The sequence below is a fragment of the Grampus griseus genome, assembly GCF_964374135.1.
Source record: "Grampus griseus genome assembly, chromosome: 3".
NCBI classification, from domain to species: Eukaryota; Metazoa; Chordata; class Mammalia; order Artiodactyla; family Delphinidae; genus Grampus; species Grampus griseus.
This window is the reverse complement of record NC_139019.1, coordinates 156836206-156908002: the sequence shown is the minus strand read 5'-3', so window position 1 is coordinate 156908002 and position 71797 is coordinate 156836206. Positions and strand designations below refer to the sequence as shown.

Sequence of the window (71797 nt, the reverse complement as noted above, 5' to 3'; positions counted from 1 at the left end):
CTTTGTGGGGGTCTGTGTCCTAATTTCCCCTTTTTTATAAGGACACCAATCATACAGGATTAGCCCACCCCAATGACCTCAGACTTCCTTGAGACTGGACCTGCCACGCCAAGTCTTCCCTGGTCTCCAGCCCACCCTGCAGATTTCAGATTTGCCAGCCCCACAATCGTGTGAGCCAATTCCTTACAATGAATCTCTCTCTTTATACATGCCGTTGGTTCTGTTTCTCTGGAGAATCCTGATTGATAAAACCTGGAATCAGCATTCTCTCTTTTCTCTTTCACCCCTAGTTGTAAACGAGCCAAGCTCCTTTCTAAGTTTATCTTTTTATGTATTTTTTCTTGGTAAAACCTTACTGAATGCAGCTAACAACCTCCACTTGTGCTATTAACACTCTATACCAAAACAAGCAATGGTATCACTACACAAGGAGGAGTGCTGGTTTCCAGCCTCTGTGAAGTTTCCTGCCATATGAGGTGGGGAGCACTTTCCCTGCTCACCGTTTCTTCTGTGATAGTGCTGCATAAAGACAGCCTCGGTGACTTTCAACAGCAAGCTGCAGGGCTGCTGGGCACCGTGGCTGCTGGCTCCAGCTTGCAGTTTCCACTCACTTGTTTTCTTTCTGGGCTCAGGAAGCAGCTCCTCTCTGGGATGTGCAGGTCTCGGGGTGCAGGATAGAAGTGCAACTCATTGCACCAGAGGCCCTTGCTCTGGAAGTGGGCACCATCCCTTCTAACCTGCCATCGCCCAGTGAGGGCCCATGATGTGCTAACTTCCTGAGGCTACCCTGACAAACTACCACAAATGGGGAGCTTACCACAGGAATTGACTCTCCCAGTTCTGGAGGCCAGAAGTCTGAGATTAAGGTTTCGGCAGGGCCTCGCTCCCTCCAGAAACTCTAAGTGTGGGTCTTCCTGCCTCTCTCAGCTCCTGGTGGCTCTAGGAATCCCTTGGCTTGTGGCTGAATCACTCGAGTTTCTGCCACCATCGTCATCTTCTCCTTGTGTGTGTCAGTGCTCCCTCTGCTTCTCTCCTATAAAGAGACATTTAGGGCCCACTTGGATAATCCAGGATAAGCTCCTCCTCTCAAGATCCTTGATTTACTCATATCTTTTCCACACAAGGTAATATTTACAGGTTCTAGGATGAGAAAGAGAATATTTCATTGAGTGGCCAGTTTCTGAGCCACATGTGGCTGCACCCAAGGTCATGGGACAGGGCAGTTCACCCCTGGGAGTGACGAGTGGGGCACATGATTGGGGAACATTTGCTGAACTCAAACTAGCACAAGCAGATTTAGTGCAAGGCAAACCCACCTACTATCATGACCAGAAACTAAAAGAAGGAAAAAGGACATTGGTGTCCCTTCTTAAATTTGTGTTGCTAAATGGAGTAATTTGGATGGAAAAAAAAAAAAATGCATGTAACCCAGCTGGCTATGCCAAAGAGAAAGACCATATAAGAGTTATGTGGAAGGAACTTCTCTGGTGGCGCAGTGGTTAAGAATTCGCCTGCCAATGCAGGGCACACGGGTTCGAGCCCTGGTCCGGGAAGATCCCACATGCCGCGGAGCAACTGAGCCCGTGTGCCACAACTACTGAGCCTGCGCTCTAGAGCCCGCAAGCCACAACTACTGAAGCCCGCACACCTAGAGCTGGTGCTCCGCAACAAGAGAAGCCACCGCAATAAGAAACCCGCGCACCACGACAAAGAGTAGCCCCCGCTCGCTGCAACTTGAGAAAACCTGCTTGCAGCAACCAGGACCCAACGCAGCCATAAATAAATAAGAGCTATGTGGAAGAAAGGAATGTTCTTATCATCAATGGTGACACCAAAACCCACTGTCAGTTCATGTTGGGTAAAACCGCACGGATGGCAGAAAAACTGTCAAAGTTGCAGTGGTTTCCATGAAATAATGCTAATATATTCTCTCCCTTGAATCGTTTATTATTCACGTGTGGAACAGTCGCCAGAACCACTAGGCAGCGTCAAGCTCATGCTTTTAGAAATATTTCTCCTTTGTTTCTACAATGTCCTCACTGAGACAATCAAAGTCCTGGAAATTATGGAGGACTGCCAGTGATCGCAACGACTCTGAAGATCAATCTATCTCCACAGGATGGACACCTACATAACCACTAAAAGAGAGAACAGTGAACAAGAGAAACAAGATGGCTGAGTCCCAGCTCTCCAGACACAGACAGATATCACAGACAAAATAGAAGCGGCATTTACTCCCCTTCCCCTACAGCCAACACCACGTGTGTGCCCAGCTCTTCAATTCCGACCGTAATACTAATTTTCATGAAAAGCAAAACAAATTATCTATGGCTTGAGTGCAAAGAACAAAAACAAAATAGTTGAATTCATGTCTTAAGTCAAAAAAAAAAACAAAATCCAATTTGTGTTTGCTAAGGTCACCAAGCAGTTCTCCAGTTCTCAGCGGACACTGAGTGTCCCACAAATTTAACTCAATTCTAACATCATCTACCTGGAGATAGTGTCAGACCTCACAGATTAAGGACTCAGATAAAAAAAATTAATTAATCAACAGTCAATGTAAGAAAGAAATAGAGAATTTTATTTGAACCAACCTGAGGATTATAACCCAGAAGACAGTCTCTCAGAAAGCTCTGAGGACTGTGCCACCCATTAGAGGTCAAAGCACAATTATATACGTTTTTGAGACAAAGTGTTATACATTAAAGAGTTATGCATCAAAGTAATACATTGACAGTTTACACAGTTCAACAAGGCAAGTGGTGGGTCGTTGTGACCCCTTACAGGATTAAGGAAGGAATGTTACCTCCTAAAGAGTTACCTTGCTGGCACCAGGAGGAAATTGTTTTTGTTGCTGTTGTTTGTTTGTTTGTTTTGGCGAGTAAGCATTCCTGTGTTAAGGGGATCTAGTTAATGTATAATGCAGATGCATAGCGCACACTAAAGGGGAGAGAACGGTGGCTCAAAGGGCAGAGAAATTTTTATGTTAAATTTTTCTTGTCCTCTCTCAAAATAATTTTGTTTCATCACTGCCCTCCCTTCAGAAGCCAGTCGCAAGTCCAGGATGTCACCTGTGCTTCTGACTGACTGGTTATAGATCAGAGGTTCCAAGATCCCTCTTCGGGGGTTCGATTAATTTGCAAGAGCAGCTCACAGAACTCAGAGAAACACCTTACTTACTAGATTACTGGTTTATTAGTAAAGGATATAACTGAGAACAGCCAGATGGAAGAGATGCACAGGGCAAGGCATGTGGAAAGAAGCCCTGAGCTTCCATGCCTTCTCTGGGCACACCACTGTCCCCAAGCCTCCGTCTATTTACCAACCTGGAAGCTCTCTGAACTCATCCTCTTGTGTTTTTATGGAGGCTCCAGTACTAGTCATGACTGAGTAACTCCTTGGCCACTGGAAATTGAGTCAACCTCCAGGCCCTCTCCCCTCCTGGAGGTGGGGGTGTGGTGGGGGGACTGAAAATTCCAACCCTCTAATCACTTGATTTGTTCTACTGGCAACCAGCCCCCATCTTCAACGAGTTTCCAAAATTCACCACATTAATGTAACCAAAGACACCTGTATGGTTTTCATCACAGGAAATTCTAAGTATTTTAGGAGCTCTGTGCCAGGAACAGGGGACAAAGACCAAATATGTAATTTCTTATGTCACCATATCACACAAAACAAAACAAATCAGAATTCCTTGATGGATCTGAAATAACTCGCTGCTGTCAGAAAGCAAAGATGCTTTCAACAATATCAGGGGCTACCCTTAAAGACAAAATAGCCGTTTTATTTGAAAGAGTCTCCCCTGGGCCACAGTTGAGACTTTGAGGATCACACAACGATAATAGTGGTTAATTAGATTATGTTTACTTTATAAAAGAAGAAAAGTTAATATATGCAGTTACAAGCATACGAAAATTAAAAGACGTAAACAATAATGTGTTGAGTTTTTATGGATTTTGGTTAAAGAAGAAAGCCGTTGACATATACGGGTATTTGGTCTTAGGCATATGTCTGTTAGTAACGTCTAGATGTGGACGTGTGTGTATCCCTTTAAGCAGGAAAGAGCGAACAGAAATCTAAGACACGGTCTAGAACAGAGACCGATTGGGGGCCGAACAGCGGGGAGGCGGAGACAAATGCCCTTGGGGTAGCGCGAGAGGAGAGCAGGCTTTGCTGATGGTGCTGAGGGGGTACTTGGGGTGCTCCACTCCAGCGCGCACAGGAACAGCGGCGTCAAGTAAACCGTCACCAGACAAGGGAGAATAGGCCGTAGCCTTTCTGTCTCGGGAATGAGAGACCCTGCGAGAAATCGGTGACATAAAGTGTGCAAAATCCGTAGAGTGTCCGAGATTCTGAGCCCGGGGAAGGATTGGAGAGGCGAGGGTCTCGGGGCGCAGGTCAGTGGCCGCAGCCGGAGGACAAGAGGTTGGATGCGTGACCAATGCCGTCAGGCAGGCGGTCTTTGAACTGACCAACCGGAAAACGTTCCCAAGTGCAAACAAGGGCAGCAAAGGCTTTGCTGTTTTATGTAGCGAGTCCTGACCACAGCACGCAGGAGCCATAGCCTCCAAACCCACCATCCTCCTCACAGCGGGCACCAGAAGCCGCCAGCGACTGTTCCCAGCACCCTCCACTTCACGCACCGCGGTATCTCCACCCCTCCTCCCTCATACTCTTGCACCCCTGTATCCCCGCCCCCCGTAACCTGCACTCCTGCATCCCCGCGCCCAGGTAATCCCCGCCCTCCGCCCCGTACCGCCGCATCCCTGCACCCCCATGCTCCAGTATCCCGCACTCCTGTATCTCTGTACCTCTGCACTTCTGCGCGCCAGTATCCCCGGCACTCTTGCATCCCTGTACCCCTGCACCCTTACCTCTGAACTCGTGCGCACACGCACCTTTTTATCTCCACCGATCCTCTCCCCGGCCCCGCCCGCCATCTCGCGCACACACACCCGGAGTCGGCCGAATCTCCCTCTCGCGCTCTACTCTCCCAGGGCCAGCAGCATCCCATCACCTAGGACCCAAAGACCAAGCCCCGTTGCAATGGCGCCGCTGGAGAGGCTCTGCAGAAACCTGGCTTGTACGCCGCCCTGCCCGGCGCGTCCACTTTGCGCCCAAGGACTCACAGCTCACGCGCCGCATCCTCCGGGAACTGGCCGGGAATGGCGACCGGAGCTCCCCAAAGACATCAAGTCCACGTCCCTTTTTACGTTTCAACAAAAACAGCTCTCTCCCGGGATGGTCTCTGAAGAAGCCGCGGCTTCAAAGTCCCTGCGGGAGTGTGACCCTCATCCTTGGGTTCCTAATTTTCTTTTCTTGGTAACTTCCTCCCAGCCAAACCCGAAGTCGGCTCAATGACTGTTGTGGAAAAGGACACCCGGCAGCGGGCGGCGCCCAGAGGTGGGATGGCACACTTTCTCCCTGCTCTTTGGCTGTGTGGCTTTTGGAGCTCAATTTCATTCTTTCTCTGATAGAGGGAGAATCACTCCTTTGGCTTTCTTTTTTCCTTTCATTCATCATGTATTCATTTAGCACCTACTATGTGCCTGGCATAGCTCTGAGAACTTGGGAGTAAAGTGCCTTCCTGGAGTTATATCTAGTTGGGGAGGTGATGACCAGTAGAGGGGAGATAGTGTCGTAGAGGTTTACACGCTGAGCAGAAATAGAGCACCATTGGCTTGGGGCGTGTTGCCCAGGACCGTGAAGACGTTGAGAGGAAACTTGGAAGCCTTCAGAGTGGGAACCCGCTGCTCTGGGGATGGTGGGACGCCTGGGTTTGGAGGGACAGAGGCTAGCTGAGGGAAGGAGGAGCTGGCACGGGGAAGGAGGCGTGGTCAGAGGTAAATGGAAGAGCGGCTCCTGCTGTGCCCTGAAAGATTGGGACTGTTACTTGGAGGGCACCGCGCAGCCGCTGCAGGGCCTGCTAGAAGTGACTGCCTTCAAGGGCTTTGCGCCCCTCTAATTAAGGCCTCTCAGGCCATACCTGTGACGTTTTAAAGTGTAATTTCTACAAATAGGAGGGTGGTGAGTGTTATCACACACAGCGTTCATTCGTCATCAGAGTTGGTGTCCAGCACACCTGTATGGGCGCTGGCTAGGCTGCTCCATTCCAAGTGTGCAGGTGTCCTTGGGAATCAGGCCAGCCACGGTTTTCCTGCCCTCCAGGAGCTCAGCTTGAATGTCACCCCCCAATACCCAGCAGTGAGAGGAAGCAACCGAGCTGTTCCGTGGAAGGTAACCTGTCTGTCTCACCTGCCCGGGGGTAGCCTCCTACAACTCTCAGGTGGAGGTACTAGAGGACGTACCCTCCAAGGTCACTACAGGTTATGGTGCAGAAGGGCTTACAGGCCACATTAGAAAGCTCAAACTACGTGGTTTATTAAATTAATTTAAAACAGGCAACAAGAAGTAAGGGGGAAGACATGGGGTGAGCTGACAAACATAGGTGTCAGTGAGGAGGAGAGCCGCACCACCTGATCCTGGGCATACGTGGACATGTGTGTGTCCTGTTCTCCCTGCCACCTAGCCTCCCTGCTGATGGTGAGGTTATGAGGAACAGGGTCCAGGAGACACCAGGGGTCCTGGGCCAATGCATACAGGTGCAGCCACACAGGGACAGGCTCTCCTGTGGAGAGTCCCAGCAGCGGCTGCTTAAGATCTGTGAAAACTGAGTGCCTCGGGGGTTCTGAATGCTTAGTAGCTATTGTATACTTAGTGATCATGATTTTTTAATGCCTCTTGTATACTTAATGATCACAAATATTTAGTGACCAGATGCCTCACATTTACTTACCTTTGTCTCGGTGTTTCCATCCCATCCATCAATTTGTGGATTATTGGCGTCTTTGCTATGTTGAGTCTTCCAGTTCACGAACACTGTATGTCATTTATTTAGATCATCGTTCATTTCTTTCATCATCATTTTGTAATTTTCAGCAGCAAGTCCTGTACATGTTTTGTTAGATTTATACCTGTGTTTCATTTTTTTTGGAGTGATTTTACATGGCAATGTGTTTTGTTTTGCTTTTTTTTTTTTTGCGGTACGCGGGCCTCTCACTGTTGTGGCCTCTCCCGTTGCGGAGCACAGGCTCCGGACACCCAGGCTCAGCAGCCATGGCTCACGGGCCCAGCCACTCCGTGGCATGTGGGATCCTCCCGGACCGGGGCACGAACCAGCGTGCCCCGCATCGGCAGGCGGACTCTCAACCACTGCGCCACCAGGGAAGCCCCTGGCAATGTGTTTTTAATTTCGGTTTACACATGCTCAGTGTTTATATACAGAAATGAAATTGATCTTTGTGTTGATCTTGCATCCTGAGACTTTACTGAATTCAGCCATCAGTTTGGGGGGTTGTTTCATAGATTTCTTGGGATTTTCTGTGTAGACAATCATGTCATCTGCAAATAGTTTTATTTTTTCTGTTCCAATCTGTATGCCTCATCTTCCTTCCATTCCTCCCTCCCTCTCCCCTTCTCTATTTCTTCTTTTTCTTTTCTCTTCTGGTCTTTTCTCTCCTTTCTCTTTCTCTTTCTTCCTTCCTTCCTCCCTCCTCTCTCTCTTTTTCTCTTTCTTTTCTTTCTGGCTTATCGCACCAGCTAGAACTTCCAACACTACACTGAATGAGTGGTTAGGCGGACATCCTTTCCTTGTTCCTGATCTTAGAGGGAAAGCGTCTAGTCTTTCGCCATTAACTATATTGTTATCTGTCAATACTTTTTCTATGCTTTTTCTGCATCGATGGAGATGATTACATGATTTTTCTCCTCCTTCTTCTTTTTTCCCTACCTGTTGATGTGGCGGATTCCCTTGAGTGACTTTTGGTAGATTTTATTCCCAAGGAGGGAAACTGAATTTTTGAGAATCTCACTTATGCTGTAGTGTTGGTAGCAGATTAGTACAGAGGCAACTGAAGTAGTTCAGGTAAGAAATGATGGTGTACAAGTTTCCTGTGGCTGCTGTAACAAACTACCACAAGCTGAGGTGGGGAAGGGGTGCTAAAACAACAGAAATATTTTTCCTCCCAGTTCTGCAGGCCAGAGGTCAAGGTGTGGGCAGGGCTGTGCTCCCTCTGGAAGAGGCAGAAAGGGGAGGATCCTTCCTGCTTCTTCCAGCTCCTGGCACTCCAGGTGCCCCTTGGCTTGTGGCCACTTCACCCCAATCTCTTCCTCTGTAGTCATATGGCCATCTCCTTGTATCTCTGTGTCTTTTCCTCTTCTGTTTCTTGTAAGAATAGTTGTCATTGAATTTAGGGCCCATCCTAATCCAGGATGACCTTCTCATCTCAAGAGCCTTGATTTAATTACACCTGCAAAGACTTTTTCCAAATAAGGTCACAGTTGCCAGCTCCAGGCCTTAGGATGTGGACATATCTATTTTTTTGGGGGGGAGGGGGGGAAACAACCTTCAGCCCACTACAGGTGGGATCCAGGACTAGGGTGGTAGCAGCTGACATAGACAGATCTGTCTTCCTGATGTTTACCAACTTGCTATTGGTCTCCATGTGAGCAACCATGGAAAAGAACGAATGAAAGGCAGATCTGTTAGTGTATTTAGTTTACCTGAGTCGCTGGAGAATGGCAGGACCATCTACCTAACTGGGGAATGATGGGGAGGTGGTAGTGTGGGGCGGGTGTCAGGCTCAGAGTGCAGTCCAGCCATAACGAGTGGGTGGAAATCCCCAGCAGGAGCATTAAGCCTGGCACTCTGGGAAGACATCTGCCATCGATGATGTTTGGGTGTCACTGAAGCCCATCTCATCCATGACCTGGATGAGACTGTGAGAAAGAGGAAGGCTCTGGTCAAACCACAGAACCTGTGGTGGATGGCAACATGGCCAATTGCCACTCCTAGCATTGAGAGTGGAGGCTACTGGTCCACACCTAGGGTCCAGTGGGCCTTGTGATTCGCCGAATCCCAGCGTGGGGCCTGAGCGCAGCGTGCAGGCCAAGCCTCAGGGGTCCTGAGCACTTGTTGTCTTCTTGGGACTGTGTAAGGAAGCTTGAATTAGCCATGGGGAGAGATGGTGAGAAGAACCAAAGTGTTCAGATATGCGAGAGAGGCTACCAGACCAGCACCTTCCCAGGGACCCTCCCCCCACAGTGACCCACGACTGATTGACCAACTGACCCCCCAGCTAGCCCCAAATGGCTATGAGCCAGCCTTTAGCATGTTCGCTAACTACCAGCTTTCTTGGGGGTCCAGCTCAAACTGCTGACCTACAGGCCCTCTAGGACATTTGGGGTTGATCTGCCATCCTGTAGGAGAGAACAGGAAGGACATGACCCAAAGAGGGCTGCAGGTGACTGGGAGTGAGCTGAAGACAAGGCAGCGGGAGAGAGAGGTGGCCTGGAGGCCCAAGGGCAGTGCTCCCGGGAGGGGCTGCTGGGTCCAAAGTTGAGAGGGAGGTGAGAAGCACCAGGACCTGGTGTCCCCAGAGACCTGTGCAGGAGGCAGTAGAACTGAGCTGACCAGGAGGTGGGAGGGAGGGGAATGGGCAGAGAAAAGGATGAAGTTTTAGAGCTTTTGCTGGGCATGCATTGGAGAAAATCAAAGCCTTCATGAAGTTTTGTGAGCAATGCATGGAAACAAAACCCTGGCTGGGGGTAGGGGAGTGGGGGGGCACTAGGCAGATCCTGATGACCAGGGCTGGGGCAGCCATGTAACAGGGTGACATAGGGGGAGAAGAGCTCAGTTCAGCCCAGATCCGACGGCACTGGGAGCCGGGTGACCCAGTTCTCCAAATTCTAATCCAGGGTCTGGGGGAGCACAGAAACTCGGAGAGGGGGGAGGAGTCCATTTGCTTTTTCACTTGGGAGATTCTTGAATATGTTGGGGAACATATGGGAACTGATACAGTAGGGAGGAGAGACTAGATGTGCAGCAGGGGCTGGGTGCAGGCCACGCCCAGGAGAGAGGTGCGGTGGGCTCTTTGACTTGGGCCAGGCTAAGCTGAGAATTCCAGAAACTAAGGACACTTTATCTGCAGTGGACATGGATGTTTCTGAGGCTTCCCAGGCTGCATTCTTCCTCTGGGATCTCCCACCTCCTTTCTTCATCTTTCATAGGGACATGGGGAGAATGACCAAGATAATTCTGGTGAAGGGAATGTGTGACATGTGGCAGTGGGCTGGAGAAAGGGCTTGAAGATCCATCGAGGCAGGCAGACGGAAAGGCTGTGGCCACCCAAAGGGACACCATGCCCCTCTTCCCACATGGTCCCTAAGGGATGCTACCGTGCAGCCAGGCCAGCCCCTGTCCATCCCACACTCCACCTACTGGATAGAATCGATGGAGACACCCAGTCTCCTCTTCTTTTTAGTGCATATCCATGTATTAGTTTCACATTTCTTTTTAAATCAAGGTGAAATTCACATAAGCATAAACCATTCTAAAGTGAGCAATTCAGTGACATTTAGTACATTCACAATCACCTCTTTCTAGCTCTGAAACATTTTCATCACCCCAAAAGTGAACACTCTGTAGTCCCCCCTCTACCCCCCAGCCACTGGCAACCACTATCTACTTTCTGTCTCTGTGGATTTGCCTGTTACGGATGTTTCCTATAAATGGGATCACGCAATATGTGACTTTTTGTGTCTGGCTTCTTTAACTTAGCACAGTGTTTTTTGAGGCTCATCTATGTTTTATGTGCCATTCCTTTTTTAGGGCTGAACAGTATTCCACTATATGGATAGACCACATTTTTGTTTATCCATTCATCTGTTATGGAAATTTGGGCTATTTCCACCTTTGGGATGTTACAAATAATGCTGCTCTGAATGTGACATGGGTGCATGGGTATCTGAGTCCTTGTGTGTATCTGGGGGTGGAATTGCTGGGCCATGTGGTGCTTTCTTCTTTAAGCATGAGTCTGATGAGCTTTCTCTACCAAGGCAGGCAGCTCTGCATACTTTATGCTTCTGAACCTGATAACCCTGAGAGATGATCAGATTTTAGACCGGAGCTACCCAACAGAACTTTCTGTAATGATGGAGACCTTCTATATCTGTTTTGTCCAATGTGGTAGCCACTAGCCATGTGTGGCTAGGGTGACTGAGAAACTGCACCTTTGTATTTAATTTTAATTAACTGAAAATTAAATAGGCCCTGTGGCTGTATTAGCTCAGCCTTAGAAGTGACAAAAGAAGGACTGACTACCCCTTAGAGCACCTCCCACCTCACGCTTTTAAAAAATAATTAATTAATTAATTAATTTATTGGCTGCATTGGGTCTTCCTTTCTGCTCCCGGGCTTTCTCTAGTTGCAGTGAGCAGGGGCTGCTCTTCATTGCGGTGTGCAGGCAGGCTCAGTAGCTGTAGCGCACGGGCTTAGTTGTCCCGCGGCATGTGGGATCTTCCCGGACCTGGGCTTGAACCCGTGTCCCCTGCATTGGCAGGTGGATTCTTAACCACTGTGCCGCCAGGGAGGTCCTCATGCCTCCATCTTAACACTCCAGTTTAGGAATTGAAAATCTGGAGCTCCATGATGATACTTGGAAAACCCAAGCTCCCTGCTCCTGAGAAACTTTTCTTTCTTAAATACCGCGGAAGGGGTTGAAGATATACAATGACCTACATGAATATCAACGCAAAAATCAAATTTAAGCTAGAATTGAAGGCTGTCACTGGAAACATAATGTATACCTCTCCAGAAGGCTCTATAATCTCTTCCATAATTCCTTGCAATTTGTTTCACTAAAATGGGTCCCACTGGGTAATGTGGGTCCTGCTATCTCTACCTACACTGCAGGGGAGTCTGGTGTTTTTTCCATCCACACTGATAGTTCCTATCAATTTTTGGTGCGAATAGTCTTATAGTGCTAGGATATTTTCTAAAGACTAGCAGATATGTGGTTAGCTCCAGATAGTGCCTAGGGAGCCCTGGTTTGAGTACATCTAATTTTAGTAAGATAACTATCTATTGTATAATATTCCTAAATTAGTTTACTGGCCTGTATTTATTGTTAAAATAAAAAAAATAATGGAATCACTAAGGATAATGACAGCAGGAATAGACATTTACTGAGCTCTTATACTGTGCTAGAGATTTTTAAACAAGGGGATTAGTATAGATGAACTCATTTAATCCCTTCACTCCATGAAGTAGGTGCCATTAACCTTCTCATTTCTCAGTTGACTTTGCAGGAGCATCTCTGGGACACTACAACCCCTATTTATAACAGAATGTGGAATTCAGGAAGTCATCTTCTGAAATATCCACATATATATTACTTAATCTGGTCCTAACAATGTCCACTTTAAATTTACTATATTCACAAACGTAATTTTCCTCATCAAACTCAAGGTACAAATTATTTTATTGACTTTAGCGATCAGTTTAAGGGGATCTCTGATTAACGTTTGACCAACCCAAATTTAACAATTGAAATTCTTTTAAATAATTATTCTATTTACCATGAGATTTCCTTTAAAAACTTAAACCTACTTTCGAAATATAATTTGACATTTTCAAATGCTGACAAACCCTTCCCAAGACCTTAGAATTCCCAGTACGTTATACAATTCTGATCGCATGTTCTCTAAAAAACTAAGTCATGCACTCATACATTTTAAAATGGAAATCATGTTTACCTATCAGAACCTCAAGTGGTAAAGTTTCTTTCAAGGTTAAACACTTTCAATACCAGATCAATCTACCAGATTTTCCCTGGGATAAAACAGCTACGTATTTGGTGTCTAAATCTCAGAGTGATGACACTTTCCGGAACCAAAGTAGCTTGTCACCAGTAATAACAAAGACACCTTCAGGATGAGTGGGATTGAAACCCCATGAATTTGATGGTGGCAAAACTCAAAACGGCCGCGTGTCAGACGCCATTCCGCGCACAAAATGAACACTGAGCCCACTGTGCGCCTAGGCGCACCCAAATCATGCCTCGGGGTCGGTTTCCCGCGAGCCCTGCCTTGCGCAGGTTCGCACAGGAACGCGCTCAAAAGGACACAGCCCTCGACCAGTGCGGCTCTTTTCTAGAAGATATGGGTGGCTCTGAAAAGAGCCTTTGGTGTCACGGGGCCCCCGGGGCGCACAGCCGTTTCCGGCCCGCCTCCGCGGCCTCACTTGCCCTTGGCCTTGTGGTGGCTCTCCGTCTTCTTGGGCAGCAACACGGCCTGGATGTTGGGCAGGACGCCGCCCTGCGCGATGGTCACGCGGCCCAACAGCTTGTTGAGCTCTTCGTCGTTGCGGATAGCCAACTGCAGGTGGCGCGGGATAATGCGAGTCTTCTTGTTGTCGCGCGCCGCGTTACCCGCCAGCTCCAGGATCTCAGCCGTCAGGTACTCCAGCACGGCTGCTAGATACACAGGCGCACCAGCACCCACACGCTCAGAGTAGTTACCTTTCCGGAGCAGCCGGTGCACTCGGCCGACAGGAAACTGCAGGCCCGCGCGCGACGAGCGCGACTTCGCTTTCGCGCGCGCCTTGCCTCCCTGTTTGCCTCGGCCGGACATCTCCCAATCAGGCGCGGGGAAAGAAGAAAGCCGAGAAACAGAACCCCAGGCAACGAAGCCGTAATACTCAGGGAGTCCTTATATATGGTCTTGAGGTAGTGGAGCCGGAGCCTCCCAATTGGGTAGCGATAGTGGCCAATCAGAAAAGGAAGCCTCCATCCCCTAATTTGCATGCGCCTTTTCCAGTGATGACGTTGCGCTACGCTTGATCCTATCAGAAACTAGAAGCTCTTGATTCCTCATTTGAATACAGGACGTATAAGTTGAGTTGCTGGAGGTGTATCGGTTTTTCTGTTTGGAAAGATCTGCCGTAATGCCTGATCCGTCCAAATCAGCTCCGGCACCCAAGAAGGGTTCTAAAAAGGCCGTCACGAAGGCGCAGAAAAAGGATGGCAAAAAGCGAAAGCGCAGTCGGAAGGAGAGTTATTCCATCTACGTGTACAAGGTGTTAAAGCAGGTGCACCCGGACACCGGTATTTCTTCCAAGGCTATGGGTATTATGAACTCGTTCGTCAACGACATCTTCGAGCGTATTGCTAGCGAGGCCTCTCGTTTGGCGCATTACAACAAGCGGTCTACCATCACGTCCCGGGAGGTGCAGACGGCCGTGCGCCTGCTGTTGCCCGGTGAGCTAGCCAAACACGCCGTGTCCGAAGGTACCAAAGCCGTCACGAAGTATACCAGCTCCAAGTGAGGCACGCCCCGGTTCCCGGGAACCCAAAGGCTCTTTTCAGAGCCACCCACAAGATCGAGAAAGGGTTTCGAACACGTGAAGGGTTATGTAAACGCATCCGATGTGTGCTCCTTAGCGGTTCTTTGGTTACTGGGAGGACGTTCTCGTTCTCCCCGCTGTGCGCGCGTGTGTATGGGAGCGGAATGGGAGAATATCTGCTTTTTACGGAGATCGGGTATGGAATGGCGACCCAAAATAACAATGTGGGAGGCAATCAGAAACTGGGTGTCCACCCTCGCCTTCGCTCAAGGTTATTGACGCTTCACTAAACAAAGTAGGAACCCTGAACTCAAGTGTCCTTAGTGTGTGGAGAGTGCCATTCCCAGGGCTTGCGGGCATGGACTCCATGTCTAGTTTTTTGTGTTCGTGTGGTGTGAGCCTGTGGGTAAGGAACGCAGGTCACCTGCCCCCAGTGGGACCTCGTGCCAGTCTCTCCACCTCCGTGTCCCCGATGGGTGAACCCGAAGGACGCAGTTGGTGAGGCCCTGGGGGTTGTCGCGCAGCTCTGGCGGTGGCGCCTGGCGCTGCATCCCTGCCTAAACCAGACACCTTTATCCTAAGGCAATGAACCTTTCCGGGAGGATGTTTGCATGTCTGCATCCTTCAACCGCAGGATGTTTGACAACCGAAAGAAAAACGGAAGCGTGGTGGAACGGAGCGCTCCTTGCACAGGAGCCGGATGTAAAAAGCCGACCCCTGCTGCAGGTAGCTTTAAGGGGGGTAGGGGAGTGGGGAGGAGGGCAATTTAAGAGGAAAAATAACGTTTTTCGAAGCAAATGTAGTTTTCCCACTTAAGCCACGTTATTTTCTGTGACGCACTAGTGACGCAGAACTTTCCCTATTCTCTGATTTCATGGCATTCATTTGGAAAGTGTCATCTTAGTTCAAGGGAAAGCGCTTTGGCATGAAGAGTCTTCACTCTGAAGAAGACATCGCCTACCTTTTTTCTTGCCTTGTTTTTTCTCATTTGTAAGAAGGAGATTTCAAATAATCACTTCCTTGAGCCGTTTTGAGAATTAGATTGAAAAGTCGTGTCATCATCTCAGGCAAGGAACAGACGTTCAGTTAAAGGCTAATAATCATGTTTTTTGTGAAATCATCTCCTTTGGAGATGTCCAAAGGAAGCGGGTTGCATGCCTGGTCCGGCTGGGCGGGCGGAGCTGGGGAGGAAACGTCGCCACCCCCACCGAGTGTCTTCAGCCACGGCTGCTGGAAGCCCATCGCCCCCCCCCCCACCCCGCCCGCCCCATTCCTTTTCCTACGTGGGTCCACTCTAAAAGAATTTCTAAAACGTCACACATTTTAAAGTTGGCGTCCAAAACATTTTATGGCTAGTTCAAATAGTTGCAAGGATGCAAATCCCAAGGTAGGACGTTTTACAAAACAAAATGGTCTCACATCAATCTTTTAAAGGTATCTATTGAAACAGCAATTCGATACCATAACCATAGCAACTCATAAAATACACTATTAAATTACTTGTTAACACTGAACGATTTTAGATAATTTTTTCACCTTGAACTCATATCTTCATTCAACTTCTGCCTCAGAATTTCATCCTAATGTAAGGTGTATATATATATATTTTCTTTTTGCGGTACACGGGCCCCTCACTGCTGTGGTCTCTCCCGCTGTGCAGCACAGGCTCCGGACGCGCAGGCCCAGCGGCCATGGCTCACGGGCCTAGCCGCTCCGCGGCATGGAGGATCCTCCCGGACCGGGGCACGAACCCATGTCCCCTGCATCGGCAGGCGGACTCTCAACCACTGCGCCACCAGGGAAGCCCAAGATATATATTTTTTACACTGTTTTATCTATCTCCTTTCTCTACAAAAAAGGATATTGAAATTTTAAAATACTTGTAGGTGACCAGAAGTCAGTGTTTAAAAATCATCTGGACAGTACACAATTGTTTAAACATAAATAAGTTTTGATAGGTATATGTAAAACCGAAAATAAAACTTAAGTGACACCTGCCTCATTTAAAGAGATGGATAGTGGTCCCGCCCTCCCTGCCTCTCCCTCCTTTCCTTTCTGCCTCAATTAGTTTGTGTATCCATGGGCATATATAGTATTATTATGGTTACAATGATAGCAGTGTGCAGCATCATTTCTTTTCCTTTGTTCTCTTTTATAGATACGAGCTCTGAAACAGTATTAAAAAAAATAAATACCTCGACATGGGAATTTTGTCAGAGCAGTTTAACTCATTTCTTTGCCTTCCTAGTTGTAATACAGAAATTAAACAGTGGGGCTTCCCTGGTGACGCAGTGGTTGGGAATCCGCCTGCCAGTGCCGGGGACAAGGGTTCGGGCCCTGGTCCGGGAGGATCCCACGTGCCGCGGAGCAACTCAGCCCGTGCACCACAACTACTGAGCCTGTGCTCTAGAGCCCATGAACCAGAACTACTGAGGCCCACGTGACAGCTGCTGAAGCCCGCGCCTGGAGCCCGCGCTCCACAACTGGAGAGGACACCGCAGGGTTAGAGGCCCGTGCACCTCAGCGAGGAGTGGCACCCTGCTCATCACAACAGAAGGGAGCCTGCATGCAGCAGCGAAGACCCAACACAGCCAAAGAATAAATAAGTAAATAGATAAGTAAAATAAATCTATTAAAAAAAGTTAAACAGCGATCTGTCATCAACAACTCCACACCTTTAATTTTCTCAGTAGATATCTGATTCATATTAAAAACTGCAAAATTCAGTCCTCCACTTTGAAATGGGGACCTGCTGACTGGGTCCAAGCCCTCAGCCTCCTACCAAAGTAGCTTGGGAGTCAGTATCTTAATGAAAACTTCTAGTCACATGAAAGTAGTCTCGCAGATTCACGTGATTCTTTACGTTAATGAGCTTAAACCATAGGTCTAATAAGTGAAAATTGTCTCCAACAGAGAATGTGATATATAGTGCTAGCAGTAGGCAAAAGCACTGCTTAGTACCAAAAATAAAAGAAGCAAAATGAAGATTTTACAATAATTTGCAAATACAATTCTTTAAAAAATAAATTTTTCTGCGAATAATGCAAAATATCAATTAATTTCTCAGTTCTGTTGACTTCTTTGGCACACAGAATTAGCTTGAAGTTAAAAAAAAGGCTGCCTCTATTTGCTGAACTGTCCAGTGGAGGTTGTACACACAGCCTCAGGTGCAGACTGGGCTCGATTTAGCCCTCTCCTAGGAGGGGAATCTGTTAAGGAAGAGGCAAGGTGATACAGAGTCCCTGCTATTGAGATTTTATGATTGAAAAAACTGAGAGAAATTGTATACAGAAACCATGTCTGTCATATTGTTACAACAAAGAAATACACGTTCTGTTAAGTTGAAAGTTAAACTAGGGCAGTTAACCAAGTACTTGAGAATACATAGAGGCAAGGAGAACTAGAACTCAGCACAATGGAATCATTCTCTGGATCTGAAATAACCAAGGTAAATGCTTAAACTAAGGACCTGGAAGGAACTGGAGGAATTTTGCAGGTATACAATCTGAAATGTATCAAGGAGACTCCTTTTTCATATCAGAAATTTCAAGTCAAATTTGTTAATTATTATGGAGTAAAGAAAGTATTTTGGAGGGGAAAAACTGTCATTTTAATAAGAAATTACAAATGCAAAACAGTATTTACTGCATAGGAGGTTAAATATTGTTTAATGAGTGGCAGGCCCTGGAAATGGTGTGTGTGAGTTCCTGAGGGAGGAGTCAGATGGCCACTGTCCACCTGAGGGAACACAGCTGTGAATCCAAATCTCACATAGCATTTTGGCTCTTGGAGACTGAGTTGTTCTCTGAAGGTGTTCTTCATGGTTTGGGAGTCACCGGCACTATGAGATATTTTTTAGAGTGAGAACAGCATGGGCCCAGTAAGGCCTTGCATACCTTACTTGTTATTAAATGTGTCATGTATTTTGCATATGGTTAACAATTTTTTTTTAAAGTGCTCCGTTTGTTTTATTGAAAAGCTTCTTAAAAGGAGCATAAAGGAGAAGTTACAACAGACATCACAGAATTACAAAGGATCATAAAAGATTACTGTGAACAATTATACACCAATAAAATGAAAAACCTAGAAGAAATGGATGAATTTCTAGAAATATACAATCTTCCAAGACTGAGTCAGGAAGAAATAGAAAATATGAATAGACCAATCACCAGGATTGAAACTGGATAAGTAAAAAAACAAAGCCTCCCAACAAACAAAAGCCCAGGACCAGACATTTTCACAGGTGAATTCTACCAAACATTTAGAGAAGAGTTAGCACCTATCCTTTTCAAACTATCCCAAAAAATTACAGAGTAAGAAATGCTTCTGAACTCATTCTGAGACCAGCAACACCCTGACACTAAAACCAAAGCTATCACAACAAAAGAAAATTACAGGCCAATATCACTTATGAACATAGATGCAAAAATTCCCAACAAAATATTAACAAACTGAACTCAACAAGACATTAAAAAGATCATACACTATGATCAAGTGGGATTTATCCCAGAAATGAAAGGTTGGTTCAATATCTACAGATCAATGTGATACACCATATTAACAAACTGAAGAATAAAAATCATATGATCATCTCAATAGATGCAGCATCCATTTATGATAAAAACTCCCAATAAAGTGTAGGTATAGAGGGAACATACCTCAACAGAATAAAGGCCACAAGCTCACAGCTAACAAACATCATACTCAGCAGTGAAAAGCTGAAAGCATTTCTTCTAAGATCAGGAACAAGAAAAGGATGTCCACTCTCACCTTTTTTATTCAACATAGTATTGGAAGTCCTAGTGACAGCAATCAGATAAGAAAAACAAATGAAAGGAGTCCAAATTACAAAGGAAGAAGTAAAAATGTCACTGTTTGCAGATGACATGATACTATACATAGAAAATCATAAAGACACCACTAAAAAAATTACTTGAACTCATCAACAAATTCAGTAAAGTTGCAGGAAACAAAATTAATATATAGATATCTGTTGCATTTCTATACACTAACAACAAACTGGCAGAAAAAGAAAAGACTCCCATTCACAATTGCCTCAAAAAGAATAAAATACCTGGAATAAATCTAACCAAGGAGGTAGAAGATCTGTACTTGGAAAACTATAAAACACTGATGAAAGAAATTGAAGATGACACAAACATATGGAAAGATATACTGTGTTCATGGATTGGAAGAATTAATATTGTTAACATGACCAAACTATCCAAGGCAATCTACAGGTTCAATGCAATCCCTATCAAAATACCAATGGCATTTTTTTCATAGGACTAGAATAAATAATTCTAAAATTTGTATAGAAAGTCAAAAGACCCAGAGAATCCAAAGCCCTGTTGAAAAAACAGAACAAAGCTGGAGGTATCATACTCCCTGACTTCAGTTTATGGTACAAAGCTACAGTAATCAAAACAGCATGGTACTGGCACAAAAGCAGGCACATAGGTCAATGGAACTGAATGAATAGAGAGCCCAGAAATGAACCCAAATTTATATGGGCAATTAATCTATGACAAAGGAGGCAAGAATATACATTGGGGAAAAGAGATCTCACTAAAAATAGACTAAATAGACTAAAATAAAGACTAAAATAGACTAAAATAAATTCAAAATGGATTAAAGACTTAAATGGATTAAGACCTGACACCGTAAAACATCTAGAAGAAAACATAGGTAGTACACTCTTTGACATCAGTCTTAGCAGTATTTTTTTGAATATGTCTCCTCAGGCAAGGGCAACAAAAGCAAAAATAAACAAACGGGACTACATCAAACTAAAAAGCTTTTGAACAGTGAAGGAAACTATCAACAAAATGAAAAGGCTGCCTACTGAATGGGAGAAGATGTTTGTAAACAATATATCTGCAAGGGATTAATATCCAAAGTATACAAAAAACTCATACAACTCAACATAACCTCCACCCCAACAACCCAGTTAAAAAATGGGCAGAGGGCTCTAGAGCCCGTAAGCCACAGCTACTGAAGCCCGCACGCCTAGAGCCTGTGCTTTGCAACAAGAGAAGCCACCGCAATGAGAAGCTCATGCACCGCAATGAAGAGTAGCCCCCGCTCGTCACAACTAGAGAAAGCCCATGTGCAGCAACAAAGACCCAATGCAGCCAAAAATGAAATAAACTAAGTAATTTTTAAAAAAGCAAGGTCTTACTGTATAGCACAGGGAACTATATTCAATATCTTGTGATAAACCCATAATGGAAAAGAATATGAAAAAGAATGTATATATACGTATAACTTTGCTGTACAGCAGAAATTAACACAACATTGTAAATCAACTATACTTCAACAAAATAAATTAAAAAGAAAAAAAAAATGGGCAGAGGCCCTGAATAGATGTTTTTCCAAAGAAGACATAAAGATGGCCAACAGGCACATGAAAAGATGCTCAACATCACTAATCATCAGGGATATGCAAACTGAAACGACAATGAGATATCACCTCAAGCTGTCAGAATTCCTATTATCAAAAAGACAACAAATAACAAGTGTTGATGAGGCTGTGGAGAACAGGGAACCCTCGTACACTCTTGGTAGGAATATAAATTGGTGCAGCCACTATGGAAAACAGAATGGAGTTTCCTCAAAAACATTTAAAATATCAATAGAACTGCCATGTAATACAGAAATTCCACTTCTGAGTATTTAACCAAAGAAAACAAAAACATAAATTCAAAAACACCCTGATTTTCATTTCAGCCTTATTTACAACAGCTATGATATGGAGGCAACCTAAGTGCTCATCAGTGGATGAATGGATAAACAAGATGTGGTTTATATATACAATGCAGTATTAGCCATAGAAAAGAATGAAACCTTACCATTTGCAGCAACATGGATGGACCTAGAGGGTATAATGCTAAGTGAAATAAGTCAGACAGAGAAGGACAAATACTGTATTTCACTTATATGTGGTATGTAGAAAACAAACCAAATGAACAAACATAACCAAATAGAAACGGAGTCATAGATACAGAGAACAAACAGGTGGTTTCCGGGGGGAAGGAGGGTTGGAGGAGGAGAGAAATAGGTGAGGGAGATTGAGAGGTACAAGCTCTTAGTTACAAAATAAATGAGTCACAGATATGAAATGTACAGCATAGGGAATATAGTCAGTCAATAATTATATAATATACTGACAGATGACAACTAGATTATCATGGTGATCATTTTCAAATGTTTAGAAATATGGAATCACTATGTTGTGTACCAGGAATTAACATAGTGCTGTAGGTCAATTACACTTCAAAAACAAGCAAACAAGCTCATAGAAAAACATCAGATTTGTGGTTACCAGAGGCAGGGGTGGGGAGGGGATGGGGAATTGGATGAAGGCAGTCAAAAGGTACAAACTTCCAGTTCCTTAAACTTGTACAATGCTGTATGTCAATTATACCTCAGTAAGACTGAGGAGAAAAAAGCTCTTAAACCGTTTATGAGGAATATGTTAAAAAAGTATACACTTTTTTTCGGATAAAGGAATACCAATCTAGTTTGAAGGATTATAGCTGAGTATGAAGGTCTAGACCAGTACCTGTCCTCCTGCTGTTTTGATATTTCAAACAGGAATAGCGTTAGTGCTTATAAGGAGCTGCTCAAACTCAATGCTGCTTAAATGTTTTGAGCAAAAGCTCATTATGCTTTGCCTTGTAAACGCGGGAAGGACGGCCCCAAAAGTCACTGCCTAGTCTGTTACAACACCCAGAGCCTCACCCAGTGTCATGTCCAGCACACCCCGGCCTGACCCACGAGGGGGTATGGGTAGAGGAAGAGGTTGGCATTAAGCCTTCTTGAAGGTGATCCGCGCCCCTCACTCGCAGGTCTCTCGCCACATGCAGACAGAAAGGCCTGGACTGGGTTCAACGGCTCAAGCGTCAGGGCTATACCCTCTCAGGCTTCTGGCTGGGGCCTAGACTAACACAGCAGGTCTCTTTTTGGTGAATATGCCATTAAGAAAAGAAGCTTAGCTTTAGTTCAGGAGCACACTCCATCTCTCCCATAATCCCAACTGAACAGCACTTCACGACCGCAACAGGTGGCACGCTCTTTTTCTAAGCACGGAGGCGGCGGTGAAAAAAAGCCTTTGGTTTCTGGAGCACAGTGGCCCGCCTCACTTGGAGCTGGTGTATTTGACAGTCTTGGTACTTTCTGGCACGGCACACTGCTCATGGGGCTGCAGCAGGTGTGCAACCCTCTGAGCCTCCCTGAACCTACAAGAGCGCTTGTAGCGCGCCAGGCAGCAGGCCTCGCTGAAGCGTGAGCTGTAAAGTGTCCTTGATCCACGAGTTCATAATACCCATGGCCTTAGAAGAGATATCTGTGTTGGGAAGCACCTGCTACAGCACCTTATAGGCGTAGATGGACTAGCTCTCCTTGTGGCCGTCCTAAGCCTCCCTGACTGCCTTCTAGGAGCTCTCCTTGGGCTGCGCCTCTGGCACAAGTGAGGCGGCGGACATCACTATTTATTTTCCTCATATTCAAATGAAGGCTCCAAATCTCTAGAATCGGATTGGACGGCCAGCCCCTCTCTGCCTGGTCCACAAAGAATGTATGTAAATAGGAGATGCCGGCTCTTCTTTCCTATTGGACAATAGCCCAACCAATCCGAAGGCGCGTCTGCTGTGTTCATGGAGTCAGGTTGAGCGTTTTTGTTCAATCCCTTTGTTGTAACGGGAGACGGGTCTTTGTTTAATTGCCGTTCTGGACCTGGGCAAAAAAATGAAGAAGGTAATAAAAACCCGTTTTAATCCCGTGTCTCTATTTTTTCTGGATGGGAGACAAACGCAAGGGGACATTTCTTCCTTAGCCAAATAGCTAGGGACGGGAAGCTTGTGCTTATTCAGCAGAGGGGTATGGCAGTTTCCAAGTGCCGTTCCAATCATTTATTTCCTATCATCCCCCCCCCGCCCCCCCGCCGTGGCCAAGGAGATAATTCCTTTCAGCATTCAAGAGTAAATGCGAACGGTTCTTTCGGAAGTACAGAAAATAGTACTGAAAACATACTAAGGTATACTAAGGTACTTACATTGGAAGCAACAGGGCAGATTTTTAACTGGAGGGAGGAAATGAACGAGTTTCAAAGGAAACACTAGTCCTTCATATTGTTGTTATTGTTAATACTGACTAGACAAACCCGTTTGAAGTGACAGCTATATGCTAAGTGTTTGATATGTATGATCTCATGTGGTCTCCTAATAACTCCAAGGGTAAGATATTATTATTGTTCTCTACTTACCCATCAGAACGTAGGTTGTGGAACCGTTCAAGGATAAACTGAGGTATATTAAAAATTTAAAGAGTTTGAGCAAAGATCGATTAGAATTGGGCAGCATCCAGTCTAGCTAATAGAAAGGAGCTCAGAGGGGCTGTACAAAATGAAAGACTTCTATAGCCAGAGGGAGCAGGAACAAGGAAAATACACTAGGCAAAAAAGCAGGTGTTACTCCAAGGTTACTTCCCTGAAGGGGATGGCAGGGGTCTATGGGGCGATTACCTAACTAGTGCTGATCAGGCGATTCCTACTGACCCGTTTAAGATGTTCTTTCTAGGAAATAAGTCAAGGCTTGGTTTGGTGATGGGGAGCTGAGCATAAGAGACTCTAGGGTTTCCCTGGTGGCGCAGTAGTTGAGAGTCCGCCTGCCGATGCTAGGGGACACGGGTTCGTGCCCCGGTCTGGGTAGATCCCACATGCCGAGGAGCGGCTGGGCCCGTGAGCCATGGCTGCTGAGCCTGCGCGTCCGGAGCCTGTGCTCCGCAACGGGAGAGGCCACAACAGTGAGAGGCCCGCGTACCGCAAAAACAAAACAAACAAAAAAAAAAACCAACAAAAAAAGAGAGACTCCATTTGGGGCCTGTCTTGTTTTTATTTATTTTTTTTTTGTTTTTAAAATTTTTTTTTGTTTTTTCTGCCTGTCTTGTTTTTAACTGAAGTCACCAGTCCCCAAGTTTACTCCTTATTAAATTAATTCCTGTATACACAAGTATGAATTCACATTTCTCACTTGTTTCAGCACAGGAATACCTGGGGAGCCCATTAGAAATGCAGATGCTTGGGCCCCACCCCAAATGTATTGAGTCCGAATCTGCATTTTAAACAGATTCCTATGCACATCATAGTTTTTGAAGCACGGTTGTGGAGTTCATTTACCTGGCAACTTTTTTTTTTTTCATCCAGAGCATTATCCAAACAGGCTAGGAAACTTAATGGCACCCACAAAAGACAAAGTGGCTCACTGCGTTCAGAGAAGTTAGCGAGGTGCTTTCAAGATACCTACACAAGCATAAGTTTGAAGAAGCCCAAATAGGATCCTATTTGCCTTAGAAGGTTTGGGTGTGAAGAAAGTGGAGGAGAGATGCCAGGGGGCCACTCTTTAGATAGCCTGTGCTTAGCTCCCTACCTGGGGCTAATAATTCACCTCTCTGCCCCTCTACTTCCTCATCTATAAAGTGAGGATATCAATGCCTACCTAATAGGATTGCTGTGAGTGAATGTGTGTCAGGCAGATGGCGAGGTGTGGGCATATATTTAGTGCTCAAGTCCTCCTGACTCCATTTCATCCTTTCCTTCTCAGAAGAGACCCAGCCACAGCCGGGGCTGCCTCAGCTGAGCTCCCTCTGAGCCATGGACAGCTCCATCACATAAATATGGAGCATAAGGCTTTCTCTTGCCCACTAGAACATGGACTAAGCTGTAATCGCCAGGGCAAGAGATGTGTCTTTCACTTCTAAATCTCCAAGGTGGAACATAGAACTTGGCACAGAGCAGAGATACAATCAGTGTTTGTTGAATGAATAAGTGTTTGTTGAATGAATAAGCCCTGTGAGCTGAGGCAGTGCCCCCTGCTTGCAAATCTGTCCTCTGAGGTCCATCAGACATGTTGAGATTGTGTGTCCCCTGGGCTGCTTTGGGTATGCTCAGTATTAACTATTTTATCTGTTTACCTTAAAAATATATAGTTGATTTAACAAACGTTTCTAGAGAGCTCATTATGATCTAGGTAACCACTTAATGAATACTTAGTTCAATTTAGTGCTCATAACATCCCTTCCACGTATATACTATAACTTCATTTTGCAGATGGGTGACAAAAAGGCAGAAAAAAATACGTCTCAAGTGAAACAGCTGATGAGGTAGGAACCTGGCCCTGGAAGTCAGGCCAGTGGTACCAAGCTCTGCACTGACCACACCTAGATATTTTTGGTTTTGGATATTGAATTTCATTTTGAAGAGAGATGTGATGTGTAGGGAAAAAATATTATCAAAATCAAGATGCATTGCTCTGTGTTTAAATATAAGTTTCTAGGGAAAAACACCAGTCAGATATCTTAAAATTCTACTGCAGTAGAAAGCTGAAAGTACTGCAGATGAAATTTCACTCAATTCCACAATCTCCAAATCAATTTTTTAAAAATAGTCTTTGAATACAAGGCACCTTAGTAACAACTGTGTGCTTCTGGATCATTTATTCAAACTGTTTTTGTAACCATTATTTTTTTATACCAGAGACTTAATGGCCAATGTATATAAATGATTGGTCCCACCCTGACCCCCAGCACCATTAGAAGAGGTCTGAAGCTTGATCTTGCACAGGAGATACACTCAAAACAAAAATCTCTTTCCTTTCGCCTGTAGATCTAGTTGGCACAGACTTCTCTGACTGCAAGCTGCCTTTTATTCTTAAAACTCAGTTAAGGCTCATTGGTGGTAGTTATTGAAGCTGTTAACACGTTTGTAATGTTATGGAGAAAAGACTTTCCTTCCACCCTCTTGGGTTCAATAGATGGGCCTATGAAGTAAACTGACAACAGGCAGAGTAACAGGAGAAAAGTTATACAAATTTATTCATTTTTACATATTATGTGCATGGGGGCATTGCAGGGGAAAAAAGTGAATACCCCCCAAAGCGATGAGGTTTGAGACCTTATATACCATCTTAATAGGAAAAGGGGAGAAGTAGTCATCTTAGAGGAGAGTAAATGATATTAGGAAAGGTGTCTGGGCCCTTAGGAGACTAGACAGGAGATATGATATCAATAGTTTGTGACAAAGTCTGTCTGGGTGTGGCATTGACTTTTAGTCTCCTCTCCTGTGATGAATCAATCTTCCTCTGCTGATGAAACTCTCAGGAGGGAACTAATGGCAGTTGAATTCATTTTGAAGAAACTGTTTTTAGGCAGATAAGGGGAGTTCAGAGAAAGTTTTTCCCAGCATTTGCTGTTTTTCAAGTGACTTCAGCCCAAAATAATCAATATGCCAAATGCGGCATATTTTGGGGTGGTATGTCCGGAACCCCTTCAGTAGCAAAAGTATTTATCCCAGGCATCTGGCATAGAAAATCTGTGACTTGAGGTTTGAGTAGGATATGATTTGGGTATTTTGCGGAACCAGCAACATGATTTCCAGGGCCCAGAGGAAAATGAAAATGTGGGTGCCTTGTAAAAAGCTATTAAGAATTTCAAGATGGACACAACAGAGCCCTGAACCAAGCACAGAGTGCTGCTCAGGGCTGCTCTAGTGTCAGCCCAGGTCACTGGACCATGAAGCTGTCTCTGGATGGCCCTTGGCCTGCAGGCCATGCAGCAGTTTGTACAACCCACAGTCCCCTCCCCTCGTCTGGTTGCTGCCAGCCCCTGGAAAGCTGGTCCTTGCACTGGGTCCTGGTGAGGTTTCTTGGCTTCCTTGCGGCATAGGAAGGCTTGGAAGAAAACTTGGTGTGGGATCGGAAATGAGCATTCCTTGGAAGGGGTTTGGGTAAGAAGTTGTCTTTCCATGTAGGTCCTAAGGTTTGGAAACCGCTATCCTCCCACATAGAGGGTGGTTAATGCCAGGAAATCAGAACCAGAATCTCATGGAGTGAAAGTTTGTGTTCCCCCCGAATTCGTATGTTGAATGAGAGTAGAGCCCCCATGAATGGGATTTGGTGCCGTTATGAAAGAGACAGGAAAGAGCTTTATTCCCCTCATCCTCCACCTCCCATTCTCCTCCTCCTGTTTTCCTTCTCCTTCTGCCTCTTCGTCTCCCCCTCCCCTTCCTCCTCCCCCACCCCTCCTTCTGCAATGTAGAAGATGGCCCTCACCAGAAACCACCCACACTGGCACCCTGATCTCTCTATTCCCAGCTTTCAGAACTATGAGAACTAAAAGTCTGTTGTTTAAGTTCCCCCAGTCTATGGTATTCTATCATAGCAGCCCGAATGGAAAAGGGACAGTCCTCTGGATCAAGGGCAACATTTTGTATTGACAGATGGAATACTATAGTGCAGGCTTGAGGTTTTCCAGAAATAAGGAAAGAAAGAGAGAAAGAAAGAAAGAGAAAGAAAGAGAAAAGAAAGGAAGGAAGGAAGGAAGGAAGGAAAGAAGGGTGAAAAAGTGACTGAAGGAAGAAAAGAGAGGGAAGGAGTGGTGGTGGGGAGGGGAGAGGAAGGCAAAGAAAGAACAGAAAAAGAAAGAAAAGCAAAGAAACAGGATCTCCAGCTTAACACTCAGGGACAGACAGTGCTTGCGCATAATAGCCTGGAAGAGTAATTTAAAAAGCGGTTTGGATGATTTTTAAAAACCCCAAAATAAACAACTTTTTCCCCCTTGTTATCATTTCTAGAGTACAGTGCCTAGATTCCATATATACATTGAATAAATTGTTGCATGCATGATGCTAAAATCTTGGCTCTCTGTGCACTGATGCCCAAAAAATATGGAGACAGAGTTTTGGAGGAATGAGAAAAATGGCTTTAATCTTTGCCTGGCAAAGAGGATAACACAGCAAGCTAGCGCCTCAAGAACTGTGCCCCCCTCCCTGCGGAATAGGGAAAGGTTATATAGCCTGGGCCTTATGGTCTGGGGTAGGTGTAATGAAGGCTCAAAGTAAGGCTCAAAGTAATGAAGGTCTTGCATTCCTTTTCTTCTGCAAATTCATGGCCAAAGCTGGCGTCAGGTGTCAAGCAGCAACCGGGTCTGGTGTCTCTGAAGTTATCGGCCCGTGACCTTCTTTCTGAAATGAAGAGTGCTACAAGGGAGTGTAGGAGGAGAAGGAATGCCAGGTGCAAAGGGGAATTCTTATGGAGTCAGAGAGTACTCAGGTTTGTGAAGGACACGACTAGCTACAAGTGTTTTTTAGTAGTAACAGCTGAAGAATAACCAAGATTGCTTAACTCTTTCAGACCTGTGTCTGTTGTTTCCCAGCCTGTTCATTGTTTCCTTACTTTCCTTGTTTATCAGAAAAGTCTCATTTCTATTTTTGCTGCAACAAATTCCCCACTGCTAGTTCATTCCCTCCATCTTAACGGAGGAAGGGAAACGGGCTTCGTTTCTCGTCTGGCTGAGGACAAAACTTCAGTTTTGCTCCATTTGAAAAACACCAGCCCTTTGGCCCAGGGGCCCATCTGTTTCCTACTTCATGCATGAAATGAGCACGTTTTATCATCTTGGATTTTTGTGATGCACGAATGAAGCCATTCTTTCCTCCTAGGGGATTGTGCAGTAAGCTCTCTCCTCATTCAGCCAAGAAGTCAAATCACTTTAAAATTCTCACAAACAAGCATTTCATATAACTGAAACATTGCAATGGCAAACACATATGTTTCCCCCCCCCCAATAGAATGCTGATTCTTTCCATATCGGAATTGTAACACTTGCTATACACAGAGCCTGCTGGGAGGGAGGGAGGGATCTGCCTGGAGACAGCACCCCGCAGGTACAGAAAAGACAACACGGAGGCTTATTGAAGAAGAGTTTTAATTCTTTAGGGTTGAGCGCTGCAGGAAAGTGAGTAGTTGAAATTACAGGGCGTGCCGTGGAGCTCTGCAGAGAAAAAGTAAACCTCACAGAATGCAAGATTGAAAAGAAGGAAAAGACGGTTTAGGCAGCCTTTGTCCTTCAGCACAGCTTCCAGCGGACACCCTGAGGACAAAAGCCATCCTCCTGCCACCACCGAGGGATGCCCCGTGTGGCAAAGGGCTGGGGATCCCAGTCTCCAAGGCCTTGCCCTCCGATGCGCTGGCATCCAGGGCCCTTCCAGCCGCGCGCATGCGCAGGACGCAAGATAGGCAGATGCTGGCCCGCATCCTGCGCAAGATAACTGAGTGGTCTTTTCCAAACACCCGTGTTGACCAAATGACTTCTTTGCTCATTTTATTTCAGCAAATTAGAAAAGGGTAGGGCTGCAATCTAATCCCAGAGCCAGGTGTGAATGAAGGACAGGCGACCACAACTGCAGAAGTGAGATAGGACCGCGAAACGAGATCTGAGAAGCAGCAATGGACGCACAGCTTGCGGACTATGTCATTTCCATCTCAGCGCCCACGCAGACACACAGACACACAGAGGCAGGGCACGCTCGCCCATCGGCTTCTGAGCTGCGACAGTCACACCCGGATAGACCGTGGGGACGCAGAAGGCGTCAGAGGCAAGGCTGGGGTCAGTGGGCACAGGCACCCAAGCCCCTCCCCACTGCCAGCTCGAAGCTGCACCAGTGCATGGGCGGCTCTAATTGTTTGTTCTTCCAGGGAAATGTCACCCCTCCCCATGCATACACAGTGTTTATCTCTTACTTCCTATCTAACTACATTAATTAAAAGATCTTAAGGGGTGTTGAAAGTGAATCTAGCAACTTCCAGCAGTATTAAGAAAATACAGAAAACACAGACGAGATTTTATGACAATAATTTTTTTATTGCTATATTTTATATTTCTGGTATTTTCAGGAGACCTAGTCTGGACCTGGGAAGGGAGAGCTAGGGGGTGGGGGAGAAGGACTGTGGAGCGGGGCATTGGGGGCTGTGGGGAGAGGTGTCCGGAGGAGGCCAGGAGCTGGGCAGGAGGAGGGATGGGAATGGTGGGTTTTACAGAAAGGAAAGCTGAGCGATGAGGGGTGTAGGGAGGGTCCTGGGAGATGGACGGGGTGGGGGCGAAGGGAAGGTGACGGAAGGTGACTGGGGGATGGGTGGGCAGATGGCCTCACCCGTGACACACACAGGGGACACCCCAGGGCTTGTCTGGGTGGTTTTGTCCAGCCCCTCCCCCCCCGACCCCTCCAGCCCCCGCCCCAAAGCAGGAGCATTTCTGTGTTACGAGCGCGTCAGGAAATCACGATAATATCCAAAGACATGGGTGAAAACATTAAGGCACAAATGTGCATAAAATACAGGAAATTGCAAACTCACACGCCAAATTGAAGGACGCAGCAGAGGTGGTGGAATAATAGAAAGCCTTGGAAAGCTCGAGGAGGCGCCTTAGCCAATAGGTTCGTCGTGAGGGGCGGGCAAGATTGAGTTTGAACCAATCCAGATGAGCCCTTTCGGGTAAATACCGGAGGCTGCCGCTCTTTCTGATCCTGCGCGGGCAGTCCCCAGAGTGTAGGCGGGAGCGGGTTCTTCAGGGAAGGTTCCCCTCCACCTCTACAACCCTCCCTCCCATCTGTGTCTTTGCACGGTGTGTGCCGCTTGCCATCCCTTTGCGTCCCGGCACTGCGGCACTCCTACGCCCTTGAGCTCCTCTATCTAGCACCCTTGAAATCCTGTGTCCACGCGTCCCTGTATCCCGCACCCTTGCACTGCTGCAGCCCCTGAGCCCCAGCGCCCTCCCGCGCGCTACTCTTTCTGTGTCTGGGAAGCCCCGTCGCGCAGGATCCCAGCGTCAGGACGGCCTGGGTGGGTGGGGGCTCTGCGGTCACCCTCCTGTGCACCATCCCTGCCCTTCGCGTCTGGGTCATGCCCAAGGACCCTCATCGAGCGCGCCGCATCCGGGTCCTTGGGCGTGAAATGGAGACGCTAGCAAAGCGACTGGCTGTTCTGAGGCCACCCGCGCGCGGTATCAAGTGACTTGTGGGGGTTTTCCGAGTGCCCTTGGCTTTTCTTTCGCTGTCTTGGCGGGGAGGGGGACTGTCCAGAATTTTGGGAGGGACGGAGCTTTTCCCACACTTTAGGAGGGGAAGAGCTGGGGGGTGGGGAGCGGAGCGGGGATGATGGGTTCGAGTTTGGAACTCTTTAATCACAGGCCTGGTTATGGTAATGAGCTCACCACCAGGTCTCCCTTAGAGACTCCTTCGAGTCAGGACCCGAGACCCCAGGCTCATCTTCTTTTGGTGTTGTCTGCAGCCTTAGATTCTGTGTACAGCATCCTTCCCAGAGTCCTATGCTGGAACACCAAATAAGTCCTCATACCTAAGCGCAGACTCTCTTTTCTAGAGAAGCAATAACCTCCTGTAATATTTTCCAATGTGGAATGGGCTCGAAAAATGATTTTCCAGGCAGGCTGGGAGTACAGTGTCCAGTGGCTGTGTTGGGTGGTGCCTTTGGTTGGCTATTTTAAACTCCTATTCCAGGTACCCACACCTGCATGGGTTTATCAAAGGGCATATGCTACCACCTGCCTGTCCCCCTGCTTCTCATTCCACTTCCCTTCCCCATGTAGAGTAACAACTTTCCATGAATTCTTCCTTATTAGTTATACAGGTATTGTTTTTGTGTAATTGTTTCACAATATGTGATTTTGATATGCATAGATTTACCTAGTCTTTCTTAAGGCCTCCCTTCAGATTTTCTGGGAAAGCTCTAAATCTTTTCCATGACTGCATAACTCCTGGCTGCCCAGCATACATTCTATTGAACTCAACCTTTCCCCTGTAGATTGATATTCACTTTATTTACATGGCTTTGTTTCTCCACAACCAAGAATTGGTTTTGCCTTAGAAGTAAGCAGTTTTAATGCTTTTTGCAACTTCCTCAGATTCTAGAAAGGGGCTGGGTGCTGTTGCTCCTGGAAAAATGACAGATAAACTTACTCTTAGCCTCCCTTGCAACCCGGCATCTGAGCATGGGGATATTACGGAACCTGGTCACATTCCCCTTCTGTGTAAGCCCTGGCTCTGCACACAGCCACTGATGTCCACCCATAATTAGGAACTTGTCTCCCACGGCTGCCTCTTGCTCTTGGCTTTGTCTCACTTTTAAAATACAGCCAATTAAAAAACTTATTACTGTTGTTATTCAGGTATGGTGAGGCCAACAGATCAAGACATGACTGCCATTGAAAAGATGGCTGTTGTACTCACAGTTCCCAAGAGGAGGGGCACAACACACCTCACAGGGCCAGGCCACACTGAGAAACAGCAGGGTCTGCTAGGAAGCAGGGGGAGCGAGGGGAAATCTTGAGAAAGACCCTTGTTTTTTCTACAGGAAAGGCAAGATAAGGTAGGGCAAGCAGACTCAGGATTGCCTGGTTTGAGTAATTTCAGCTGGCTTGGGGCATAGGGCCTGTCCCTAGTTGTGTGGTACCTGCCCTGGGGTGATGAGGGCAGGTGGACAGTGCCCATGAATGTGAGAGGAGATGCTTAGGGTGTGGGCTCTGGATTGGTGAGTTCACATATGAAAGGCGTGGTGCTCCTTGGTGAATTGTTTCTGATCTCTAGGAAACATTCCCTTCAGTGCCCTATCGTTCATTCCCTTCAGAGCCCTGGAAAAGAAACTCCTATTTGCTTAGGTTGGGATGATGGAATAACTTTATATGAGTTGTATATAGTGACTCAAGCCCCTAGAAATATTCTTACTATTGCTTTAAGCTTAGAAATATCATTGGGATATTTGGAATTTTTAGGACATTGAATTATTTAAAAGTTTTGACTAAAATATCTAAAAAAGTTAGCACTATATTTGCAATTAAAACATTAAATTGAGTCTTTAGTTTTGACATGATTTTTGAGTTGAAAAAGTTAAAACATTGTCCAAAGTTTGTTTTTAATACTGGAGCATTAAAAGAAACAACATTTGCTATCTGTAAGTTTAATCATTAATTTTACAAAAGTTATTCCCTTCTCCTGGAGGGTGGAGGTTGCAGCTAGCATGTTCTCCAGGAGCATCCTGGCAGTGATATGGGCTCTGGTCCTGGCTCCTGGGCATGGATAGTGGTCTCTCCTCACCTGGGTTATCTCCTGGAGTTGTGAGGTCATCTCCAAGCCCGTCAACTCCACAGCCTAGCAGGTGACTTCGTAGGCCTTCCAGTGTTCTCTTACTCATCTCCTCTCTTTCTTCCCTTGGCCTCCTGGCTAATCTGTGGCTCCGTGTGGTCGGGCTTGCCCAGAATTTACTGCCTTTCTCTGGCTGGTGCTGGTCCCAGCCCTGAACAGGAGATTTGATCACTCAGACCCTTTCCCTGGTCATGGCGACAATCTCAGTGACCAGCATGACACCAACTCTAAGCGTTGGTTGAGGCATTTGGAAGAGAGGAGCTCTTGTTTACAAAAGGATTCTGACTCCAGTTCCAACGTGGGGTGGGATTGGTTCTCCATACCACCAAGCAATTCTGCAACACCAGCTGGGTGTCTTACAATTCAACTCAATTCTGACACCTGGACATCTACCCAATCTACTCAATTCTGACGTCTACCTGGAGATAGCATCAGATCCCACAGATTAAGGGTTCAGTCCGACAAGACTGCCCCCCACCACACACTCTTCAGATGCCAGTGACAAGTCCAGTTGTCTTCTGTGCTTCTGTCCCACCGAATCAGAGGTTCCCATGACCCCCTCCTTGGGTTTGATTAATTTGCTAGAGCAGCTCACAGAACGCAGAGAAGTATTTCACTTCCTAGATTACTGGTTTATTATTAGAGGACGTAACTCAGGAACAGCCAGGTGGAAGAGATGCCCAGGGCAAGGCCCGGGGAAAGGGCTCCAGCTTCCATGCCCTCTCTGCTTGTGCCACTCTCCCCAAATTTCTACCAACCCAGAAGCTCCCTGGAACCAGTCCTTCTGGCTGTTTTGGAGCCTCCATTACATAGGCATAATTGATTAAATTATTGGACATTGGCAGCTGATTCAATCTCCAGCCCCTCTTCACTCCCTGGAGGTCAGGGGGTGGTACTGCAAGTTCCAATCCCTTGATTACATGATTGGTTCCCCTGGCAACCAGCTCCCACCCTTAGGGCCTTTCCAAAAGTCACCTCATTAACAGAACAAATGACACCTTTATTGCTTTTATTATAGGAAATTCCAGTGGTTTCAGGAGCTCTGTACCAGGAGAAGGAGGAAGACCAAATATATATTTCTTATTATAGATCACAATAGCACAGTTTGCTAGGCTCAGATTGATTGTAGTAGAAGCTGAAGGCTGCCAATAGGAGACACCTGCCTGGGGACTCCACCAGAAGGAAGAGCTTGGAGAGAAGACGTGGCATATATCCTGAAGACATTTGGCCATTAGAGCTCTGCTGGATGAGAGCTGGATGGCACAACACCCTTTCAGGAGTGCTGTGGTGTGAATAGCACTCCCCGCCAAAATTCATGTTGAAATCCCAGGGTGATGGTATTAGGAGGTGGGGCGTTTGGGAGGTAATTACGTCGTGAGGGTGGTGCCCTCAGGAATGGGATTAGTGCCTTTATAAAAGAGCGCCCCCTTGCCCCTTCTGTTATCTGAGGACACAGTGAGAAGTCATCAATCAATCAGAAAGTGGGCTCTCCCCAGAACCCAAATTTTCCAGCACCTTGACACTGAACTCCCAGCCTCCAGAATTATGAGAAATAAGTGTCTGTTGCTTTTAATCCACCCAGTTTATAGTATGATAGCAACCCTAGTGGACCGAGATGAGGAGCCAAGGAAGGTACCTCCTGCATTTTCAATTCTATGGTTCAAATTAGTTTCTGTCACTTTTGGTCCTGACGCATCAAGATGAAATAGATTTCACTTCCTAGAAAATTAACTTGTGCCATTTTATTAAAGTATTACACTGGTATTTACTTGAGCTGATGCAAACTGGCCCATTTTTTTTTCGTCCTAGATTTGAGAACCCCGTGAGATAAGGGAGTAGTCATTCATTTGACTTATTTTAGTTAAGCAAGAACAGGCTTGAACAATGCAATTGAGATTTTAAAAAATCCAGGAAGAAATTCCAAATTTTATTTATTTTATTTTGGTAAAAAACACATGAAATTACCCTCTCAAAAGATTTTAAGTGTATAGTACAATATTCAATTATTATTTATATTTTGCTATTTGTACAATAAATTACTAATCATACTTCACAGCTCAAGGCTCCTTACCATCATTGGTCTGTGTAACGATCATCTCTTGTTTATTTACTTATATTCCCCAATATCTTCCCTGTTATGCCCATTTTCCTTGCTTGCCTGCTTTCCAGTGCACTTTTTACAAAAGTCTAATGAAGTAGTGGAAATATTTTGAAGGTGTGGTATTGTGATGTATAATAAGAAATATATATTTGGTCTTTCTCCCTATTCATAGCACAGAGCTCCTAAAACCCTTGGAATTTCCTAAGTGATGAGAATCATAAAGGTATCTTGATATTCAAAATGAACCTCTGTCGATGACACCAGACTGTGTTAATGAGGTGACTTTTGGAAAGTCCTTGAGGATGGGGGCAGGTTGCCAGGGGAACCAACCTAGTGAGATGGGGTTGGAAGTTTCAGTCCCACCCTGACCTCCCAGGAGGGGAGAGGGGCTAGAGGTTGAATCCATTATCAATGGCCAATGATTTAATCAATCATGACTATGTAATGAAGCCTCCATAAAAACTCAAAAGGATGGGGTTTGGAGAGCTTCCAGGTCAGTGAACACCTGGAGATTTGGAGAGAGTGGTTTGCTCAGAGAGGGCATGAAAGCTCTGTACTCTTTCCCCATATCTTGCCCTATTCATCTCTTCCACCTGGCTGTTCCCAAGTTATATGCTTTTATGATAAACCAGTGATGTAGTAGGTAAAATGTTTCTCTGTATTCTGTGAGCCACTCTAGCAAATTAATGGAACCCAAGGAGGAGGGTATGAAAACCTCTGATCTATAGTCGGTGGCTCGGAAGCATAGATGACAACCTGGACTTGGGGAGGAACTAAAGGTTCTTGACTTTGTTTTATGGCCAAACTATTATTTTGTCTTGCTTAACTGTTTTCCTTTGTTTCTGCATTTTCTCATTTCTCTGATTAAATTTGTTCTTTGAAAGTCGGGGGAGGCCTAGGAAGCTAAAGCTTTTTTACAAACAAGAGGCAGGGGACACAGGGGTCAGCTGGTGTCTGTCTCTGGGAAGGCCCCGCAGAGTCCTGCTGGGTTTCCTAAATAGAGTTTGGAGACCAGAAGAGGGAGCTCTCATGTGCTGCAATGACAGCAGAGCCCAATAGGAAGAAGAAAGAATGCTCCTCTTTTCTGGCAAGGACTCAGCCAATGAAGACAAGAACTCTTTGTTTACTGTGGCCCTCCCAACTTTCTTTTCCTCTCTATAAAAGTGTTCTCCTTCCCTTTCCATGTGGGGATTTGCATGAGGCTCACCATGGTTGCAGACCCCAAGTTGCAATTCTCTGCTGATCCCGAATAAACTTATCTTTGCTGGAGAAATACTGACAGTCTATTTGTTTCAGGTTAACAGACTTCAACACTTCTTTTCATCTTTTTGCTGGACTCAATTCGATCCCTAACAAATGGTTAGTTCCTCTCCCCAGCCTCCACCCCCATAAATGAGCTTAAAGAAACCTTTCCTTTAAGTATGGCTTATTTGGGTCCCACGCATTTTGATGTAGTAATTTCAGTATAAATGATTTCTAGGTATTTCTGATATTTCTCATTTTCTACCATGTTTATATCTTAGGATCTAAAAAAAGTATAATTTGAGGTAAAAATGATCATAAATGACAAAGATGGACATTACATTCTGATACAGTGAACACTAGATCAAGTCAACATAATCATCTTAAGCATAAATGCACTTCATATCACTTCAAAATACCAGCTAATTGCAATCCATGTGGAAATGGGTAAATCACCATTGTCACAGATTTTTAACACCTATCACACACAGACACTGAGAAATCAAATACAAACTAAGCAGTGATATATTTTTTTAAATTAATTAATTTACTTTTTGGCTGTGTTGGGTATTCGTTGCTGCACGCGGGCTTTCTCTAGTTGCAGCAGGTAGGGGCTGATCTTTGTTGTGATGCGTGGGCTTCTCATTGAGGTGGCTTCTCTTATTGCAGAGCATGGGCTCTAGGCAAGCGGGCTCAGTAGTTGTGGCTTGCGGGCTCTAGAGTGCAGGCTCAGTAGTTGTGGCGTATGGGTCTAGTTGCTCTGCAGTATGTGGGATCTTCCTGGACCAGGGCTCAAACCCGTGTCCCCTGCATTGGCAGGTGGATTTTTAACCACTGCGCCCTCAGGGAAGCCCACTAAGCAGTGATATTGAAGAGCTCAATAACACAATTAATAACCTCAAGATTTTGGAACTATAACCAGCAAGCAGAGGACCCACTTTCCTTTTGAGCACACAGGGACCATTTGCAAAAATAACCCATCCATTCAGTCATAGAGGAGAGCTCATTAAATTCCAAACTCTTGTGTTCTACATCTGTAGTGTAGTAAAGTATAAATTATTAACCAAATTGTAGTTACAAATTCTGTATATTTGGAAACTAAGTAATATATAGCTAGATAATATCTGGGTTAAAAAAGAGATCATATGGGGAATTAAAAATATTTAGATCCTAATAAAAAGAAATACCACCTAAAAGAATATATGTGATAGAGCTTAGCTGTACTTTAGAGTGGATACAGCTTTAAATGTATCAGGAATAAATACATGTTTAGAAACAAGTTTTCAAGCATATTATTATGAAAATCTAGAAAAGTCTGGAAAACTATTCTCACAGATAATACCATAATTGCAATTTATATTTGCCACTCACCTTTTTCCTTTCAATACGTTTAATTTGTTGGAAACCAACAAATACCCCATCCTGATTTTTTTCCCTCTTCAGTTCTAAAATGAGACAATAATTTTCTTTGAAGCAGAAAAATACAAATGAAAATATGAAAGAGTCCTTATTTAAGGCAGTCTGGTAGTTTTGTGGAGGTACCACCCTGACGTGTGTGGCTTTCAGCCTCTTTAGGTCAGACATGGGATGGACTGAACCATCCTGAACACCAATCTCAGCTTTAACACTCTGTGATTTTTTTTTTTTTCATTAGAACATGGGAAATTTGGAGGAATATCATTCCAAATCTGACATCAATTCTGATGTTTGTGTTTTTCTCACAGGCAGTTAACTCAATTCTGTCACTACCTAACTGGAGATAGCATCAAGTCTCACAGGTTAAGGGCTCAGTTCTACAAGCCTGTCCCCAATTCAGACTCCAATTGAAAGTTCAGGTTGTCACCTGTGCTTCTGACTGACCCCACTATAGATCAGAATTTTCCTTGTCTTCCTCCTTGGGTTTGATTACTTTGCTAGAGCAGTTCACAGAACTCTGAGAAACATGTTACTTACTAATCACCAGTTTATCATAAAAGGATATAACTTGGGAACAGCCAGGTACAAGAGATGCACAGGGCAAGGTATGGGGAAAGGGCACAGAGCTTCCATGCCCTCTCTGGGCATGCCACCCTCTCCAAATCTCCAGGTGTTCATCGACCTGGAAGCTCTCCAAACCCCATCCTTCTGGGTTTTTATGGAGGGTGGGACTAAAACTTCCAACCCTCTCTTACTAGATTGGTTCCCCTGGCAACCTGCTCCCATCCTCAAGAACTTTCCAAAAGTTACCTCATTAACACAAACCGTGATGTCACTGACAGAGGTTCGTTTTGAATATCAGGACAACTTTATGATTCTCATCACTTAGGAAATTCCCAGGGTTTTAGGAGCTCTGTGCTAGGAATAGGGAGGAAGGCCAAATATATATTTCTTATTATACATCACAATATCATAAACATAACGACTTCAAATTTGCCTCCTAGTAAGTTGTATTTCTTAGTCCTATTTCTGTCTTTTCTGAGAAATAAAAATTGCTTTCTATTCTTTTCCCACATGCCAGACATGAAATTTCCAGAGTTGTATCTTCTTAATCTCAACACCCTCAGCTCTTCAATCATTTCTCCTACACCCGTAGTTGAAGATCTCTTTACCATCCCCTTTTGTTTGGTTTGTGAAAACAGAACTTAAAATAGGGTAACTCGAAATGCAATAAAACACACATCAAATCATTAGGTTGATGTGCGATTACAACTTCCTTTAATGAAAACTTAAGGAGAGAAAAACTTTTCTCTCTTCTCATCTTAGTTTCATTGGCTGAGACCCCATAATTAGACTGACAAAAACAAACAAACAAACAAACAACCCATCGGATCAACAAGAGAAAAATAGTTTATTAATGCATATGGTGCACATCACATGGAAGAAATCTCAGGTTAGAACTTGGGCTTATACAGCATCTTAACAAATAAACCTGTAGAGAAGTGACAAGAGAAAGGAAAAGGGTTTTAGGCTTCCAGGGGTGTCAAGCTATGGGAAGGTAAATATTTGGGGGGAAACCAATGGAAGACAAGTGTCATTAGTGCAGGTCCATCTTGGCCCTGACTTTCCATCATCTTCACAGCCAGAAGACTTCCCCGAGAGGGCACTTATGGCGGTTTTCATTTTTCAGAAGTTTCTGCTTTTAGTCAGTTAAGGAAACTCTGGGAAGGCATCTTTCTGCAACTGTTGATCCTCATTTGCCTCCAGCTCAAAATAATCTTTATGCCAAAGTGACACATTTTGGGGTAGTATATTCTGCTACCCTTAGAATCCTTTATTTCTCTTCTAGTGGTCTATTTTTTTGTTACCTTAAAAAAAAAACTACTTTGTCACACTTATAGAAAATATTCAGATTTTTTCATTGTTACTAATTTAATCTCAAAACTTTATACTAACCTATTTAAAATACAATATTGAGAAATATGGAATATGGTTCAGAACCAGCAAAACCGGGAATTCTGCCCTTTCATGGTGAGGCATTCTCTTATTTAGTTCTTTTTTTAAAATAAAGCTTTGGGGTTTTTTAAATTAATTAATTAATTTATTTATTTTCAGCTGCGTTGGGTCTTCATTGCTGCATGCAGGCTTTCTCTAGTTGCGGCAGGCAGGGGCTACTCTTCGTTGCAGAGCACGGGCTCTAGGTCCGTGGGCTTCAGTAGTTGTGGCACAGGGGCTCTGTAGTTGTGGCTCGTGGGCTCTACAGCACAGGCCCAGTAGTTGTGGCGCTCAGCCTTATTTGCTCCATGGCATGTGGGATCTTCCCAGACCAGGGATTGAACCCATGTCCGCTGCATTGGCAGGTAGATTCTTAACCACTGCGCCACCAGGGAAGTCCCTTATTTAGTTCTTTGATGTCTTTGATGTCAGCATCAAGATGCTCAGAGCCTGCCAAGTGTCCTACTGTATCGGTGGTATTTATGAAATGTTATTCTGAGCAATAATTCAGACCATCACCCACTCTTATTCTGCCTCTGACCTGAAAGTGGGAGTCTTCAGTTCTCTGGATGGTTCAAGAAGCAGATGAGGGAGAGAATGCACATCTCTTCTTTGCCCTCTCTTCTCCCATTCCTTGTCTCTCTCCTGGAGGGTACAAAGGAAGCTGGAGGGAAAATGCCAGTTTGAGTCTGTCTTGGAAAATGGGAATTCTGCACAACACAATTTTGATTCTGCTGGTCTTAACGAAGGATAGTGTGATACTGTGATGAGACCCTCTGGTCTATAGACATTTGTGATACTATAGTATCACAGGTGATGCTTGGATTTGTGAGTGGCAACTGAAGTTGCAGGAGGGCAGTCTTGTATCACTGAGCCCTTAACCTGTGGGGTTTGATGCTATCTCCAGGAGTGTCAAAATTAAGTTAAATTGTAAACACAGAGAATTGCCTGTTGTGGGGAAAAATCCACACATTGGAGTTGGGAGCAGGTCATGGATGGGTTCTAACAATGTTTGTCATTCCTCATTTCCAAAAATCTTTCATGCATACATCTTCAAATTGATGGCTGCTATAATTTGCTGAGTCATTCCCCTATTATTGGACTTTAAGCTTCCCCCCCTCCCAAATAGTGATATGACAAACACTTTTCCAGACCAAACCAAATGACGATTTATTTCCACTTTGGGTTATTTTTATAGAACATATTTTGAGAAAAGGAATTCCAAAGGTTATGAAAAATCTGAAGATCCTTAACACATTGTCTCCCAGAAGCAATATCTGCAAAATCAGGTTTTTTTTGGTTGAAACCCAGCAGGAGGGACTTCCCAGGTACAAAATCCCCTCCATATCCCCCATTCCTTGTTTGTAGAAAAAGGCATTAGTGTCCTAGGCCTTCCCTGAGTTTGGAGGAGCAGACTCAGGCTCTAATTAGGGAAGTGATGGAATGCAGAAACAAAGGAAAAGCATTAAGCAAGAGAGCTTGAAAAATAGTTCAGCAATAAAACAGAGTCCTATTTCCTCCTCAAGGGACATAATAATAATCTGATGCAAATTCTTGAGTTGTTCTGCAGAAACTAAGACCCCCACCCAGGTGGAGGATGGTGACTACATGCTGACAAGCAGGTAGACCCAAGACTGGTTGGAACCAGTGTTGGAACCAGATGTTTAGGATTTCTGAAATATCCCCTTGTTATCTCATCACCAGCCAGTCAGAAGAAAGTCCCCCAGCTGCTTACCCCAAATGCTGCCTTTAAAAACCTTTCCCTAAAATCCACTGGGGAGTTTGGGCTTTTTGAGCATGAGCTGCCCATTCTCCTTGCTTGGCACCCTGCATACTTTCCTTCACCACAACTCAGTGTCAGCAGACTGATTGGCTTTGCTGCGACATGGATGAATGGACCCAGGTTTGGTTTAGTAACAGGGTCTCCCAACTTAATAGTGAAAAAAAAAGGTCTCACTTTATGTTTCTATTTCTTGGTAACTGGTTAGAGTGTGTATTTTTTCTCATGTCTATTCAGCATTTGCATTTTCTCTGTGAGCTGACAAATTCCATGGGGCAGGGGGTATTTTTCCGTTGTACTTTTCAGTTCCGAATTGTATGAACTCTTTGTATATTTGTGGCTGACATCTTCCTAGTTTGGTTATTTGCCTTTAATGGTTGTTCCTGATTATTTTTCACACTCACTGAATTATCATGGCCTTTGCTCATTGATTTTCTTTTTCTTTTCCCCCACTTTTCTCTCCACTGTGTTCCTAGTCTACCCAACAAATCAGCTAGGCTCGGCCTGAAGTGCTTTCCTCCTTCTAACAATTGCTCCACAGAACTAACCTGTTTTCCAGTCACACTTCCAACCGCTCATTTAGTGCATTTTCAAGTCTATGCCAGTGTAAACAAAGAGAATAGAGTGTCACTCATCACCCTGTTATAGAAAGAGGTAAGTTGCAACCCACTACAGTCGCCCACTGACAGTGTGCCCTGAGGGGAATTCAAGATGGGGGAAAAAATGATGAAACATTCTGCACTTTGGATTTACCAGGCCCCCAGACAGTTAAAATGCATATCTAAGGAATACTTTCAATGACCCCATATTCTTGATTCTTCCCATAGATAGAAAAGCACTAAAATCAGTAACTTGAGATTATCTGTTCCTTGTGATTAGCAGTAATCTTTTATCAAAATGTATGCTTGACTACAAGTATTTCCCAGCCAAAACAATTCTAATATATACTGGCTCCTCCACTACCTCTTTGGACCAGTCCCTTCAGAGGTAAGGAGAGGCTGTGTGGATAAAGACAACCAGCTTGCCTTATTAGTAAACAAAGGATGTTGTGGCACCACAGCCACCCCAACTGTGCACCCTGAGGGGATTCAGAAAGGAGAAAAACAGGGTACTGGCCCTAGATGGTTAAGGTCCCTATCAAAGGAATGATTCCAATAAGCCCAGACTATTGTATCTTCCCATACATTAAAAAAAAAGCACTAAATTCATTAATTTAAGATGTCTGGTTTTTTTGTTTGTTTGTTTGTTTTGCGATACGCGGGCCTCTCACTGCTGTGGCCTCTCCCGTTGCGGAGCACAGGCTCCGGACGCGCAGGCTCAGCGGCCATGGCTCACGGCCCGGCCGCTCCGCGTCATGTGGGATCTTCCCGGACTGGGGCATGAACCTCTGTCCCCTACATCGGCAGGCGGACTCTCAACCAGTGCGCCACCAGGGAAGCCCCCGGTTTTCTTCAACAGTAATCTTTTGTTGTTCCAACCTGGTTTTTGTTGCCAAAACTCCTATAATACCTGGCTCCTGAGAGGCTCTCTTCCTGGCTTAGGTCCTTAGCAAGTCTGCCAAATAAAATATAACCCTCAACGTCTAGGTTGTGCATTTTCTTCAGTCAACAGCTATTTCCTGGCTACAGGCCTCAGTAAGGTGCCTGAATAAAACTTAACTTTTACGTGTTTTTTGTTAAGTCAACATCAGATTTAAAAAAAAACAAAAAAAGTCCCCACAAAACCAAAGAGCAATACCTAGAAAGATTTTGCACTTATGCGGAATAACAGATTCACTTTTTTTTTTTCTTTTTTTTGCGGTACGCGGGCCTCTCACTGTTGTGGCCTCTCCCGTTGCGGAGCACAGGCTACGGACGCGCAGGCTCACCGGCCATGGCTCACGGGCCTAGCCGCTCCGCGGCTTGTGGGATCTTCGCGGCGGGGCACGAACCCGTGTCCCCTGCATCGGCAGGAGGACTCTCAACCACTGCGCCACCAGGGAAGCCCCAGATTCACTTCTAAAAAATTAAAAATTGCATTTTTTTAAAACCAAGTGCTTGGTTAAAACAACAAAAAACCAAAAACAAACCACCAGACCGCTCCTTCCCTAAACCTTTTTTGTCTTTAAAGAAATGCTAACGAATTTCCTGGTATGGACCTGGAGACTGGTAGCCCTGGGTCTTATCACAAGTCTTCACTCTGAATCAATGAGTTTCCTCGCCGCTGGATTCCCCGTGCCTGAGGCTCAGGGGCGAACTGGGGACCTAAAGCCTGGGCTCCAGGTAGGACGTTGGCCACCCACGTGGGGTGGCCCTCACAAGACGTGTTCCTCTGAGAGTCCACGCCGGACCTACGCACGCGGGGAAGGCACACGCGGTTCGGTGCATACAGAACGATTTCACGTGGGAGGGTGCCCAGGAAGCGTCCCACGCAGGCCGTATTCCAGCCCAGTCCCCACCCCGCGTGGGCGTTGCGCCCGGAGGAGGTGCTTGCAGCTCAGGTCCTAGCAGCTTACAAAAAAGACGTTTAAAATGGACTTTTCAAATAAAACTGTTTCCCTTTCGCACACGAGTCACTTATGGGAGAAGTGACAATCCCTGTAAGATTTCAGCGTGCAAGGACGTGGGTCGGCCCGCGGGCGGGAGACTGAAGCGCGTCACTGTTAGCTGGGCGGGGCGGGGGGGCGGAGAGACTGTACATCGCTGCCAGGACCCAGGCGGAGTGTAGCGGCCTGTCAGGACCCGGGAGACTGGAGTACACCACTGCCAGGACCCTGCGTGGAGCACACGCCTGCCAGGACCCTGCGCCGAGCGCCCAGCTATCCCAGTCGCCATTCTTGTCCTTCGTCCCTGCTCTCCATCCCCGGCCGCACATCCCCGTCCCCGGCTCTCCGGCCGCGCTTTTCCTGCGTCCCGGTCCCCGGCTTTCCCCCGTGTCTCCGGCCTCGCCAGCCCAGCCACCTGTGCTCCCCGGTCCGCGTCCCTGTCTGCGCCCTCCTCGAGGGCCCCGCCGCCGCTGCCCTGGCGCTTCCCGCGGGCCCAGCCGAGGCCGCCTGCGCCCTGTGCCAGCGCGCGCCTCGCGAGCCGGTGCGCGCCGACTGCGGCCATCGCTTCTGCCGGGCGTGCGTGGTGCGATTCTGGGCGGAGGAGGACGGGCCCTTCCCTTGTCCCGAGTGCGCCGACGACTGCTGGCAGCGCGCTGTGGAGCCCGGCCGCCCGCCGCTCAGCCGCCGCCTGCTCGCGCTCGAGGAGGCTGCCGCGGCGCCCGCGCGCGACGGCCCGGCCTCTGAGGCGGCGCTGCAGCTGCTGTGCCGAGCCGACGGGGGCCCGCTGTGCGCCGCTTGCCGCATGGCCGCGGGGCCCGAGCCGCCCGAGTGGGAGCCCCGCTGGAGGAAGGCGCTGCGCGGCAAGGTGCGCGCGGGCGGCGTCCCATGCGCTGCCCTTCCCCGGAGGGTGCCCTGTCCCCCTTCCCATCCCCAGACTGCGCCCTGTTCCCCCTCCGTATTATCCGGATGGCGCCCTGGTCCCCAATCTCCACCTTTTGGACGGTGCTCTGACACCCCCCCCCCAATACCCCAGTTGTTGCCCTGTCCCTTTTGCTTCCTTCCTCTGTACGGTGCGCAGAACCCTTTCTCCCATCCCTGGACGGTGCCTTGTTCCCCCATTCCCTACCCCCAGAAGTTGCTTCCTCTCCACTACCCTACCTTCGGAAGGTATCCAGTCCCCCTTTCCCCATCCCTGGACAGTGCCCTTTCTCCCCATCGTCCCCCGCTTCCCCCCAGGATGCCCCTGCCGCCTTCTCAGTGTTGTACTGGCCTGCCCCACCCCGCAGGGGCAGACAGTCTTGCTGTGGGCCCCGCCCCCATGCCTTGCCCCTTTTGTGTTACTGCCCTGCCCCTGGCGTGACGTCACGCTATGGTAGCCCTGCCCCCACGAGCAAAGTCCCCTCTTAGGGGACGGGGCCTGAGGCTATCGGCCCCTCTGGAGTCCTGTGCGCCCCCCTCCCATTCCGTCTTCTCTCGAGTCCCTTAACCTACTTTGTTCTGGAACCTTTTCCACTGTGCTTTCATCCGTTACATGTGGCACTTGATTCTGGGTCGGAACCTGCCATCGGAGAGTCTGGTCACAGCTGGGGTCTGGGGATCCCAGGGACCCGCTGTGTGTGTGGTGGGCTCAACTTTATTTCTTAGAGAATAAAGACAGCCAGACCCCTGGAGTGGAAACAGTGTGGTCCCTGCCCACCAGAGGGGAGAGAGTAGCACGTTTGAGGGTACATGTGTCAGGGGTTGGGTCCTGGGGTCTCCTGGGTAAACAGTGGAGTGTAGCATCCAGGGGCTTGCTTGGGGCTAGAGCATGTGGCCAGGGGACTGGTGTTGTTCTTTCCTCCTGGTGAAGGACCCCACCTATCCAGTCAGTGCATGGAGCTGGGCAGGCCCTGGGTGTGGCCATCCTCACCCCAAAGAGACCACCCTCAATCCCTACGCTGGGGACAGTAACACTAGGGACCCCAATGGATGGTCTTGTGTACAGTTACCCTGTTGGATTCTTAGCACAAATATTTCTCTCAGACTGGAGAGAGCATAGTGGGTCACTAAGACCACCCTCTCTGGTGCCTGCAGGGTTTTGAGGTGTCTGGTGGGCCAAGACCATGAACTGAGGCCTCTGGACCGTCAGGGGATTCTGGTGGTGCAGTGTCCCTCTGGACTGGGCTTAGGTGGGCCCCAGACCTTCAGAAGTGGCCACACACCCCATAACCAGCATCTCTTTCCAGGAGAACAAGGGATCTGTGGAGATCATGAGGAAAGATCTGAACGATGCTCGGGACCTGCATGGCCAGGCTGAGTCCGCCGCTGCTGTGTGGAAGGCAAGTGGGGTGGGGTTGGAGTCCATGTGAACAAGGAAACGTGGCTGTGTACCCCTGACCCTATTTGGCAGGGCGGTCAGGGGACTCTCCTCCCTTGAGGTGGTCGGTGGTGGGGCGGTGGGGGGCGGTGTCTCGGGGTAGCCCGAGGACACGGGTATCCCTCCCTGCCACCCACCCATCCTGTAGGGACATGTGATGGACCGGAGGAAGAAGGCCCTGACTGACTACAAGAAGCTTCGGGCCTTCTTTGCTGAGGAGGAGGGGCGCTTCCTGCAGGAAGCAGAGAAAGAGGAAGGGTCCCTGGACGACGAGGATGAGGACCCAGCGGAGAGGTTCAGGTCCCTGCTGCAGGCTGTGTCGGAGCTGGAGAGGAGGCACCGCAACCTGGGACTCAGTATGCTGCTCCAGGTGGGCACCCTGTCCTGGTGGCCAGGGGAGTGCAGAGCGGGCACAGATGCAAGAATTAGCAAGGTGGTAGCTTACCAAGAGAGAAGCCTTTAGACCGCTGCCTGGCTTCCATTTGGGGCTGAATTTCAGGAATGAGTAATCCAGGAGACTCTCCAGCTTCCATGTGGGAAGAAACATTTGCAGAGAGGGGGGACTTGCATCCCAATATTGAAGCACTGGGCCCCTGCCCTGTCCTGGGGCTCTACACGTAGGAGATGGCTCTGAGGTCAGGAGAGGCAGGGATCCTGGCGAGGATGGTGGTTGCCATGCCCTCATCCTGAATGTCCTTTACACTGTGCCCTGAGGCTTTGCCTAAATCTGGAGATTCTGGGCTCTTTGCAACCCTGAGTCTGAGCCGGGAGCCAACAGCCTCTGTCTTACCTCCTCTGAGCTGAGAGGTGTCATTTCACTTCTGGCAATACTGGTTAATCAGCTCCAAGTGGGTGGTGACTGTGGGTGAGGAGACGTGTGGGTCTGGTGGGGCTGGGTTCTCCAGTCACCTGGCTTCCAGGATAGAAGCTCCCTCACTCCTTCTCTCTCTTCCCATGCAGTGATGTGCTGCTTGCCCAGGCACCGGGCAGAGGAAGCTCGTTCCATCCCTGGCCTGAAGCAGCTCCTCCATCCGCCTCCTTCTGGACCCCCCTGTCATCCTTCAAGACACCCCAACCCTGAGTGTCTTCTCCTAGGTGTAGATGTGGGCTGCGAACTCTAAGTGCCCACCTTGAGTTGCTGAAGACAGTGCTCCTCAGAAGAGTGTGTGTGTTCCCTTTTCCTCTAGGTGTTCATGTTTCTAGGCTATAAACATTTCACTGTAGAGATCTGTATTGGGGGTAAGTTAACCTAAGTGTATCCCAACTCCATAAAGCTCTTTTCGCTGCCCCAAGTCTTGTCAGATTTGCCGGGGTCTCCATGAGCTGTGGTCGTCATCTCCAGGAGGCCTGGGCTGTCCAGACCTGACACCTGCCCCATTTAAATGCAGCCTGTAACGGGGCTGCTCCACCAGACATGCACACCCAGGCCCACAGACCCCCACCCATGCATTGGGCATAGCAGTTAAGATTAAATTTGGGGTGAGTGTCAAGGGAAAGGAGTGTTCAGGGTGCCTGGGTGGGGAGGGCGGGCAGATCAGACCTGTCACCTCTGCTTGCGGTCCTCCAACAGCGTATGTTGCACAAACCTACACCTACAGCTTGAGGTCTATCCACAGAAACATGAGAACCTTGAGGTCCTCATGGAGTCTGTGTGTCAGGGGCAGTGCAGACCCTTGCTGGCCGTATCCTCCAGGCTCTGTCCCTGCTCTGCCTCCGAGGGTGTCTACTCAGCCGGCTCTCATTTCTCTTCTCCATCTTCCATCCCTTGGATGCCAGTGGTTTTCCCCGGAGCCTGCCTTAGCATCACCCTCTATCTGCCCTGTCCACCTGCCTGTCCCTCCACTGACCCAGGACTTTTCCTGGGGCAGGAGGAGCAGTCCCAGGCTCAGGCCATCCCCAGGCCTCGCCTTGGTGTTTCATTTCCCTGTACCTCTGGCTTCTCTCCATATTTCCTCTGCTGGACGAATTTAGCAAAACCTCTTAGTAGTGTCATTGTGTAGATTCCTCCAAAAGACGAAACTGCAGCAGCGCAAAGTGACAAGGTCAAGAGGTCCAAGAATTGACACAGGTGTTAAGGATGGTGGTTGGGGCTGTGAGTCATTCCCAAAAGAGCAGCTTTATGATCGATGGCCCGTTTCTGGACGAAGCCTCTCAAGATGGGAGTCACTGGCCTTTGGTGCTGCTGGCCTCTTGTGTTTCTGTGAGCTTGGGGGCGGCCTGCCTGGCTGGTAGCCGGCGCTTACAGAGCCCACTAAAGAGGGCTCGCTTCAACCAGTTTGCTTGGCGTCCCTCCTCCCATCTATCTTCTCTCCATGCCCTGGCTGGTCTCTGAGGAGGCGCTGTGCCTGCACTGCCCCATGTCAGGGGTCTGTGGGTTGGACTTCTCCCTGATGAGCCCTCCACCTCCTGCTTCTGCCGAGTGAAATTGGGGAGCTGCCCCAGTTTCCCACAGCTGGAGATCCAGCTACCCGCTTTCCTCCTCTGCAGAGAGCTGCTGGGAGGCCTGTCCGTTCTGCTCTCAGTTGGCTGCCTGGAGACTGATGTGTAGACAGGGCTGGGGTGCAGGCCAGAAAGGTGGTACCCCCCTGGGTGCCCAGTGCTGGGGAGAGACGGGAGGTTCTGATACCAGCATGGAGTTGCTTGCTTTCTGACGGTATGTGGGTAGAATTCTCAGCGCATGAGCTGTGTCTCCCTTTCTCTCACATACTCTCTACATAAGAATGACGAGCAGAGGGGTGGGAAAAGCTGCCTGGTTGTGTATGGGAGAGTTAAGGGGTCATCCTCTTGGCAAGCTGTAGGACCTTGGCCAAGTGGCGCTCATAAATAATCCTGACTCCTCAGATCAGGGGTAACACTAGGGGTGCCTCTGGCCCCCTCCCTGGCTCTAGTTTGAGATGCAGTGGGGACACAGGAAGGAGCTGCCGGCCTGTGTCCAGCAGGCCAGGAATGTCTCCAGCATGGATGGCCTTTGATTCCAGTAAGATTTGGCTTCTCACTTAGCAGCTCCTCTGAATGTCCAGTGGTGAAAGTTCTGTGTTGCCTGCTGGGCTGTACCGATCCCTGCCATTTCCTCACTGAAGTCATCTCCCACCCTCTGCTCCCTGCTGACTGGTCACAGTGGCCTCTCTATTGTGGGCCCTTGTGCTCTGTGGAATAATGTTCCTCTTCCAGACACTAGTGTATCCCATGGCCCCAGGCACTCAGATCCTTCTATCAGGGAGGGCTCAGAGGTCACTTCCAGTAGTTGACTAGACAGTACATTGTGTGCTACCATATGACATGGCAATTCCAGCCCTGGGTTGGCGTGCCAAAGGGACACCAGCATGGTTCCATGGGGTAATGTGCACAGGACGGCTACTGAATCTTGTCTGCAGCCTCAAGAAGCTCGAGGTGACCCAGGTCCCTGTTACTGAGGTAGCAGAAAGGTGGATATGGGGGATACCAGCATGGGGAGCAGTGCAGTAGAACTGTTTCTGCCAACATGACATGGGCACAGGGGTGCCCCAACCTGATTTTCATGTCCAAGAGGTGCAGAGAACGCCAGGGAAGCTGGTCTGCTGACAATGTCCTTGATGCAGATGTAGCTTTTTCCCAGGGTATGACCTGCTGGGGAGGGTGGGACAGACCTCATGGCTATGGCCAGTCCTGAGGCTGAGCTCTGTGCAGACCTATGGATTGATGCCCATTCTCTTGCCGTTGTTGGTAGGATGTCCCCCTAGCGCTGCCCTGCCATGGGGGACGGGGGTGGGGGTGGAGGGGTCAAGGAACACAAGAATTATACCCACAGCGGTTTGATGAGAATGCTGCCATTACTTTTCTGCCACCAGCTGACAGGCTGAGGACTATCTGGTGTTGGGAATGGTTTTCTCAGGTGAGATGGTTGGGCTTATAAAAATGCCTCCTCTACTCAACCAAGTGTCCCATGGCCAGAGTCAGCACAGATAGGCGGAGCAGTAGAAGATGTCTGCAGTGCCCAGACCAATGTGGTTCGTACCGAAACTGCAAGGAGCTCCTGCAAATTGTGAAGAGCCAAAAGTGACTGGAGTAAAATAACACGGCAGAGGTGTGGACAAGCAAGTGCGTAAGAGGAACCAGAGGGCTCAGAAACCCAGGAGGAGATGCTCAAACTCCTTAGTTTTTGGAGCAATCACATGTCCATAAAAGTAATGACTCACACTGTTGGGCTGTTGGAGATGGGAAAGCTGCCACCATTTGTCCCGTGCACTGCTGCTGCGTTCTGCAGCACTGCTGCCAGGTGTCATCAGATTTAGGGCATGGTGACCCTGGACCCAGTGACCCACTCACAGGTGTTCCTTAGTCCTCTCCAGGCCCACAGGGGGATGCACCCTCAGGCATCCTCAGCACCATTGTCTTGGGGGTGGGGAAGACGAGCCAGTGCCCCTCAACGGGGGAGGTGGAAGGTCAAACGGGGGATGGAGGCTATAGAGTATGCTGAAGCCCAGAGATACAGAGGAGCTTGGCACATAGAGACATAGTGGAGCTTAGGGCACAGAGCTGTGGCACCATGCTGCAAACAAAGTGAAGTATAAAACAGCACTGTTTACCTAAACGTGTGCACATAGAACACTTCATGGAAGAATGCTTCAAACTTATAAATGGAACCCATTAGGGTAGTTTCCTACCGGAGTGGGGAATCCTGTTGGAGTGGGGAATAGCAACAAACAAAAGGTAAAGAACCAAGGTGACACACAGCACTGTGGGGTAGAAAATGGGAAGGGGAGATTCTTTGGTCATCCTGAGACCACCCTAACTCAGGACTTGACGTTAGGGAAGGAAGTTAGATTCCAGGGTACTTCAGGTCACTGGCGTTTCTGTAGTAGCTAGCTAGTTCTGTAACTAGCTCCCTATCAAATCTGGGTGTCTGGTGTGTGTGAAAGGAGCCTTAGAAGTTTGGGAACGTTAAGGTGGTATGCATGCTGGAAAAAGTTGGAGGCCCCTATATATGAACAAAGAATTCTTATTTTAATGTGCAAGCACATTGGTTCGATCTTACAGACTCAGTGGGTGTCTGGCCATCCACCTCATTCAAATTTCAGGGGACCTTCCTCCAGATTCTCATTTTGAGACTTCCGGAGGCTGTGCCCTCCCACCTTGGAGTGTCTTCATTTCTTTTTACTTGTTTATCGAGCTCCAGTGATGGCAGCTTCGAAGCCCTCTGCCCTGGACCTCTGTGCTTCATTCTCCCTCGGGTGTGGGAGGAGTGGAGCCAACTGTTTTCACCATGTTCAAAATGGCCTCAGTGCACACCTAGTGTTTTCTCAAGGGAAGGCTGGTGCCTGCGAGGGGATGAAATGCCACAAACTAGGTAACAGCTGAACTTACTCAGAAAGTGAGGTTCCCACAGGTATCATGCTGGACAGAGGGAAGCACTCTGGGGGTGCCGCAGAGGCACCCCGACTCCTCTTCAAGTCAGGTGGTACGAAGTTGAGGTGCTTCATTTCCTAATTGAATCTTAGTCAATTTGGAGACGGATAATTTAAATGAGACAAAAATCCTTAAGGCTTTTTTTTTTTAAAGATAACCTTTTGGACTCTAGGGGTTAATTAAACCTTCGTTCCTGAAGAAGGATGTGCCACTTCTACTAGACAAACAAGTCTTCAAGTATTTGTAAAACTATTTAGAAATGAAAAGATGTGCATTAAACATTGTCATCAATACAACAAATGATCGAGTAAGTCAATCAGTCAGAATTAAACTTTCACAGGCCACGGTAACAATTAAGGAAGAAAGGAGTCTGCGGAAAAGGCAGCCACGAGAGGTTGCTCGGGTTGTTTTGTGAAAAACAAAGAGTAGGCAGATTTGAAAAGAAGTCAACAGAAAACCCAACACATTGGTCATAGATACAAAGACTCCTCACGTCTCGTATTTGTCAGTAGAAGACTCTCCTTTTGTAAAATTTCTCAATCCCACATCTTGTATCAACCACTGATTTCGTTCAGTGACCCAGAATGGTGTCTCTTCCTCCGCACGAGCAACCTCTCCTGGTTGCTTTTGCCACAGACTCCTTTCTTCGTTAATTGTAAAGATTTCATCCTCACGCTTAGGCTGCTGGACACCACTCGTCTGCCTCTGGAGAGCTAGCAGGTCTGCGGGGGCTTCCCCGGCACCTTGACCCGGGGCTAGGCTGAGCTCAGGGCTGACCGCACCTCTGCGGAGATCTGGCCATCCACGCGTTCCGCCACCTCCCGGGGTCTGCCGCCCACCAGTAAAGGCGACATTCTTGGGCAAGACCAGCCTGTCGTCGGTTCGGTGTTTCTGCGGCTCCTGGAAGGCCACTCTCGGCCGCAGCCCGGCGGGGCGTCTCGCGCTCCCCCTGTCCCGTAGGGGCCACCAGCATCGGAGGAAACCGGAGCGTGAATAGGGATCTGAGGAGTGCGGCCTAGCCAAAATGCCCATTCCCCTGCCTTCCAGCCGGCAGAGGCAACCGGGCAGCCCTCGGGCCCTCGTAGACAGTACAGTCGGCAACGAAGCGCGTACACGAGCGCACAAAGCACAACACTGCGTTCTGCGCCCTGGCTCCCGGCCCGTATGCAAATGAAGCGACTTTTCAGGTCTCGTCTGATTGGACAAGCCACAGGGCTGGTAGCAGAGGAGCCAGTGGGGCTGCGAAACTGCAGAGCGCCTTTATCCTATTGGTGGTCGCAGCATGCGGCAGCGTACTCCCCGAGTATAAAAGCTACCGGCCGGCGCTTGACTCAGAGAAGTCTGGTTGTCAAAGCAGGGAGGTGCGCGCCGCCTGCTGTTGGCCATCCGCAGCGGCCAGGAGCTCAACAAGCTGCTAGGCCACGAGCCCATTGAGCAGGATGGTGTCTTGCCCAGTATCTAGGCCGTCCTGCTGCAACACCAAAGGCTCTTTTCAGAGCTACTCACGTAGCCAGGAGAAGAGCTATGATATATCGTTTCCTCTTTCTTCTGCCCTTATCCTTTCTTGCCTCTGCGCAACTGAAGTCTGAGAGTCAAGGTTGGTGCACGAGCTGGCAATGGCCCTGGCCCTTAAGTAGCAAAGGTGCCTATCACCATTGGCCACAGCAGGCACTTTGGACCTGGGCCATGGAAGCACGTTTTGTGCCTTAGTCCTCTGTGAGAATGCTGTGTGGGGTCGGAGGCACACGTGGATATGTTGTATCAGGGGCATGGAACAGGTTTCCCGGGGGCCCCGTCTGAGGGATACCTTCTGTGGCCCAGGGCCCTCTGGTCTGCAGCAGGCACCGAGCACCTGGGCAGAAGTCACCCCTGGGAAAGAGCTTGGCTCAGTGTGGGCTCCACCCTCCTACTGCTTCACGCAGACCTTTACCGCCAATGCTTCTTTTAATGACCCCATCTAGGACACAAAACTTTCTGTTAGCTTGTGATGGGGTTCAGGACACACTACAGCTGAACATGGCACCTTGGCATATTGAATATCTTAAGCTGAGGAGTTTGAGAAAATGGCAGAAGAAGGAAGGTCACTCTGACCTCCCCCCACCTCACCCTTCTCCCATAGGCCATAAATCCTCACTTGAGATCCTCCCAATACCCAGAGGAAAGGAGCATCCTTATCTCCAAAGATGAAGGGACTCTGACAAGAATCTGAACAAACAGGGCTTGCTAAGTTTCCTGCAGTTCACTACACTTACCTCATCTTCCTTACCTGTCATATTTACCCACAACTGTCTACTCTTCATCAAACTCAGCATAAAATACTCAGGTCTAAAGAAAACCTTTCCTTCTTTCACTCACTTGCCTTCTTTTCCCCATCACGTTGTAAATTATACAACTAAGAACCCTAACTAGGTAGAGCTGGCCCTTCAAAGCGGCCATGGCCTGAAGGAAGTATGGCACAAATGACCTCAGAGGTGAGACCTAATCCAGTCTCCTGGAGTCTTGGCCCAGTACTGCCTGTGGAGTCCATGTGCCCTGTTGGGACGAGGGAGGCAAATTAAGGGGAGAGAAAGGTAAGGCCAGAAAATGTGTGAGCTAACAAGATGGTCTTTTGTGCAGAAGGGCCACAATTGTTTCTACTAGGATGCAGAAACTGCCATCCAGGCAACCTTCCTCTGTTCTGCTGATTTCCAGTCCCTGGTCACACAAGTGTCTGAGCTCTTCCAGAATCTTCCCCTCGCTTGGGATGTGTGTTGGCTGATTCTGAATTTCGACAGAGCCTGAGAAGTTTGTAGGTGCCTGTTGCTAGCCTCTTTCCTAGCTAAGAAATCTAGGAACACAAGGCAACTCACCAGCCTGTGCAAAAGGGGGCTTTTTAAAAAACCAAAGACATGAAGATTCGTGGCAAATTGGTCATCCTGTAAATGTCCCCAAGCTGATCTCTGGAGTACGGGATGGCAGTAATGTTTGTGTGTGTGTGTATGAGGCCTAATTCCCGTAACGTAAAGTTAGCCGTTTAAAAGTGAACAATTCAGTGGCATTTAGCACATTCACGATGTTGTGCAACCACCACCTCAATCTAGTTCCAAAACATTTTCATCACCCCGAAAGAAGCAGTCACACCCCACTCCCCTCTCAAGACTGAGAGACATGGGAAGGCTGGAACTCAATAACTCTTTCTTTCCTGGAGATGTTCTGAGGAGCGGGAATCACGCAGAAGGGAGAGCACCGGGCAGAAAACCCAGAGCTTCCCAGTATGATCCTGAGGGTCTCAGACAGTGATGCTCATTCTGCTCAGCTGTATTCTTCTTAACGGGGAGATTTCAGGCCTCAGCTTATTGCCTTCTTCAACCTGAGCTGTCTGCCCTGTGTCAACTTTGCATGCCTGCCTAAACACAAGTCATTTCCCTGGGAATCTCTTAGGTTTGCGAATAATCCTGGCTCTAGGAAACACTAGGCTGTTCTGAACTCTGGAAATGTCCCAAGTGCAGGAACTTCTGTCCCCATAGAATTTGGGGTGCACCTACCTCCTGGCATGGCATGTGGATGTGTTCACTGATGAAATAAAATTCGTACTTTGTGGAAGACAAGAGAAATTTAAACATAAAATTTGTTCTCTGCCCCTTTGGGCCTCCTCCATCCCATTTAGTGTGTATTGTGCACCTGCATTAACCAGACCTCCTTAGGAGATAACATTCCTTCTTAATCTCGTAAGGGGTCATGATGAGCCACTACTTGCTTTGTACCTGCAGATCTGGACTGTGTAAACTGTTAATATGTCATTTGACATATAACCTTTTGTCTCAGAAACTGTGCTTGACTGCTAACGGGAAGAACTGTCCTCAGAGCTTTCTGAGAGACTGTCTCTTGGGTTATAATCCTCAGGTTGGCTTGAATAAAGTTGACTATTTTTTCATTGACATCACTATCCCGGAAGCTTTCTGAGCCCTCTCTTTTGGGTTTTTATGAAGGCATCATTACATAGGCATGATTTGATTAAATCATTGGCCATTGGTGATTGATTCAACCTCTAGCCCCTCTCCCCTTAGGTCAAGGGTGCAGCTAAAAGTTCCAATCACATGGTTGGTTCCCCTGGCAACCGGACTCTATCCTAGGTGCTTTCCAAAAGTCACCTCATTAACACCTTTACCCCTGTCATTACAGGAAGGTCTCAGGGTTTTAGGAGCTCTGTGCCAAAACCTGAGGGGCAGAGACCAATATATATTTCTTATTATGTCGCACTTCTCTTTGCAACTTTAGTGTGCTCTTTTAGGAAAAAAAAAACATAAACAATTCTGCTGCATCAATTCTATTATGAGTCTGCCCTCCTATAGACACAGTTGGGGCCTGCATCCCTTCTCGTTGGACCCCTAGAATAGGCTCCTGCGTCGCTCTCGTGCTCCTTTCTCCATAGGGCCAATGGAGCATCCCACTCCCCACCAGCCCTTCCACAGTCTCCTGATGCTTCAGGAGAACCTTCAAAGGCCTTTCTGGGCCTCCCTCCCAGCACTTTCTCCACCACATCCTCACTCTCCCCACAGTTGCTCAGGGATCCCCAGCTCCAGGTTCTTGCTGTCCTCCCTGCTCTGCGAGTGTCCTCTGCACACACTTCTCCTGCCTCCCCTCAGTCTGGAACTCCTACCTCCCCTCCCTAAGGACCTACAGGCTGATAGGCATTGAGAGTCCCCAGGTCATTCCCTGCCTTGCACTTGGTTTATCCTTTAGAAGCACTTGGCCCTTGGAGGTACCAGAACTTTGCATGCAATGAAGTTCATTCGTGGACAGACCTGTTCCCCTTGCTGACCTAAGGGACCAGCAGTGGTCTCCCACAGCATCTGGCCATTACTTAGTAGACTTGGTTTGGATTAAGAGGGGTCCCAGGCTTTCTCACACAGTGGAATGTCATTCGTCTTTGAAAAGAAGGAAATTTTGACACATGCTAGAGGTGAACCTTGAGAACAGTATGTTGAGTTGAATAAGCCAGTCACAAAAGGACAAATACTGTGTGATTCCGTGTGTATGAATGAGGTCCCTAGAGCAGTCAAAGTCATAGACACAGAGAGATCCAGGGGCTCAGGGATGGATGGGAGTCATTTTTAAATGGGTGTAGAGTTTCAGTTTGGGAAGATGAAAATGTTCTGGAGATGGATGGAGTGATGGTTGTACAACAATGTAAATGTACTTAATGTCGCTGAGCTGTATACTTAAAATGGTTAAAATGGTAAATGTTATGTATATTTTATCTCAGTAAAATAAAGGTGGCACAGTGTACTTTGCCACAAGACTGGCTTTTCAAGATTCTTCTCCTTGACCCATGTCTTGGGTTTCCCCTGGGAAGCTGATTCTGAAGTCCATGCATGTGGTTTCCCCAGGGACACTGTGGGCACAGCATGGTGGGGATGGAGATCAGGCTGGAAGCATCACCACATCTCCTCTGAGCTCTGGGGCTGGGCAACCCTGTAGAACTGTCCCAAATGGAGGAAGCTACTATAGTCCAGTCCATGCATGAAAAGTTCCTGTAGCGTCATCTCATTTCTGTGTTTGAAACATCTTGTTTTCTATTCTATTCCGTTTAGAAATCTGTTGATCACTATCCACTAAATGGATTTGAGAAGCCGCGAATGAGCTGTCACCTACATCTGGGAAATTCTGCATGAGGGGAGTGGGCAAGGAGGGACACTTCGGGAGGTCCGGAACACTCAGTCTCATCTCATTCTGTGGTTGGTTTTACTGGCTTATGTGCCAGAAGCAACATGCGGCTCAACAGGACAGGAAGGAGATTGGGAGGGGGCATGTCAGGTAGAGAGATGGTGCTCCCTCAGAGATTGCAGGGGAGGATCCTTCCTGACTCTTCCGGCTTCTGATGGCCCCAGTATTCCCAGGCTGCGGCCCAGTCACCCCAAACTCTGCTTCTGTCATCATGTGGCCATCTCCACGTGTCTCCTCTCTTTTCTTATAAGGACACTTGTCATTGGATTCAAGGCCCACCCTAATCCAGGGTCATCTCATCTCAAGATCCTCATCTAATTATATCTGAAAAGACCCTTATTCTAAATAAAGTCATCTTCCCAGACTCATGGATGTGTCATTTTGGGGAGTCACCATTCAACCCACTAAACAGGGTATATTAGCACCAATCCTCTTGGCCATCTTTTGAGGAGGGCATATGTACCTAAAGCCCCCATTTCACAGATGAGGAGACCAAGGCAACGCCGACACACATAGCTACTCTGGTCCTGCATGTTTGTTTCTTCTGTTCCTTCCATCTGAAATGCCTTTCCCTGGCTTCTCTGACTTTGTATACACACTGTCCCCAAATCAAGCCTTATGACACTATACCCTTAGTCAATACCGTGGGGACCATGGCTGGATAGAGGAAGCTGATTAACCATGAATAGCAGTCCCCACCATAAATACTGCAGCCATCAGAGATACCAGGGCTGTGCCCTCCCTGAGGGAGCTTTCTGGACAAAGGGACCTCCAGCCCTGGCTCTGAGACACACCTCACGTTACTGGGATTGCCCTCGTTCTCGAAATCATAGGTTCATTGAGGGTGTCCCCAGTCCAGGTTTCATTTTCATAATTCATTCATTCCTCTGTATTCCACATTTTGGGGGGTGTCAATAAACATTGTTGAGTGAACAGGTGACCCCACATGCTCATCCTGGCAGATGATGGCAACATCTTTCTCCCCACCCCTCAGAGCAGATTTTAAACTTTCAGGGGAATGAGAAGCAGTCTGAGAACTGTTATGGGCTGACTGTGTCCCCCCAAATCCACGTGTTGAAGCCCCAATCCCTAGGACCTCAGAATATGACTACATTTGGATATGGGGCCTTTAAAGGGTGATTAAGGTGAAATGAGGTAATATGGGTAGGCCCTAATCTAATATGACTCCTGTTCTTATAATAAGAGGAGATTAAGACACAGACACACACAGAGGGACAACTATTTGAGGACACAGGGAGAAGATGGCCGTCTACAAGCCAAGGAAAGAGGCCTCAGGAGAAACCTGCCCTCCCACACCTTGATCTCAAACTTTCAGCCTCCAGGACTGTGAAATAATAAATGCCTGTTGTTTAAACCATCCAATCTTTAATATGTGTTTTGCAGCCCAAGCTGACTGATATAAGAGTTTATTAAAAATGAAGATTCCTGCCCCCTCCCATGGAACTGATCTAGTAGGTCTGTAGTGGGACCCAGGTTCTGAATCGCCTCATGCATGCTCCTAGGTCCCCGGAATCCACTCTGAGAAACATTGCATTCCAGCTTGGATTCACAGGGGAAAAGAAGTAATAGGATAAGGTGGTGCTTCTCAGTCTTTATTTCATCTTCGCCCCCCTAAGACTTTTTAGACATTATGTTTTTTCTAACTGTCCCCATCTCCATGAAATTTTCACACCACAGATACACTGGGTATCTGTTTATGCACTGGGCCTTTGGAGGGCCACAACCCACTGTGTATCTGATTTCAGCCCCAAGAATCAATTTTTGCCCCCATGGGAGGGATATTGCCCTCATTGAGAATGCATGGAACGGAAAAAATTGCCATAATTTTTGCATGAGGAAAGTGTTGCCTGAAAACATCTCACCTGTGGTATTGGGAGCTCCATCTCATACTACTTATGCATTTGCAGCAGTACCAGGATGCATTTTGGGATCACATAGAGCAGCATGGCCAGTGGTGGGTGGGTGCTCAGGGCTGAAGTAAGTAGATTTGAGGTCGAGCGTTCTGGCTCTAGAGCTAGACTGTCGTGAAGCCTGGCTCTCTTGGGTTCTTTATCTGTACGAGTGAGACCCTGATGCTTACATGCAAAGTTGTTGAGAGGTTAGAATGCGTGCTGCAAAGGGCTCAGTGTTCCACCTACATACTCCAGGTGGTGGTATTTTCCCCATTCTGGTTTCATCCTAATCAGGAGAGATCCAGGTTTCACTTGGTCTCAGGCACTGAGTGTCCTCAGGTGGTGTTTTCATTATATCTGACATGAAACCATTAGATCTGCTTGTTAGGTCATTTGGGGAACCCTAGATTCCATCTGCCTATAAAGTAATGGAAACCTGCTTTGGATTTGTGTGACAAGAGATTTGCCTCCTTCTGGCTCACAGGAAGGAGATCAGTGTCTGCTTGGGAAACAGTTCCTCACATCTGCTGTCCATGGGCACAGGAATCCCTTAGGCAGCTGCTCACTCAAGGCCCTCACCATCTTTAAGGACTTGCTGGCAACTGGCCTTAGGTGTCCTGCCTTCTGTGGCGCAAACCAGCCTAATCTGCCTGCAACAAATAGGGCAGGTGCAGCTCAGGGCATCAGCAGAGAGCCCCTTGTGTGTTTGGATGCGAGAACATCAGCCTGTTCAACTTAACCATGAACAAGGCAGATTTCTCTTGAAATTCCCACTAGATTTTATATATATATATATATATATATATACACATATATGTATATATATAAAGAGAAAGAATTTATATATATATAATTTACATATGTATATATATAGAGAATTTACATATATATATATATAGAATTTATATATATAGAATTTTTACATATACATAGAAATTATATATATAACATTTATATAGAGAGGGAATTTTTAAATATATATACAGGGAATTTATTTATACATGTGCATAGAGAGAATTTATATATATATCTAGAGAGGGAGAGGAAAAATTTATATATAGAGAGAATTTATATATGTATATATGCATAGAATTTATATATAGAGAGATAATTTATATATATGTAGAATTTATGTAGAGATAATTTACATATAAAATACATATTGAGAATATTATAAAATATTTGTATAAGTAAATTGAGATACTGATCTACATCTATATAAAATGAGAAATATATATAAATATATATATATTTATGTATTGTCTTAGTCCACCTGGGCTGCTATAACAAAAATACCATAGACTATGCAGCTTATAAAAGACATTTACTTCTCACAGTTCTGGAGGCTGGGAGTCCAGTGTCAACTTGCTGGCAGATTTGGGTTCTAGAGAGCGGCCACTTCCATTGATGGCCATCTATTTGCTGTGTTCTCATGTGGTGGAGGAGTGACAGAGCTCAGTGAGTTGCTCTTTAATAAGGGCACTAATCCCATTCATGAGGGTTCCACCCCATGACCTAATCACCTCCCAAAGGTCCCTTCTACAAACACCATCACACTGGGGGTTAGGATTTCAACATAAGATTTTTGGGGACACACAAACATTCCGTCTATAATATATATTTATCTATGTATATATTGTATATATTTCTAAATTGATCAGAGGGGGTTTCACTAACTGCTACTCATCAAGCGCAGCAGGATGAAATGAGAGGAAAGGTGCACAATGACATTGCAAATCACCTGAGCACAGCGCTCATGAAATGGTGAACCATTCCCTAGGCACTCTGATGCACAGGACTGATTCAGAGCTCCAGAAAGTGAGTGCAAAAGAATGGTGGGTGAGTGGGGAAAAACATTCCCTGTGTATCTCTCTTTATTCTCCACGACTACCACACTCAACACGTCTGACACCAGTTATGTGAGGGTTTTCCCCACACCAAGCGATTCTCTGTGACACCAGAGGGGTGTCCTAAAATTTAATTCAATTCTGACACTAACTGGAGTTGGTGCAGACCACACAAACGAAGCGCATTGTCTCACAAGATTGCTCCCACTTTAGATGCCACTCACAAATAATAGGGCCCCCACATTACCCACAACTTCTGTCTGTCTTGGCTGTAAATCAGAGGTTCCCATTCAAACGTTTGCTAGAACAGCTTATAGAACTCAGGAAACACTTATATTTACTTTTTTATTATATAATAAAGGATGTGATAAAGGACACAGATGAAGAGGTACATGGGGCAAGGTCCAGAAGGGTCCCAAGAGCAGGAGCTTCTATCCTCATAGAGTTGGGATGTACCACCCTCCGGGTACTTGGATGTGTTCACCAATCCAGAAGCTTGCCAACCTCTACTATTGGGATTTTAATGGCGGCTTTGTCATGTAGCCATGATAGATCATTAACTCCATTTTCAGCCCCTCTCCCCTCTCTGGAGAATGGAGCATGAGACTGAAAGTTCCAAGTTTCTAATGATGATTTTGTCTTTCTGGTGACCAGCCCCCATCCAGGAGCCCACCCAGAGTAGCCTCATTAGAACAAAAGATATTCCTATCACCCAGGAAATTCCAAGGGATTTAGGAGTTCTGTGTCAGGAATTTGAGTCAAAGACTAAATGTTAGAACTAAAAATTCTCCTAGCACCTCTATTTACAGGGGTCAGGAATGTGGAGCAAAGATCAATATACATATTTCTTTTTTTAATATAAATTTATTTATTTTTGGCTGCATTGGGTCTTCTTTGTTGCACGCGGGCTTTCTCTAATTGCGGCGAGTGGGGGCTACTCTTTGTTGCGATGCGCGGGCTTCCCACTGTGGTGGCTTCTCTTGTTGCGGAGCATGGGCTCTAGGCGCATGGGCTTCAGTAGTTGCGGCGAGTGGGTTCAGTAGTTGCAGTGCGTGCGCTCTAGAGTGCAGGCTCAGTAGTTGTGGCTCACGGGCTTAGTTGCTCCACGGCATGTGGGATCTTCCCGGTCCAGGGATTGAACCCGTGTCCCCGGCATTGGCAGGCAGATTCTTAACCGCTGCGCCACCAGGGAAGCCCAATATATGTATTTCTTATTATTTTACAGCAGGGAAGAAAGGAAGAGGGAAGGTCCCAGAAACAATGCCATTGAGGGAAAGTCTAGTCTGCTTGTGGATCTCCAGGACAAGCCCATGAACTTGGCATAAAAATCCTGGAGTGTTGTACCAGGCTGAAAGTTAATGGCTGTAGTGAAAGACGCACAGGCTGGCACTACAAGACTAGGATGGGGAGACATTTTAATTTTATTTGTGTGACTATTGCATGTCACTATGCCAAGGGTTCTCCAGGCCTCGTGGAGTTTAGGATTAGAGCAATGGGCAGACACAGAAGCAAGGGCTGGGGACCAATATTAACCAGGCTGTCACAGGTCACATGAGACCACAGGAGTGGAGGGGGAACGTTGCCCAGGGCCCCTAGAGACAGAGCACTAACACTTTGATTATACATTTCTCAATCAAGCATTTGGACATATATTTTGGCTGTAAACTGGTTTTTAATTTCCAAATCCCAATGGACTTAAAACCCTGCTCTGATGGCTGAATGATGTGGACCTGACTGGAAAAGAAAAAAATGACCAAGTGTGTGTGTGTGTGTGTGTGTGTGTGTGTGTGTGTGTGTGTGTGTGTGTAGAGAGAGAGAGAGACAGAGTTATTTTAAGGAAATGACTTGTTTGATTGTGGGGCTGTTAAGTCTGAAATCTACAGGGTAGACCAGTAGCCTGGAGACCCAGGGAAGAATCCAAGTCCAAAGGCCATCTGGAGGCAGAATTCTCTCTTCCCTGGGGAATCTTAGTCTTTGTTCTTAAGGCCTTCAACTGATTGGATGAGGCCCACCCACATTATGGAGAGTCATCTGCTTTACTCAAAGTCTACTGATTTAAATGTCAATCATATCGTGAAAAAAATACCTTCATAGCAAATCTAAACCGGTGTTTGACCAAATATCTGGGCACCATGGCAAATTGACAGATAAAATTAACCGTCACAAGGAGTGAAATGTCAGTAGGTCGAAAGGCCTCAGGATTCAGAAAGCTGGGAAAAGGTGAGGAGACAAGAAGCTAGACTCAAGGGCTCTTTGTCAAAGCTTCCATTGTTGCCATGCTCCATTGTTTCCTGGTTAAAGTGAAACAAAAAAGTTAAAAGCAATTAATCAATCAATTAAAAAAAAAAACAGCAAGACTTAGAATCTGAGAGATGCCACACAACAGACTTATTCTGGAGCAGGAGTCCAGACACCGGACTGAATGCGGGCTCTACCATTTGGCTACCAGTCCTTCGAGCATTTCTGGAGGGGACTGGCCCAAGGAGAGAGGTTCAGGAGACTCTTCCAGGCTCCCATCTCATGCCCTCAGGTCTACCAGAACCTGCTATGCCTAGCCAAGGAGGGAGGGCCAGATCCTGAGCTGGAATTGTGGTGGTGGTTGGTCAAGCTTCCATGGAGAAGCCCTGAGGTCCGCAAAGAGTTCTGAATACCTTTGTTCTGGAGGTGGCTCTCTGCTTCCCCTACTCTACAAGGGCCTGATAGGATCATCCTTGGCTGTTGACATGCACCATGAGACGCAAGGCCGACCTGGTCTTCACTACAGTCCAGACACCTTCCATCCCAGCCACTGACCCCCATCCCTTCATCCCGAGCCTTACCCCACCTCACCCCAGTGATCTCAGCAGGAACCCATCTGCACCCAGCCCCCGCCACACAAGACACCACCCCTTGAACTCTCCGCCCACTGGCCACTGTGGACCTGATCCCAAGAGAGAGGTCAGTCCCCCACCCCTGGCCCTGGCCTCTGAGACCCTGAGCCCACAACCCACCATACTCACCTTGCCATCATCCTGGGCATGAGATTTCAAGCAGGGATTAGGACTGCTCCTGTCCTGGCACGGCTGGCCCTGTCTGCCCTCAACCCTTTCATTTTACTTATGATAAACTTATGCCTTCAGACCTCCCATTCCCTGGACCAGGGATTCAGTGGCGGCCAGGGAGCTGAGAGGTGGGTGCTACACACCTGCAAAGAAGTACAGAAAGACTAAGGGGTTGGGGGATGAGGGAAGGTGGGGAGACACATATGCAGCCTCCTTGGAGGCCTGGCTCCACTGCACATCCCTGCCCGGGCAGAGGGGACAGCCCTGGTGAGGGGACCTCCCAGTCTGAGACTTAGGTTTACACTGGGATATTTGGTTCCTTCATCCGCGAAGCCTGCCTGATTTGCCAGGGACAGCAAGAATGTCAGGCCAGCCTGCAAGATTCAACAAGGGTTAATTAGGCTGATTAGATGACAAGGCAGTGGGGACAAGTGAGGCTTTGTCATAGCCTTGGGGACCAGGAGCAGATCCTATTGGACCAGCCTTAGAGCCTATGGAATCCCAAGTTCTCTTCTGCTCTAGATCCTTCTGGCAGACTTTGGGGTCACTTCCTTCAGATGTGTGCCCAGGTGCCATCAGTACGGCCTTCCATGACCTTCCCACTGAAACTCCTGCCTTCCTTGTTTTCCATCTCCTTCCCTTCTGTGCATTTTCACAGCACTTAACACCACCTGATAGTTTACTTATGAACAAACTTAATTCAATTATTGAAGTTCCCATCTAGAGGATAAGAGCAGGGCTTTTAAAAAAGTTATTATTTTTTGGCATGTTTTGTTTGCTGCTCTGTCCCTGGTGCCTGCCACATCAAAGAGGCTTAAATGAATAAATGAAATGTCAGAGCCTAAGGTGATATTCACAAAATCCACTTCGTTTATAGATGAGGAAGTGAAGACCCAGAAGGTTGGAGGGCCTTGAAGTCACATACTCAAGGTCAGCTTGGTACTCATATTTGATGAACTCTTAGCTGCCGTGATGAAATAGGGAGCTACTGTATATGTGTGGAGGAGAGCTGTTCTTGGTAGGAGACCCAGGCTTCATTTCTCTGGCCACACACAGGGCCTGGAACACAGGCCTTCAAGATTGGGTTCTCTCTGACCATGGTCCACCCACCCCCTTCCCCTCTCCTCCAAACTTCTAGGTCTTGGTAAAAGTAGGGATAATATTACCAACTTTACTGGGTTGTATGTGAAGCTGCTTTGTAACAATCCGAGTATGATTTTGCATGTTGAGGATTTAGACCAGGCTCCCTTGAGGCATCTGAACATCCAACAGCTAGAACACTAGAGGTTGGAACCCCCACATCTTCTGTTTATAGGAGGGACTGGAGACGGAGTGAAAGGCCGAAATATGACAAGGGAAAACCATGAAATTGGTTGAAATATGACAAGGGAAAACCATGAAATTCGTTAGTTTCCTGGCTGAGAAAGACAGGCTACCTGCATATATGGGATTCACACCAAATAATAGCTCACTTTCTGGCACACTGTCAAGAAGTTCATGGTTAATACTTAGCGTCAAGGAAAACAAAATTCTCCCCAAACTGTGAAATGAGCAAACTGTCCTTTGTAACTTGGTTTGAAGCTTGAGAGGAATCAGAGGCAGCAGCTTGGAAGCCAAACTTGCACCGGTTGGCTTAGCTGCTCCTGTCTGTCAGGGGCTCCTGCCTGGTCAGCTGCTCCTGCCTGCAGACAGCCTGCATTCTCCCAAGGCATACTGGGCTGAAAACCAGCAGAGGGTGGGTTGACAGCCTCAGAGGCAATCTGATCATTAACACACACACACACGTTTATTTTTACATTTAATTACTTTCTTGGTTAAGAGCCAACATTCCCGGCTTCTCAGAATATGTTGCTCCATATTTCCTCCTAGTAATTGATAAGAACAAGCTATTTTTATCTTGCCTTAGACAAAAAAACTGCCATCTTCATCTGATCTGCTGCGTCCTCTTTCTTTTTTCAGCGGGCCACTTTTGTGAACATTGTCTGCCAGCTCTATCACCCCTCCATTTCATGCCCTCTCTACACTTCCACACACATTTCAACTTTTCTTTTTGCCCTGCTTGCATAGCAGTCTCTTTTCCATGGACTAACGGTTGATTTTGCTAATTTAACATTAGCAAATTAGCAGTGCCACCCAGTCACAGGAAATGTAGTATTATTTAACGTTACAACTCTTGTCCTGTGGGTGTACAATTTGCATTATGATTATGCCAAGAACGATAAAGTAGAGAAATTGGTGCGTATTCTACTATGTGTTTGAGAGATCAAGAAATGGTAGGAAGCTAGAAACTTTATCAATTAAGATATTTGTTCCAGGGCTCTGCTCTAAGTAACTGGAGAAGGGTTTTTTATTTCCTGCCTAGAGAAAGGAATAACCATGCAAACTAGGACTCCAACTAACTAAATGGCCAGGAATACCCTGCATTGCTCAATGAATTGACTTGTCAGTCTCTAAAAGCAGAGAAGTGCTGACATGACCCTTGGCGGCTTGTTGGATTCCTGTACAGGGCATAGAGTGAGACGGGCCAGGAAAGGTCCAAGTGCTCTCTGGTCGTACCTGTCCGGGCTCCCTCCAAACAATTGCAGGGGCTCCCTGTTCTTTGCCTGTCAGGGTGTTCAGCGTGGTGGGTGAGAAACACAGATGTATAAATGACAATTTGCGTTGCACTAATCTCACAGTCCAGTGGGAGGCTGGGGTGTGAATGGTCACTCAGCAGAAGGAAGAGTTTAAAAGCAATTACTCCTCCGTTGCATGGTTCCCAGTGGAGCGTGGAACTTCCAGTGTTCAGAAGAGGCTCCTGCCTCATGTCTAGAAATGTCAGGAAAATTTTCAATGGGGAATAAAAAGAGCTGTGTGTTGATAAAAGGGAAAGGCAAGGATGTTCCTGGAGTCAAGAACAGCATGGGCACATTTCCTAGTGTTTGCTTCATAAATTATATTAACCCACTCGAATCCACCCTCCAGGCACCAGGGGAGTCCTACTCCAGCTGTGAATCTCTTGCTAGTAACACAAACCCTCCGATCACCTTCATTCCTGGTGGCCAAGAAATGTCGGCACAACTCACATTTGAAGTGTCATCAAGGTTATGCATTACTGTTTTCCCTACAATTTCTTCCTGGCTTCTAACCTGGAGCATGGGGGTACCCTCAACTATGTTTGTTAAGAAAGCTTAGTATAAAACAACCACCATGCCCCCCCCACCCCCCCACTGTCGCTGTCCTCCAGATTTCCTAGGAAGGGTTCACTGTAACCAGGGAAACCACCCCAGGCCAGAGAGATGGCATAGATGCATCAGCAGAGGGAAATGTCACAGTAACTCCTTTTTCTTTCCCATGCTTGGTTATGGTTGGATACAGACAGAGCCAAGCCCAACCATCCCCCAGCTCACAGGTTGGCCTGCAGGTGGCTTCTCCGCCCCTTCTGCTTGCTGGCAGCTAGAGGAGAAATGACAGCATTTGCTTTGATGGGCCAATAAATCCCATGCCTTGACTGCTGGGTCTCACATCTTCCTCTCTGCAGAACCTATACATCTGACCTAGACAAAGAAGTTTATTTTGAACGGAGTCAGGGTTAGCCCACACCTGGAGTTCTTTTCGGCCTGTATCTGGGGGACAATTGTCCCAACGTCCACAATAAGTTCTGATTATTAGTGACTTTTCTTCCCTAGCACATCAATGATTTGTCAGCCCAATGATTTGACTTCCCGGATTCAAACCAAGACACCTAGTTATTGGAATGCAAAATGTGTCATAGTGTTGATACGGTAAGTTACTAACTGGTTCTTTTACTATTTTCTTTCTCGCAGAATATAGCTGCTGTATGCATGCCCAACCATACGCATACTCTGCCTGAGTCTTGCACCCTCAGATCCCCTCCCTCACATAGACACTACATATTGACACGGCGCCAAAATCTTCACCAGACCTTTCAGGAGGCTGGATTTCAATATGACCTTTAAAAAGCCAAATTCCCCTGCTTATATATAAAACCTATCCCAGACGACATTTTGTGTGCAAAATTCCTAATGTGAAATGTAAAAATAGCTCTAAACACAGCCCTTGGCTGTGTCTTCTGCTTCTGACTGTTTTGTTTTTCACTGGCTTCACCCACAGTGAACAGTAGCTGGGGCGGCGCTTCCAGTTTTCAGCGACTGTCACGGTGAAGTCAGCCAGCCCAAGACCCCCAGTCTCGATTTCCCGGCTTCCGGATCGACAGATTGAATAGGCTGCTTCTGCCTTTGGTGGATAAATATCCTTTTCAAACCCCACTTCCAATTTCATAAATTTCATTAAGATTATAAAAATCCTAGATCCATCCAGCCAAGTTTGGATTCACCACGGCGGCCCTCCCCTGGCCTGCGCATTCACACTGGCAGCCCGCCGTCGGGTCAGAAGCCCCTTAGACGACGCGTGCGGATCACTAGACAAAGATCACTTTGTCTAGTCCCTACCAGACAAAGCCTAGATGCAAAAGTAGTCCCGACTTGACCGAAAATACAGATTAGCCAGCACGAACCGCAGTCTAGGTTCAGTTACGTTATTTTGTGTTGTGAACTGAAGGCGACCTACTCAGCTGAGAATGAATTAACTCCCAGAACATAAGCCACTAAACATGCGTAAATTTCCAAACCCTAACGTGCTGTCTTTAAACAAAAAACATTTTGCTGCAACTCTTATCACGTTAAGCACACCCAGGGTGCTTCAACGTGGGGGTCCTCCTCTCCCCTTGAAGTTTGACCAGTGGTGGCTCTGCTATGGATAAGCCCTAGGGGAGACGCTCCGGCCAGTGCAGCCGGCCGGGCAGCCAGGAAAACGTGCTCCCACTGACCAAACGTGGACACAACCTCCGCGTCGGCCACGCGGCCACCACAGTTCATACTCAAGGGCTGACGTCCGACCATGTTCGCTGGAGAGTGGCGAACCGCGCGACCACTTAGGAACACCCAGGTTTCCTCTGAGATACCACCAACCCACAAGATCAACGCTTACACACTCCTATACGCCAAACGCAGAAATACTAAAAGCCACGTACTTATCACCTTACTTTATAAGCAGCCATCGGACCAGATTGAAAACCACAAACTCAAGGTCCGATTTCCTTGCCAAATGCCGTCCTTTAGACTCGGCGTCCTTTCCGGAGGAAAGGATGCCACAGGATGTTTTTTGCTCTTAGATTCACAATTTATACCCGGATTTAGAAAAACGAAACTGTGGCCCGGTTAACGTTACGGACAGTTAGAAAGGAAAATGACGTAAGTCAGTTTCATATTTTAACTTTACATTTCAGTTTAAAAATAAAGTAACACTCTTCTTTCAGTTAGACATATTTTATTAACTGATTAATTTCTAAAGCTCAGCCAGAGGATGAATTTTGGGGACGAGGTCAGCAAGTGACACATCCTGGCTTCTTTATAGGCGCAACTGGCCCAATGAAGGCCAACACGTTTTTTTTTTTCAGCTGTGGCGAGCTCTTCGTTTTTAAGAAAGGGAGAGCCAAATGTCATTACCTCGTTCAAAGCTTGCCTGCAATGATTGACTTCCACAAAAGTGGCTGAGACATAGACACCATAAACATCTTCTATCTTGTTGAAGAAGAAGAAGAAAAAAAAGGCTTATTTAGGGTCTTGAGAATTGCAATTTGGGAGACACAGATTTGGTAAAACCAAAAGACTGTTCTGGGGAAGAGAAAGTCAGGGGCTTATAAGGACAAAAGCCACAGATTGTTAAAGTTGCTTGACAAGAGCAAAAGTCAGGATGTATTTGTCCCTAAGGAATCATGAGTTATTTTAGGGTAAAGGTCTGAGGAGTGTCTTGAGTTTCTGGTAGATGTTCTGGATGCCTTTGTTAGGACAATAAGTGGTCAAAAGATCAGATTCTATCCAGGTTGAGATGTGCATAAGTTATACTTCCTCAGTGGATTCCTGGCTCTATTTTAGAGAGCTGTCTTAGTGATACTCCGTTTTGATCTTCCTTCCACAGCCTCCTGAAGAAGTTGACAAGAAATCTTCTTGGTAGAATGCTGCCTGGGGCAAGGAGCTCACGTCCTCACAAATCAGCCCTTTCATCATTAGGTGGTTCCACAAGTTAGAAAGGTCTTCCCTGTCTGTCTTAGGTCCCAGATACTCACCCATTCCACCAAGAGAAGAATTGCACATTGGCAATTCAAAGTGTCGGGTGCTCTTTCAACCTTGTCACTTAGATGAGCTCATTTCACCCTCTCAACAACTCTACAGAACACACGATTGCTGATTATAACTCTTACAGATAAGGAATCTAAAGCACATAAGAGATTAAAGATTTATCCCAAGTCACAAAATGTATAAGCGACTCCTGTGCAGTCTGGCTTCAGACAATCTTCCTAGTCTGCATTGGGTGAATACTCAGGCAATGGGACGACTTGTGGCTGGATCTGTATCTGAGTGCCAATTACAATGTTTGTCTGCCTTTCTCCCAGTCAGACCATCTGGGTTTGTTTTCCTCCTTTGGGTCAAAAGCAATAGTGACAGTCCTAACCAGTGTCAGTTAAACATGAGAAGATGTGTCAGTTTTAACTATGAAGATGCATCTAGCATTGGCAATCATGCGTGTGCTGGTAAAGAAAAGTCTCATCTTCTTGGGATGTTTGTAACCCAGATAGGGAGCTGAAAGACAATTTTAGATGTGTTGTAAAAATGTAAAAGAAAACTTGCACTGAATTAGTTAAACAGGCAAGGAAAACTTAATTTAAGACTATTGTAGTAGGTGAGAGGGATTGAACCTGGCACTGAATATAAGTGGGGGTTTACAGCCAACAGGTGGGTGGGGTGAGGTAGACAATGGAAAATTACTAAGAGGACCTTGGTTAGGGATCAAAGGTAGGGGGATTATTGATAGACTGGCTTAGCTGAATTCTTGCTAAAAATGGACTGGAAGGCCAGGGACATGGTCTGGTTGAGAACAGGCCTCAGAGGATCCTGACTAAAGTTTGGTTTCCTCAAAAGAGACAACTCAGGTTGGGCTATCCCTGACTGTAGAGATTCAAAACAAGAACTTTTCACGAGGTCAGACATACAGGTCATATACTTGGTGAAGCTGGCACTCAGGCCAGTGTCAGAAGATCCCCTCAGGTCAGCCTCACACAGATCACTTGCTTGCATGGACCACTGATCCAAGCTGGGTCTCACATCTTCCTGCTTACGGGTCTGACCTAGAGAAAGATTCTTGATCCCTCAGGCACGTGACAGGGGTCTGTGGGTCTGACCTGAGGGCCTCCTCTGACACTGGCCTGTGCACCAACCCTGCCAAGCATGTTACCATCATGCCCCAGGACCCCCAGCTA

The 71797-nt window shown here is 46.9% G+C and overlaps 3 protein-coding genes across 3 annotated transcripts; 2 read left to right on the top strand and 1 right to left on the bottom strand.

Moving 5' to 3' along the window:
* Positions 1-13080: 13080 nt before the first annotated feature.
* Positions 13081-13473, bottom strand: H2AC25 (H2A clustered histone 25; the record flags this gene model as incomplete). The annotated part of the gene is made up of 1 exon (XM_082651770.1): positions 13081-13473. The coding sequence occupies one exon, from the start codon at positions 13471-13473 to the stop codon at positions 13081-13083; it is 393 nt and encodes a 130-aa protein (XP_082507896.1).
* Positions 13474-13768: 295 nt separating this feature from the next.
* Positions 13769-14167, top strand: H2BC26 (H2B clustered histone 26; the record flags this gene model as incomplete). The annotated part of the gene is made up of 1 exon (XM_082650910.1): positions 13769-14167. Exon 1 carries the CDS (start codon positions 13787-13789, stop codon positions 14165-14167), a length of 381 nt encoding a protein of 126 aa, XP_082507036.1. The 5' UTR covers positions 13769-13786.
* Positions 14168-30918: 16751 nt separating this feature from the next.
* Positions 30919-47879, top strand: RNF187 (ring finger protein 187; the record flags this gene model as incomplete). Its single annotated transcript, XM_082650366.1, has 5 exons — positions 30919-31018; positions 44456-45096; positions 46457-46549; positions 46736-46957; positions 47548-47879. The coding sequence occupies 5 exons, from the start codon at positions 30919-30921 to the stop codon at positions 47548-47550; spliced, it is 1059 nt and encodes a 352-aa protein (XP_082506492.1). The 3' UTR covers positions 47551-47879.
* Between the last annotated feature and the right edge of the window lie 23918 nt (positions 47880-71797).